General features: G+C 35.8%; 1 protein-coding gene across 2 annotated transcripts; it reads left to right on the top strand.

The window, feature by feature from the left end:
• Positions 1-2,936: 2,936 nt before the first annotated feature.
• Positions 2,937-57,750, top strand: LOC125836849 (kinesin-like protein KIN-7K, chloroplastic). Of its 2 annotated transcripts, none has more exons than XM_049516009.1 (24): positions 2,937-3,127; positions 3,437-3,681; positions 3,761-3,858; positions 4,981-5,070; positions 11,567-11,619; positions 15,147-15,212; positions 15,288-15,341; positions 16,764-16,823; positions 19,180-19,258; positions 23,023-23,090; positions 23,217-23,279; positions 23,916-24,020; positions 31,951-32,055; positions 32,203-32,310; positions 32,391-32,534; positions 33,604-33,786; positions 33,996-34,154; positions 51,509-51,730; positions 53,790-53,930; positions 54,026-54,151; positions 54,325-54,375; positions 54,499-54,546; positions 54,631-54,834; positions 56,835-57,750. In XM_049516009.1, the coding sequence occupies exons 1-24, from the start codon at positions 3,086-3,088 to the stop codon at positions 57,426-57,428; spliced, it is 3,108 nt and encodes a 1,035-aa protein (XP_049371966.1). In that variant the 5' UTR covers positions 2,937-3,085; the 3' UTR covers positions 57,429-57,750. The 2 variants fall into 2 exon arrangements, with proteins under 2 accessions (XP_049371966.1, XP_049371967.1); XM_049516010.1 differs by having other exon boundaries at positions 3,078-3,262.
• Positions 57,751-72,089: the final 14,339 nt, after the last annotated feature.

A 72,089-nucleotide genomic window follows, 5' to 3' on the forward strand; every position in this document is an offset into this window, starting at 1 on the left:
TGTCGGAACGTGACACTCCGATCCAAAAATACTGTGTCGGAACGTGACACTCCGATCCAATAATATTATTAATTTATCATTTATTATCACCACTTTTCAATTCATTAATAATATTACATCAAACCTTTTTTATTCAAGGCATCACTTGGATAGAGAGGTTTTCAGATTATAAATCTCACGGTCTCATGATTTTAGACCAGTCACAAACCACACAACCAAGCCATACAATCACACAGTCAAGTACATAGAGAACTTCACAATATCATTCAATGCATATGAATCGCTATTTAAGAGTTTATCTATCAAATAGAATAAACCATAACCTACTTCCGCCGAAGAACCGAAGTCAAGAAAACTACTTCTCCAATGCTTTTCCTTTCCTCAATGCCTCGGAACCTTTTCAATCTATCAAGTATATGCACATAATTTGTAAGTTAACGAATCTATAAACACTCATATTATTCTATGTCTAGCCTAGACCCAAAAACTCACCTAATTCTATAATCAATTTCCTAAAGTTCAAACCTAGGGGTAAATCTTAATTCCTCCAATTAGCATAATTTTAATGGTATTCAACTAATACAATACTCCTAATATTTAACTACTTATCTCAATATATTAAAACATAAATTTATAATATAATAATGTAAGAAACATTCAAATCCCATCAAATTATACGATCCCGGTACTCAACTTTCAACATAGAATAAGAAGAACCTTATTTCTCCTAATGACCCATTCATAATTGCCCCATTATGTTGTCATCATTACTTATAGTAATTTTGCCCACTATCTTATTCCATTCCAGAATTAACACCACACATATGGTAAATATAACAACAACAATATTTAATTGAGAGATTAGTTAGGTCCTAAATTAAACCATGAATTCGACTGAATTGAACCACCGCAATAGGTTGCAACGGCAGTAAACACAGGCCTAACAACCATAATTTAATTCTCTCACCCTAACATATATGACGATACCAGAAACTAAAGTCATTCCATATTCATAAATATATTATACCCATCAGCACATTACGCCATGAATTTCCACTCAAATTTGTCCTTACTTCTTAAAATAATCTCACTGGAAATTAACAGATTACTGGGAGCCAATCTTGTCTCCAACCCAACGCCACTATCTACACTCAATTCCAACCCAACCTTAATTATATAATAATAATAATAATAATAATAATAATCACCCTACTATTAATGAAGGACATGAAAATTACCTGGATGTCGTTCTTCCCAGGTAGATGCGCCGCAGGTATTACTTCCTTGCCTGATTTTGTTATTACCCTAATTATTAAAAGACTAATTATAAAAGCGTCAAAAGTGAACCCCTTACTAATTTTTATATTATTTTCTTTAACCATCAACTAAATTAATTATTAAAACTACCCCACTGAATTCATTATTGTAGTTACGAATAGTCCAAAATACCCATTTAAAATCTATCGGAAAGTATTTTATGAAATAAAAATCTCTATTACTCAAAACGACCAATTGGGTCGTTACAACATCCTACGTGTATTATGCCATGTAGGACACTTGTGTCTACTTGTTCAATTTTATAATAGTTTAAGTGCCTACTTGTGCACATTCAAAGTTGGAGGGCATAGTTATTCGTTGGCGCCAAGTTAAAGGTCATGTTTATGTATTATGCCTAAGAAATAATTACAAATTGAAAAGTTACCTATCATAATTAAAAATACCTTTGGTTGTAAATACTTCCGATTAATTATTTGATTTGTTGTAAATTAATATTTTACATTTAAAAGTAAACTGATAGGGATAAATATGCAATTTTCTATTTTAATAAATGTATAAGTGATACATACATTACTTGTTCCATTTCTATCCCGCATAAATTAAACATAAATTTTCTCATAGATTATGTAAAATTACAAAAAACACAATCAAACAACGTATAAAATTAAATATATGAATAACTTTTATACAATATTTGGAAACCTGGCAACCAAATATTGTATAAAAATAATATATGAATAACTTTTATCCTATTTGCGAACCAAACATAGTACTCCATCCGTTACATTTTATGTGACACATTTTGACTTGACACATTATTTAAGAAGAAAAAAAAGACTTTCAGAACTTGTGGTCTAAAACAATTCGTGAATATTTGTGTGACTGTAAATCATTTCACTAGGCGGATAAAGAAAAATTTGAAGTTAAATTGTTTCCAATTATAGTAAGGTAACTTACTTTTTGAGACAAACTAAAAAGGAAAGAATGCCACATGAAATGTGACAAGGAGTATAAAATTAATGAGAAATTTTCTCAAATAGCCATTATAATAAACTTGATTATGCTCCATAGCTATAATTTGCATATTTATGGCATGTGGGTATAGTTTAAACTATCTCGTTTATAAAATTTACAGATACATTTGTACAATTGAGCTATTTTTGTATAAACTCAAAATAATGAATATATATAAACGCAAACATCTGAAATTTAAACAATTATACAAAATTACATTATACAAATTATATTATACAAACTCAAAACTTCAATCCACATAATAATCACTGAATGTTGATCTCAAATAATAATTAACTAAGACTATAACTATGATGACTAATTAATTAATATATGTTTTCTTAACCATATAATTTTTAAGATTAATACATTGATAACTAATATTAGTCATTCATGAATAACTTTGAACTTACCTCATAACCAAACGGCCCACATAATTCTCGTCCTTCTTTGACACAGGAATCTTGTGAACGAATATAAATTTGCTGTTATTGCCCCCACAATTTAAACAAAAAGGGAAACAAACCGCCCCCACAGTTTGTAAAAATTAACATATCCACCCTGCCAGTTTCCCCCTTCACTGTTTTCAACTCCTTTTTCTATTGACTTCATGAGTAGCACTATTTCCCACCCACTCTCTCTCTCTAGCCTACTCTATACCTACACACAGTTATCACACACAGCGCAATAGTGTGGGACTGCCCTTTTTCTGTCTCTTCTCCATTTTTCTCTCTCTACACACACGACAGTTATGGTGTCATTCTGCTAAACAGTAGAGTTGGTTTAAGCTTTCATGAAAGTAAGAGAGAGAGAAAAAGTGTGCATCGCTTCCAAGGTAAGCTAAAATAGTTAGAGAGAGAAACAGATTATCCAATCCAAACACAATCCTCTCACCTAAAAGTGATATTCAGAGAATAATGCTGTTTTTTCATCACCTACTTTTAGATCTTAAACTAAAGTGAAGATGTATGTACTCTGATTAAGGTATTTTCCACCAATCTAACTCTAAATGCATGTAGCAATTTTCACTTTTATACCTTTTCTTGTTGCTAATTTTTTGAGCTATTAATGTAGGTTTTGATTGTCTCTATTTTTTCAGATTTTACATTTATCTGTTTTGTTTCTAATGGATAAATTTGTGTAGAAAAAAATGGCGACTAAACAAGCTTCGAAATTCCAGAAATTGAGCTCAAGAGTAGCGAATTCGCCTACCTCATCAACAACATCATCATCTAAGCAGTTTCCAGAACATTCTATAGACGGTGTGAGCTCCCCGGCTTCCTCATCAGCTAGGAGTAAGCCGCAGTTTTATTACTCGGAGAGTGTGTCAGTAGAGACGGAGAGACCCAAAGAGAATGTTACGGTGACAGTGCGTTTCCGACCTCTAAGGTGGAATTGATTTTACTCTATCAGTTTTGGAAATTGGCATCGTTTTTTTCGAAATTAATTTAGTCGTTAATGTGATTAGCCCAAGGGAGATTCGACAAGGGGAGGAAATCTCATGGTACGCAGATGGAGAAACTATTGTTAGAAATGAGCATAATCCTTCACTTGCTTATGCATATGGTATGTCTTGATGTATAGTGCTATTCTTTGTGTATTACATAGACAATGCATTGCTCTTATTTAGTAACATAAGTGTTTGCTTCCTTATTGCTTGGATGCTACTAGTTCATATCTTTCTATTTCCCTATTATTCAACCAAAAATGGTATTCAGTTAACTTAATTTATGACTAGAGTAAGAGTAAAAATATTCTTTTGATGGTTTATCAACTCCAAATCACTTTGTTAAGGCTAGATGTCTTTAGTATCTATTTAGCTGGCAGAATGCGTCCCCTCTACATAACTGACAATATTTTGAATTTTGTTATCTCCCTGGTTCAAAATAACCACTCATATGATGGAGCTAACTCTTTACATTTTGTAACGTCTTTTGTACAGCCATGCATCTTCTTGATGCCATCATATGAAGCTATTTACTTCATCAACAAAAGAATTGACCTTTTCTACTGATATTGAAATGTTTGTCAACTACGTCATAATATTATGAAGTGCAGCAGTACTTATCAAAGAATAAAATAAAATAATATATGTAGTGCAATAGTAATGTTTTAACATACCTGAGCAAATGATAAATTCGCATGACAAATCAACAAATTGTAGATATCCTAATTTGCATTCAATGGTAGAAAGGAAAACTCAATCATATATCCAGTGATAACATTTTCAAATGATTCCGAAAAAAAAGTCACCAATTGCTTCATCTTGCATGCTGCTGAAGGTATATGAGTTCCTTGAGCTAGAAGGAACAAGAAATTGAAACTTGAGCCACTTCGTCACTTGAGGTCATCTCAAGGAACTGGTCTGTGACTGAAAATTTAGCATAAGAAGGACGCTTCAGCATCCTATATCAGACTTGATTGTTTGAGTCAGGTGTTTGATTGTTTATTGCAGCTTTAGTGTTTCACAGTAGTTAGACTGTTCGAGCTCACTATTCACTACCAGACTGCTTATTTCAGCAAAACCATAATCATTATTCAGTCTTAATTCTTTTTGTGTTTTGTGTCTGACAATTGTTTCAATAATTGATTGTGAGACATGCTTGTCTTGTGCATTATAATGTCTGGGTCCTTCTGTATCTAACTACTCTCAGAGGCTAACTAACAAATGTGGTTGACTCTCTACAGATAGGGTTTTTGGTCCTACCACCACAACACGTCATGTCTATGATGTTGCTGCACAGCATGTTATTGGTGGTTCCATGGAAGGCATAAATGGTATGTAGCTCTAATCTTATGATCAAGGATTATGTTTGCACAAGTAAATGGAGTTCATGTAGCATCGGATGTGCATTTGCTCCTCATGAACTACCATATTTTGCTTGCATATTTTTCTGATAATTGATACTTCAAAAGAATACAGAAAGCTAACAATGTTATAGTGGAATACCCATTTGATTTTGAATAAGTGCCTATCAAATGCAAATATCTGTGTTAAAGATAAGTGTAGCCAGCATGAAACCTTTGCCATCTATGGCATGTCTTGTGGTTTTCAGTGAGCAAGCTACCAGAGAGTTAGTTGAGGAATGATATTTTTTCCATGGAATTTGACCTGTAGTTAGACCTCTGTTAGGTAGCTGGTTTATCTGTAGCAACCAATCCTTAGAGTGTGTTTTTCCTTGTCCAAAAGTAATTTCAGTTTCTTGAAAAGATCTCCTTATCTTTCTTTTAACCATGATGTCTGGGCTAACTTGAATGCATCTTGACTAATTCCACGGGTTCCTGCTACCTCCCACCAACACGGTAACTGCATCGATCAAGGCTTGGATAGGAAGAACACGTAGTGTTTTTTGCCTCTGCTGGGATTGAACCAAAAGATCTTCTTATCTATGATCTTCCAAACTTCTTTATCGTAAGCAGCATCCATGACAATAACCTAAGTGTGCTGCAAGTACACAGTCAATAGCTTATTAACTTTACTTATCAAACCAAAAGAAAAAAAGAAAAAGAGAAGAAGAAAGGCAGTGTAAATAAAGAATAGCTTGAGCTGAAGGTGCAGTAAGGTTCCTGTAAATGATACACGGATTGAAACAAGGCTTTGCCAAATCCAGTTCTAGAATAACTATCAGTAACTGTGACCTGAGAGAATTGATGATTTTCGAGCAATATCAGATCAAGCTTAAAGATTGAATGCTAGAATCCTAGTATGTAATGTAGGCGTAAGATATCTCTAAATTCAAAACACTACTTTACAAGATTTACCAACTTGACTGGGATCAAGGAGTTGTGATTCATAGCAAGTAGTGACATATAAACTGGTGCTGTGTTCAGTGTTCACCACTCTGAATTGCTAACAGGGAGAAATATGTGGTAGTATATGTAGCTTACTTCTTGCAGTAGTAATTGATCGTTTGTGTATAATGTATTGGATGAAATGTAAATTGGGAAAAGAGAACATAAATGATCCACTAGAGTGTACCTTTATATTGAGAACATTATTTGATTAACTCAGAATGGTTGTAATTTCATCCTAGTCTTTCTTCTGAGACCAACTATCGTAATCATTTGTTATGAGAGCCTGTCATCCATTACCATATATACTGCTCCTTTTCATGTATTTATAGATCTCACAGTTGTTAGAATAGAAATAAGTATTTCCTACTTAGAATAGAAATAAGAATAGGAATAGGAATAGGAATAAGAATAGGAATCCTAGTTGGAAAAGGATTCCAATGTAGTGTCTATAAATAGGGTCTCAATGTAACTATTTAGATACACAATTCAATAATATTTTTCGTATATATTTCTCACATGGTATCAGAGCATTGGTGAGAACAAACAAGTCACCGTATGTCTATGTCAATTTTCGGTGACTGTTGGGTCTGATTTTGTTATACTTTTTTCTTTCTGTGGGTGTTGTGCGAAAACCAACACCACCACGAGGCTCGGAAAGCCCCCGCGACCAAACCCCAGCCAAAACCACCGGAAAACACCACCCCACGCGCTCTCACGCGCCTATCGGAGGTGGCAGTTTCCGGCGAGATCTGTCTCACGCACCGGCGCGTGAGGGCTTTTCTGATCATATTTTTTTTGAGATTTTTTTGACAGTTGGGGTCGTCCAGCCAATCCGACCAGGCCCATACTGTTTTTGACCAGATCCGATCGCCGGAATTAGAGTTCCAGCTATTTCCAGGCAGTTTCCGGCGACTTTTCTTCGAGATTTGAATTTTCCGAGACAAATTTAGCATAATGTCTTTTGGGTGTGATGTTTTTGGTTCCAAAAATATGGGGATTGGAAGTTCTAGCCCTATAATCACTTCAGAACTTTTATTGGGAAGTTCAAACTATTTATCTTGGGCTTCCTCGGTTGAGTTGTGGTGCAAGGGTCAAGGTGTCCAAGATCACTTAACGAACAAGGCTTATGAGGTAGATGTAAAGGCAAAGACTAGTGAGGAAGATGCAAAAGCCAAAGCACAATGGGAGAAAGTAGATGCTCAATTATGTAGTCTCCTATGGCGTTCTATTGATTTCAAGTTGATGCCCTTGTTTCGCCCATTCCAGACGTGTTATACAGTTTGGGAAAAGGCTCGTGCTTTATACACTAATGACATATCTCGATTCTATGATGTGATATCTCGATTGACCAACTTAAAGAAACAAGAATCCGATATGTCTACTTACTTAGGACAGGTACAGGCAGTCATGGAGGAATTTGACACATTAATGCCAGTTACTACGAATGTGGAAAAACAACAAGAACACAGACAAACATTGTTTCTAGTTCTTACTCTTGCTGGACTTCCTCCTGATCATGATTCTGTACGTGATCAGATTTTAGCTAGCCCTACAGTTCCTACAATCGATGAATTATTCTCTCGTCTCCTTCGTCTTGCGGCACCTCCCAGTCACAAGGTAGTTTCATCACCCACTGTTGACTCATCTATTCTTGCATCTCAAACCTTTGAAAAGCGTACATATCAATCTATGGAGAATCGGCGAGGAGGAGGGCGTTTTGGGGAAACCTCGATCCAAGTGTAGTCATTGTCATAAGCCTGGACACACTCGTGATATATGTTATATTTTGCATGGTCCACCACCCAGTTATGATCCTATTGTTCTAAAGGAATATAATGAGTTCCTTCGAAATCGCGCAAGTAAACAGACATCTCCACCAGTAGCATATGGTGCTCAACCTAATCAACCATCCAATAATGCTCATATTGCTCAGACAGAATATGTTGAGTTCCTTCAGTATCGTGCAAATAAGCAAACGTCTCCACAAGTAGTTTCGGTTGCACAACCTGATGTCTCTGTTGCGGGTAATTCTTTTGCTTGTGTGTCGCAATCTAGTACTCTTGGAACATGGGTCATGGACTCTGGGGCTTCTGATCATATCTCTGGTAATAAATCACTTTTATCCGATATTGTTTATTCACAATCTCTTCCACCTATTACTTTAGCCAATGGGATCCAAACCAAACCAAAAGGGGTTGGAAAAGCCAAACCCCTATCTTCTGTCACCCTAGACTCTGTTCTTTATGTCCCTGGTTCTCCTTTTAATCTAGCATCTGTTAGTCGTTTGACGAAAGCCCTACATTGTAGCATAACTTTTTTCGATGATTTTTTTCTCATGCAGGACCGCAGTACGGGACAGATGATTGGAACAGGACATGAATCACAAGGCCTTTACTATCTTACCTCTTCAAATTCCTTAGCAGCATGCTCCGTTACAGATTCCCCAGATTTAATTCACAAACGTTTGGGACATCCGAGTCTATCCAAACTGCAAAAGATGGTGCCTAGTTTGTCTAGTTTATCCACATTAGATTGTGAGTCGTGTCAACTTGGGAAACACACTCGTGCTACGTTTTCTCGTAGTACTGAGGGTCGTTCAGAGTCTATTTTTTCATTAGTTCATTCTGATATTTGGGGTCCTAGTAGAGTCAGTTCCACCTTAGGATTTTGTTATTTTGTTAGTTTCATTGATGATTATTCAAAATGTACTTGGGTTTTCTTAATGAAAGATCGTTCTGAGTTATTTTCTATTTTCAAAAGTTTCTTTGCTGAAATACAAAATCAGTTTGGTGTTTCTATTCGTACTTTTCGTAGTGATAATGCCTTAGAATACTTATCCTCCCAATTTCGGGAGTTTATGACTCACCAAGGCATTATTCACCAGACTACTTGTCCATACACCCCTCAACAAAATGGTGTAGCTGAAAGAAAAAATCGGCATCTTATTGAGACCGCTCGTACTCTTCTCCTTGAATCCAATGTTCCATTGCGTTTTTGGGGAGATGCAGTTCTTACGTCTTGTTATTTGATAAATAGAATGCCCTCTTCTTCTATTTAGAATCAGGTTCCCCATTCCATACTGTTTCCTCAGTCACATCTCTATCCTATCCCTCCTCGTGTCTTTGGGAGCACATGCTTCGTTCATAACTTAGCCCCAGGAAAAGATAAATTAGCTCCTCGTGCCCTCAAATGTGTCTTTCTTGGTTACTCTCGAGTCCAAAAAGGGTATCGTTGTTATTCACATGATCTTCATCGATACCTTATGTCTGCTGATGTTACATTTTTTGAGTCTCAGCCTTACTATACATCTTCTGATCATCCTGATGTCTCTATGGTCTTACCCATACCTCAGGTTTTACCTGTGCCAACCTTTGTGGAATCTACGGTTACTTCTACATCTCCAGTTGTAGTGCCACCACTACTAACTTATCATCGCCGTCCACGTCCAACCCTAGTCCCAGATGATTCATGTCATGCGCCAGACCCTGCTCCTACTGCGGACTTGCCTCCTCCTAGCCAACCGCTTGCACTTCAAAAAGGTATACGATCCACTCGAAATACTAACCCACATTATACCTTCTTAAGTTATCATCGTCTATCATCACCCCATTATGCATTTGTGTCGTCTTTGTCCTCTATTTCCATTCCTAAGACTACAGGTGAAACACTTTCTCATTCTGGATGGAGGCAGGCTATGGTTGATGAGATGTCTGCTTTACATAAGAGTGGTACTTGGGAGCTTGTCTCCCTTCCTGCAGGTAAATCTACTGTTGGTTGTCGTTGGGTTTATGCAGTCAAAATTGGTCCAGACGGTCAGGTTGATCGACTTAAGGCTCGCCTTGTTGCCAAAGGGTATACTCAGATATTTGGGCTAGATTATAGTGACACTTTCGCTCCTGTGGCTAAAATTGCATCTGTTCGTCTTTTTCTATCTTTGGCTGCCGTTCGTCATTGGCCTCTTCATCAGTTGGACATTAAGAATGCTTTTCTGCATGGTGATCTTGAGGAAGAAGTCTATATGGAGCAACCACCTGGTTTTGTTGCTCAGGGGGAGTCTAGTAGCCTTGTATGTCGATTGCGCAGGTCACTCTATGGTCTAAAACAGTCTCCTCGAGCTTGGTTCGGGAAGTTCAGCACAGTAATTCAGGAGTTTGGCATGACTCGTAGTGGAGCTGATCACTCTGTGTTTTATCGGCATTCTGCACCAAGTCGATGTATCTATTTGGTTGTTTACGTTGATGATATTGTTATCACCGGTAATGATCAAGATGGTATCACCGATTTGAAGCAACATCTCTTTAAGCACTTCCAAACTAAAGACCTTGGCAGATTGAAGTATTTTCTAGGTATTGAGGTTGCTCAGTCTAGATCAGGTATTGTTATTTCTCAGCGCAAGTATGCCTTAGACATTCTTGAGGAGACAGGGATGATGGGATGTAGACCTGTTGACACTCCTATGGATCCGAATGTTAAACTTCTTCCAGGACAGGGGGAGCCACTTAGTAATCCTGAAAGGTATAGACGACTTGTTGGAAAGTTGAATTATCTCACAGTGACTAGACCTGACATCTCTTTTCCTGTGAGTGTTGTAAGTCAGTTTATGACTTCCCCTTGTGATAGTCATTGGGAAGCAGTTGTTCGTATTCTGCGATATATAAAGTCAGCTCCCGGTAAAGGACTACTCTTTGAGGATCAAGGCCATGAGCATATCATTGGATATACAGACGCTGATTGGGCAGGATCACCCTCTGACAGACGTTCGACATCCGGATATTGTGTTTTAGTAGGAGGTAATTTGGTGTCGTGGAAGAGCAAGAAACAGAATGTGGTTGCTCGATCTAGTGCAGAATCAGAATATCGAGCAATGGCGACAGCAACTTGTGAGCTAGTTTGGATCAAACAGTTGCTGGGAGAACTAAAATTTGGCAAAGTTGATAAGATGGAACTTGTGTGTGATAATCAAGCAGCTCTTCATATCGCATCAAATCCAGTGTTTCATGAAAGGACTAAGCACATTGAGATTGACTGTCACTTTGTCAGAGAAAAGATACTCTCGGGAGATATTGTTACGAAATTTGTGAAGTCAAATGATCAGCTTGCAGATATCTTCACCAAGTCCCTCACATGTCCTCGTATTAATTACATCTGTAACAAGCTAGGTACATATGATTTGTATGCACCAGCTTGAGGGGGAGTGTTAGAATAGAAATAAGTATTTCCTACTTAGAATAGAAATAAGAATAGGAATAGGAATAGGAATAAGAATAGGAATCCTAGTTGGGAAAGGATTCCAATGTAGTGTCTATAAATAGGGTCTCAATGTAACTATTTAGATACACAATTCAATAATATTTTTCGTATATATTTCTCACAACAGTTTTACTGATTTTTGGAACGACTTTCCTCCTTAGAGGAAATTTGAGATGCTGATAGTTCTCATTTACAGTCTGATATTCATCCTTGATGTTTTCAATTGCAGGCACGATCTTTGCGTATGGGGTTACGAGCAGCGGGAAAACCCATACCATGCATGTAAGATAATTGTTTCTACATTGTTGATTTTATCTACACAGAGCATGTCCTTTCCTCTTCCATCATGCATCTTTGTAAACATCCTTATGTGAGTGTACAGGTTGAACATGATTTAGGAGTGGAAGTTTATCTTTAAGGACTTACATTTGGAAGAATGGAAATCCTATTTGATTACTTCTTCTAGCTTTATTTATTAGGTCTTTTGCATTTATTATTAGGTTTCCTCATGCCCGTTCTTCTGGAAAAGAATTGTGCATTGTCTTGTTTGTAGAAGCTATATTTGTGCCCAAATAAAAAACATATGCAAGAATTGGACAGTAGAAGTTTGTTTTATCTCTAGTTAAACTTGCTACTATATATATGTGCTGCTATGCCGTTTAGACAGGGAATTATTCTTTTATTTTTGTGTAAACAGATTTTGATCGTAGTGTTGTGTGGATGATCTCATTAATCAAGTGTTTATGGATAAGTGCTACACAACTACATTATTACCTGTTCATAGCTGCCTAGTAGATCTATTCTTTGCTTTTCTTGCTTTGACATTATTCATTGGATATATTTTTAATGATTTCCACTTCGCGTGTGTAAATGAAATAAATAGCCATTTTCTCTCTAAAATTATGTATGGATAATAAGCCTATTGCAGCCATGCCACTCATGGAAGGTTGGACTGAGTAGATGCGAAAGGAAATGTAGACTATCACTAAAAGGAAAAAGAAAAATATCTAAAGAATACATATGAACTTACTTGACAAAAGAAAATATCTAAAGGAAACACGTTTTAACATATCATATTGAAGAACTCAAAAACCAGGTGAACAAACGGGATTAGATCAAAGGTTGTTAATAGGTAAAACACTCCGTTTTTTCTTATTCTTTTAATGGTAATACATTCGTGCTAAAGAAAGAAATAAAGATTAAATTTGGCTAGAATCTGGTTATCATTGAAAGGATTTAAGATAGCTCAACTTTACTTTTTTGTAGTAAATATCCCCACACGAAAAGAAGGACCAGAAGCAGTAACAGATATTGAAACTGCTTAGTTCAGTGAATGGTTTGAAACTGATCATTGTGAAGGAACTTTTAAGTTCTCAAAATTTCTTGTAGGACTCCAGTGTTATGATAACAAGACTATGGTAAGATTGTTTCTTTTTGTAAAGTAAATAATTTATATTGAATATATAGGCTGTAAGGTTAAGGGGGTATTTGGATAAGCTTTTTTAAGTGACTTAAAAGTCCAAAGGCAAAAGTAGGTTTTACTTTTTTCCTTTTTTTTTTTTGTACTTTTTAAGCCTAAAGTATAGTTGCTTAAAAGCACTTCGTGTCTTTGCCAAACACCTCTAAAAAATTAAAAAGTGCTTAAAAGCCAAAAACACCTAAAAATAAGAGGGTGTTTGGATTGACTTAAAAGTTGGTCAAACCTACTTTTAAGTCAGTTCTTGACTACTAGAAGTGTTTGACAAATATAAAAATAACTTAAAATAAGTCAGGAAATGACTTGAAATAAGTTAGGAAGTGTTTGACAATATTAAAAATAACTTAAAAATGACTTAAAATAAGTTAAAAACCAAAAGTAGGCCTCCCCCTACTTTTTATATTTCTACTTAAAAGTCATTTAAGTTTGACTTTTTATTTTTGACTTAAAAGCTACTTTTTTTTAAGCCAATGCAAACAGGATCTAAGTCAATCCAAACACCTTCTTTAAATCCCATATACAACCAATATACAAAGAAGTAAAGAATCTAAAAGTAGGGAACCTATGCTCTACCAAAGACTCCCAAGTTTCTACAGAAACAGGAACTTCATGGTGCATAAAAAAATTGACTAAAGGAGAGAAGCTATTCCTCAAATGTATAAAGCCAGAATCTATCCCTTCAAACAGCCTCCTATTTTTCTTTTGGATACATGAACATTTTATAAGCAAAAGAAACACCAAGATTGTGCAGTGATTACATCAGGAGCCTTACAAGTTTTTCTATTTCATATCCAGGAACCTTCCAAAAACTCAGTTCCTACCTACTCTAGCCTGGGAGATAACTGAGAATATCGAAGAAGCTCTCTACAGCATATACATTTTGTGTGTTGCACCAAAAGGCTAAGAGGAATAATAAATTGAACTTCAACTTGTGTGTGTGCTCTCTTTTGCCTTCAAAACATTTAAGATACCTTTATTTCCAAATGACCCACCAAATACTATTTTGCTGATAGTCTTTGATGCTTGCTGCTCCTTCCCTATTCGAAAAAATGGCAACTAAGGATGCTTTGAGTCTCTTCTCGAACTTTCGATTTCGTCAAATGGAGCTATTGTTTCCACACCTCTCCTTTAACCTTGTTCCAGTACTGTTGGAAGAAAGCCGAAAAGAAACCATCAGACCCCTAGGAGTTTTCTCTTGTTTACAGCTATTCACCACCTCCCTAACGTCCTCTCTCCCTATGCCCCTCTCCAGCCATTCCCTGGATGGGCTGGAAACAGTGGTGTTGCACTAGAATCCGTTGCAAGTGCCGCGCATGATTGAGACTCACGGAAATTACTTCCTTCCTCCCGGTATGTGTCAGTGCGTGGCTGTTCCGTCTAGGAAGCCACTTCTGTGATTTGGTTGCCTGGATCTTCCGACACCTTGGATGTGGCTGGATCTACTAACTAGTTGCCAGTTGTCTCCAATGTCTTGGGCTTTTGACTGTCAGGGTGAACTGTTATTCTCTCTCTGCAGCTTCTTGTCTCTTACTGATATTGCAGTTAAAACTACATTAGATCATTGTCTAACAGTACTATTTATGAAAATAAAGATATTTAATGATAAAATTGAAAAGTACATACTGGAAGATAGGGGTTTCTGTTGCTTACAAACATTTGAATGAGAAAAAAAATGAAGCCAACCTTCAGGAATCAGGAATAGACAGTGAAATCTATACCTGGGAACATTATGGGATAGTATACCATTCTGTCTAGTTCCTGAAATATCTGAACTCATGCGTCATCCATACTAGTGCTTTTAAAAGCAAAAAGCAGAAGAAAGCGACAAGGCCCATGGGGCTTGAAGTGAAGCACACAATTTATGGGAAAAATAGAAAGCATCTATGGGTTTAGTGCAAAAGAAGTTAAATTGTAATTAAAATAACTAATTTCTGCATCCATTATCCAATGCCAATATTAATCCGACTCCTCAAAGTTGAAATTCAAAGAGGTGACGGATCCTTGTTGGGATCACTTAGTGCACCGCTGTTTGAAGCTCAAACTTCTCTAAAGTGGATGGGATCACCTATGATGCGATAACCCCTTTTCATTGCTTTAAGTTACAACATGATGGCTTTTATTAAGGCTGATTCATTCTACAAGGAGTTCACAAATCTTTGAATTGCCTTGGAAGTGTAGGTTCACATGATAGGCTGGCTCTTTGTTTGCTTGAAAATTGGAGCTGCTGTTACAGTTCCCTGTAGATTATGCTATATAGAGGCATATCTAATCAACTTACTGTTCATTTGAGGAACGAATCTGATAATTCTATGTAACTTGTGTCTCATCATAGGGTGATCAAAGATCTCCTGGTATTATACCATTGGCTGTGAAGGATGCCTTCAGCATTATCCAAGAGGTACTTCTTGTTAGTGCAACCTTTTATGGATTATACTTCAATATAAATATGTGGCTGAATTTGTTGCTGGTTTAGACTCCAAGACGAGAGTTTCTGCTTCGTGTCTCATACCTGGAGATCTACAATGAGGTGAGATTCCAACCATTTATGAAGAAATTGGCTGTTTCGCTTCAAGTTCGTAATTCTGCTCGGTATATGTGTAGTAAATGTCAACTGTTAATCCCTTTTCTTGATCTACTTTTTTTTTTCTTTTGAAATTGGTAACTTTGTATATTTCTATAAATGATCATGATCAAACAGTACAGTGGTTGTACTTGCACCCTAATCTCAAATAAAAGACTCTAAGAAACTGGAGCTATTCATATGTTCTAGTGGGAGTCTAATACATCTAGAATTTCAACCGTTAATCCCTTTTCTTGATCTACTTTCCTTTTGTTGTTTATCCTAATTACTTGACCCCTTCTAATTAAATGATGAACTTTTTCCATATCCTTGATTTCCACCATTGTGGATAATGATGAAGTTTGTTTTTCATCTTTTCAACAAATAGCTACCATTAAATATAAATGCGGAATGCTTTAAGAGACCCTTGTACTTGTTCCGGTTTGTCATTCCCCCTGTACTCTTCAAAGTTTCATTTAAGCAACCTGTAGTTGTTAAATCACACTTTTTTAAACCCTCCTTACGACCTTACCTTTCGTGCTCTTAATACGTTCCGATATGAATGACAAATCAGTGGCCACATCGGATTTTCTATCACACGTCATATTAATTTATTAGTTTTATATTATTTTTTTATAAAAACAACTTTTTTGAATTTTCCCTTTTTCAATCCATCATCACCTTCACCACCTTAGGACTACCCCCACCCACCCACCATCTCCATTCTCCACCTTTTCCTTCACTGAACCTTCCTCTTCCTTCCACCATCTTCATCCTCTTTTGTTCCACCATTTTATTGTCAATTTTTTCTTTCAATAATAAAAAATAAAAGAGATTCACCGAAATAAATTTCCTTCACCCCCAACAGCAAAAATAAGATAAAAGAACGAAAAAATGAAGAAAGATTTCAGCTTCAACTTAACAGATTTAAAACCCTTTTAAAAATGAAAACCATCTTCACCGGCATCATAAACAAACAATTTCAGAACCTTTTTTCAAAATAAAATATAGATCTTCAGTTTGAAGGTTTTCCTAATTGTTTTTCTCAAATATTGATTTCAGGTGGTGAAAATGGGGAGGGGGAAGAAAGGGGAAGGGGAGAAAGGAAAATGAAATGGGGGGAAGAACGGAGGGTGGAGTGGGAGAAAGAAGAAAGAGGTGGCAGATTTTTTTTTTCTTTTTTATTGTTGGTCTTTTTCTTTCCTTTTCTTATTTTAATAATTTTTAGTCTAAATTTTAATGTTTGCGCTCATTATACGCGTGAAATTCACGCACTTGTTCCAACTCAACCATCAAATTGCCACATAGGATTTGTCAATGGTCATAGGTGTTTAACGTAGAAGCAGTTTTCTGTTAGTTGATTGTATACGTAATGTCTGCTTTATTCAGGTTGTTAATGACTTGCTAAATCCAGCTGGACAGAATTTAAGAATCAGAGAGGACACTCAGGTTTTATTTCCATTAACATTCTTATGCATGTTCACGTAAACACTGCTGATAAACACCTAGTTTTCTTTATGATGCTGCATCAAATCATTAACTATATGACTTTCTTGTTGTTTTGTTAACTTCCATTCACTTGGCACTTTGCAGCTCTTGTTTTTTCTGCTGGTATCTCTTTAAATAAAAAGAAACTGCCACTTCTACATCTTGGAGGAAGTGCAGTTTATTTTAGCATGATCAATCTATTCTTGGCACCTTCTTGGTTCATTTAATAGAATTTTACTTAATCAAAAAGAAAAACAAGGTTCAGGGATCAACCTATTGGACACATATATCTACGCATGTAAAATGTTGTGAACCTGCAGTGGAGAACAATCATAAATTACATGCATGAGTAGTTGCCTCCTTAGGAATGCTACATTAATGGCATTGTCAGCAGTTTGTTCCAAATACTAGATTTACCTCAGCAACGACAACACCTCAAACTTTATTGAAAGAAGATGCTGGTTATTGTGCATTATTTCCGTTGCTTGGAGTTTGGACTAATCATTGCCTCATTGGTTAGTAGCATTTACCATTACAGGCCATGGAGCACGTGATAACTTGGGGGTTAAGTAGTTGCATGAACTACTTGGCTACTACGATAACTTGGAAATTGAGAAATCTTTGCGGAGCAAAGCTACTTTTGAACTACTATTGAGTAGATAGTAAAAGAGACCTTTTGAACTCTGCTAGAAATTCTCCTTTTTTTTTCTGTTGAAATAAACCACTTCAGTGGTTATTTGATAGATAATGCAAAAAAGTATGAATATGGGAACTTGTTCTATCCCTAAGCTAAGAAGGATTGAAACTGTTCAAACCTTGACAGAAGTGCAGGTACTAATCCTCTGGAATGTAAACAAAAGGTTTGTTCCTGCATCGGGGAACTCCTTTTATTTGCAATGTGAACCATAACTACTTTAACTACATGACTAACTTTACAAAGGTGTCTTCTAATTCTGGAAAGTATTTTGATAATTGAGGAATTCACTGTACTCCAACTTCGAAACTCGATGGATAATGGATCTGTGCTTTACCCTTCTCCACTAAGTATTCGCCTGGTAAGATTTGAGCTAGTGACATGCGCCACCCATACATCCGCCTTGTACTACCTTTTCCATTGTGAACAACTCGGCTAGCAATTTTTTTTTTTTTTTGGGGCTAGCAATTCTTATCAATCTAAAAGAACTCCTCTTAACCTTTCAATCTCTAAAAAGGCTCAGCTAATGAGAGCTTTTACCTGCTATGTTGGAGAGAGTCTGGGAATATAACAGATAAATTATCTCTATTCATGAATACATAATCCCCATCTAAAGTGACCCAAGTTTGGCTTGAAGGATTTTGCTGGCACATAATAAAAATTGTGCGAGCCCCCTTGAGATAATAAGCAGGACAACACTAAGTTCACATAAATAATATATCTGCTGCAATGTATACATACAACTACAGATCTGATAAAGAATGTATACCACCACGGATACTTCCTCATTTAGATTAAAAAATATTTCGGCATATCAAGTGGTAGCGTCTTTCTTGACATTTAATGACTTGTACAAATCTAGGTGTTCGTCGGTTGAGAACAGAAGCTCCAGTGAAGGGGGATTGTACTTATATAACCGATGTATATGTATAGAGTGACTAGCTGGATTGCTGTAGTTCACAACTTCATAATAATGTTGATTGGATATAAATTAATTTAGTATTGCGGGAATTTTGAAAAAAGCAGTACATCTGTGGTTCTATTGTGAGCTACAATCTAGGTTCCGTTTGCTGCTTATACCTTATTTAATGTCACTGTTATCTAACATCACTATTGTACTCGGTTAGTGCAGACATTAAGCAATATAATGGTTATAGCACCTCTAGGGTCATTCTACTTCTTCTGGGTTCTCCAGCCAGCTTTCTGTATCAAATGCTAATAAGCATCCTCCTGATGGGATGGTCAGGGTGCGACTTAATCTACAATAAGGGCCTTCTCCTACAAGCCAATCTCACACGCTTATTCATCCAAACTCCAGAGATTGGCATTTGTTGAGCTTCTAGCTGCTTTAAACAAAGCATTAAATGCTAATTTTTTCGATCTGCAGTGGTCTTCTTTTAATTAAAGTAATTTGCAGTGTTCCTGTTAGTTTGTAAAGTATTGGTTATGCTCGGTTTTTGTAAAGTATTTGCCTATGCTCATTTTTCTCCATCCTAAGCTATTTTAGTATGTTGAACTCTTTTATTTGATGTTAACCACTTTGAAATTATGTAGCACGCTGCCCTTCAACATCCTGATTTCTAAATAAGTGTTCTCATTTGCTGTTCTTCTTATTGATTTTAGGGGACCTTTGTGGAAGGAATCAAGGAAGAAGTTGTTTTGTCTCCTGCTCATGCTCTATCCCTTATTGCTGCTGGGGAAGGTATGAGCTTATGCTTTTTTTTTTTTTTTTTTTTTGATGTCAAGGGAAACCCGCAGCCGCTACCCTTTGGGTGCGCACAGGGTAAAACCCCCGCTCCTATTCAATAGCTTGCAAACCACATAGGGGAGGTAACCCGCACTAGGCAAGCCCGGTGCGACGAGCTCGACCCAGAAGGCAAACCCCTTGCTTTCGCTGAGTGACAAGGGGTTTCGAACTTGAGACCTCCAACATGGAAGTCCCAAGCCCAAACCACTGAGCTTATGCTTTTATAAGTCGGTATAACTATCTTCAACAAAGAAAATATAAATGGAAATGTTTCTGTTAGAGTTAGAATAGGAATAAGAATAGTATATAGATTCCTACTTGGATAAGGATTGTAATGTAGACTCTATAATGCAATAATGTAGGTATGAGTTCAATAATATTTCTCTTACCCTTGTCAGTATACCCATGGGTGGGATGTAAGTTTCCAATTCATCATTTTTTGGATGATGAATTTTTTTTGGTGTGAATACAAAGTTACCCTTGTCTCTCAAAAAAAAATATTTCTCTTATATTTCTTACATGGTATCAGAGCATTGGTGAGAAAATCGGGTGAAAGAAAATTAGGTCAAAATTACCACCATGCATCAAATTCCGGTAACTTTCTAGGGTTGTTTTGTGTCAACCCCGTATTCGTGAGTGTTGTGTGTAAACCAACACCACCACATGGTCCCTTACCTCTTGTGATCATAACCCACAAAATTCCACCAGCACAAAACCTTCCACACGCCATTAGAAGCAGCTTTCTCCAGTGAGATGTTGAGATCTACTACACGCGCTAGGCGCTGAGCTTATTTCGGCCACTTTTTCGGATAGTATCACTGTGCATTATTCCAGTAAAATCAGAAGTCACTGTGCAAATTCTGGTGACTATTAGAACTTATCTTTGTTTCTGTTGGTGTTTGCAAAATCCAACACCACCATAAGGTCCAGCAACCCCCGATGACCAAACTCCAACCACCGTCGCCGATCTAGGGTTCCAATGCCCGCGTCAGTACCACAGTCGGTGTGTGAGTTGTTGCCGCTAATTTTTTAGCGACTTGTTCAATATCGACTCACTCTTGATTCCGGGACTATCCATATTTTATACCTGATTTTGAGCACTTTTTGGCGACCACTAACACTATTTCCGCCATATTTGAGTTTTCTAATAGTGTTTAGTGTTTTCTCTCTATTTCAGATTCACTTTTTTTCAAGGGTTTACTCAAATATTTGGGTTGGATGACAGTGATACTCTCTTCAGTGACTAAAATAGCGTATGTCCACCATTTTCTATCTATGGTTGTCGTTCATCATTGGCCTCTTCATTAGTTGGACATTAAGAATGCTTTTCTCCACGGTGATCATGGGAAGAAGTCAAAATATAGCAACCACATATTATCAAAAAAAGTAATATAAAGTTAGCTTCAGGTAAAGAACCACTCAAACCACTCTTCGAGAATCGAGGCCATGATCATATCATTGGATATACAAACGTTGATTGGGCAGGATGACCTTCTAATAGACGTTCTACACCCGAATATATTGTTTTAGTAGGAGGTTATTTGGTCTCCAGGAAGAGTAAGAAATAGAGTGGTTGCTCGATCTAGTGTAGAAGTCAAATATCGAGCAATGGATGTCGCATCTTGTGAGTTAGTTTGGATTAAATAGTTGCCGAGAGAACTAAAATTTGGAGAAATTGACCCAATGGAACTTGTGTGTGATAACCAAGAGACCTTTCATATCGCATCAAAGCCGGTATTTCTTGAGAGGACTAAGCACATTGAGAGTGATTGTTACTTTGTTAGAGAAAAGATACCCTCGGGAGATATTGTTACAAAATTTGTGATGTCGATTGATCAACTTGCATATATCTTCACCAAGTCCCCCACTAGTCCTCGTGTTAGTTACATTTGTAACAAGTTCGGTACATATGACTTCTATGCAACAGTTTGAGGGGGAGTGTTAGAATTAGATTAGGAATAGGAATAGGAATATGAATAGAAATATTATATATAGAATCCTACTTGGATGAGGATTGTAATGTAGTGTCTATAAATAGGGCTCAGTGTAATAATGCAAATACATAATTCAATACTCCCTTTCTTTAAAAAAGAATGACCTGCTTTCCTTTTTCACCTGCTTAATATTGTGGTCTTAAACATGCCAAGTCAAACTAGACCATTCTTTTCGAAACGGAGGGAGTAATATCTCATCTACTTTTGTATCCGTGCAAAAGCACACAATTAACTGATGTTGATCAACAATTGTCCACATTTCACACTAAGATACCAAACCAGTTTTTTTCTCCATCGATGGGAAGTTCCTTCACTACAAGTTAAGAAACAGAATTTTGCTAAACATACCATGACAAAAGGAGCATATGTATATTAGTAATGTTTCCTAAATTGGATAATGCCAAGAGGAGCATATCAATTCCTTAAACTAGATACTCTAAACAAAATCAAGTGGTACAATCATTACAAACATCCCATTAACACATTCGAACCATATCAGCAATATGTTGGCTATTAGACGGCGACTTGCTCGTTGGATCCTTCTTATACATATGCTTCTTTCTACCTTTTCCCTTTTTAACAGCCACAAGTTAAATACATAATGGACACATTTCTAATAGCTAATAACAAAGTGGGACCCTCAAAACAGTCCACCACAACCAAAAACTTGGTGTACTGCCACACCCTCCATTAACAACCCAAAACAGCCACAATCAATCCCTCCCATGAGGCTTCCAATTTTAGAGACAACAATACATATAATACAGCTCAATCACAAAAAGAAAAACTTGAACTCACGGCATCTGATCACCGTCCCATGAGTTCGTGCAACAATTATGTCTACAATCGTTTCTTTCTTTTTATAAACAATAAGGGAGGGTGGGGGAATATTCTTGTCAAGTTTGCTGAATGACTGCTCTCAAATGGCAAGTTCTTTCATTAAATAGAAAGAATTTTGATTCTCATGCCTTAAAATCTGCTATTTACACTTATAAATATTTGTTCTTCCAAATTGTAATATCTTTGAAATATGCTTGCATTAATCCCTGATATCTCCTATATATGGAAAGCAATTGACTCCATAGCCACAAGTGGGGTCTGGGGAGGGTAGGTGTACTCATACTTACGGTGAGTTTAAGTTGGAAAAATATTTTTATTAATTGCACCTATTGATTTTTTTTATTAATTGCACCAAGGCGGTGCCAAATTTTACGACCTATATATAAAGGAACACTTACATCAAACATATAAAAATAACAATAAAGGCTGTTGATCCTCCTTGTCGTCTTCTCAATTCCTTTGTGAAGTACATTCTATTAGGAATTGTTCATCTCTTTTATGTACTTCGTTAGAGTTTACAGTTATGCATTACTCCCTCCATCAAGGGCTATACCCAGCTGATACAGAGTCCTGATATATACAAAGTTTGTACATGATAACTATAGGAGATAAAATAGGATAATGAAGTGATTGAGATAAACTCTTATTCTAGAAACTAAAAAACAACTAAAACAAGAATAAGCTAAAATGTAGGATGAATATTCAGTCGTTATTAGCTATATATCATTTAATTAAGGGTACACGAGGAATTTCTAAGTTGAATTGTTTCTAATTATGGAAAGTTGACATTATTTTTGGGACTGACAAAAAAGGAAAGGGTGCCACATAAATTAGGATAGAGGGAGTATGCTTTCAGTTTTTTGAAAATTGGTTTTCTGCTTGCAGAGCATCGGCATGTTGGTTCCACAAACTTCAATCTACTCAGTAGCAGAAGTCATACAATATTTACGCTGGTATTTTATATTTTCACTAATGAACTATAAATCTGTGATTCATTATGCTATTTGATATTTACTTGCATATACAGTTTCATTGAAACAATGTGTATTTTGTTATTTTAGCTAACTTTCTTTTAACAGACAATAGAAAGTAGCCCCTGCGGTGAATATAGTGAAGGAGGGGCAGTTACCTTGTCACAGCTGGTAAAAACTCTGCTCTAGACTTGTTAGACTTCAACATAATCACTTTGAACAAATCATACATTCCTTACATCTTGTTTGGATGGTTTTTACCTATTGTATTATGTTGTATTATTACTTCAAATACAATATATGTTTTGATTATTACTTCAATCTTTTTGTATCATATTGTTAAATTCGTTGTTTTGTAACAATCAAAGTGCCATTCTATGTAACAACTGATTTGGCGTATGTGTTGTTACCTTTTTTCTTGTTCTCATTTTGTCCGTACTTATTATTTAATAATTCTATTGTACCCTGCACCCATCTTTTTTTACAATAATCCTTCTCATGCCCAACTTTTTCTTTGTAATATTGTGAGTTTATTATTCATATTGCTAGTGTGTTATATTATGAAATGATAGAAACGATACGATCTGTCATCATTTTATGTATCAAAACAATATAATACGATACATCATGAAACAATGCGTAACAACCATCCAAACAAGATGTTACTGACTTAAACTAGTCCTCACTTCCTAACAACTAGGTTCAAGTTTTGTTATTTGTCTCAAAGAGTTCATCTTCGTTTTGATTGAGAACTTCTAACTCTTCATTTCCAACTTTTCTGTTTCTTGATAAAAAATATGCTTGCAGCACCTTATTGATTTGGCAGGTTCTGAGAGCTCAAAGGCTGAAACCACCGGTGTGCGCCGAAAGGAGGGATCTTACATCAACAAAAGCCTACTGACTCTTGGAACTGTAAGGACCCAAACAACTTTATTTTATCATCAGTGAAATAGTTTTTCTGGACTAATATCATCATTTTTGACATTTCAGTAATAAAGTAGCTTAGTTATTTAAGAGAAATTTATATACAAGAAAGTACCCGTTTTTATGATCAGTCATCAGGTATATTGACTTGACATTCTGTTAGAATAGAAATAGGAATATGAATAGTATATAAAATCTTACTTGGATAAGGATTGTAATATAGTGTCTATAAATAGGGCTTAGTATAATAATGTAGATACACAATTCAATAATATTTTTCTCTTATATTTTGTGACATGGCATCAAAGCCAAGTTGAGAAGCATTCGGGGAAGAGAAAGTAGTCACCGTGCGTCTTTCTAGTGACTCTTCAATTTTGATACGTGTAGTTCCACTTCTGATTAGTGTTGTGCGAAACCAACCCGACGAAGAGGTCCAATATCTCCCTACGACTAAACCCGAACCAACGCCACCACAAACTGACCTACCACGCTCCGCCCAAGAGGTCGTCACCTCCGGTGAGATTTAGAGCAGAAGCAGAATATCGAGCAATGACTATAGCAACTTATGAGCTAATTTGGCTTAAATAGTTGCTTAGGGCATCTCCAATCCTACACTCTATTTTACTCTCCAAATATAGAGTTCTCTATTTTTTCATACAACCAACTCCAACCCAATTCTCTATTTTACTCTCTAAAAAAGAATCTTTTTCTCTCTCCTCAATATTATATTATTATTTCTATTTCATTCTTATTTTCTTATTTCATAATATAAATCATTTATTTCTTTTCCTAATAATTACTTTATATAATTTTCATGCAATATAAAATTTAGAGAAGAAAATAAAATTTTAATGACAAATTTAGAAGCTATTAGTGATCCAATTGTTCGTGATTACCTGCAATAACGAATACTTGAAAAAAGAAATCGACAATCACAACCGCAATCACAACCGCAATCGCAACAATTCTCTGGATCATATCCTAATTTTTTCGAATAGTGCTAAATCTGGAAACGACCTACCAGATTACTAAATTATTATTGTGATAAATTAATTATTATGTTATGTATTGTATTGTTTTTTATCTTGTATTTAAATTATTATGTTATGTATTGTATTGTTATCTTGTATTTAAATTATCATATTATGTATTGTATTTTTAAATTAAATTTTTCATCTTATCATTTTAATTTTGTGTATTCTTTATAGTTAAAATTAATAATAAAATCAAATTATATTATTGACGAAAATTAGAAAAAATTAAAATACTATTAATTCGGGATGGAAGTAGTATATATTAAATAATATATTTTTTAAAATATTATATTACATTTAAAAAGAATTATGAATATTAGATATTTAATTAATGACATTATATGTAAAATAATATGCTAATTAGAAAGTAATAAAAATAATAATAAAATATTGGAAAAGTGAAATAGAGAGTGTGAATAGTAGTTCTCCAAATTTGGAGAACGATTGTTCACCTCTCTAAATATGAAGAATAGAGAGTGATATGGAGGTAGGTTGGAGTGCCCACTCTCTATTTTATTCTCCAATTATAGAGAATGAAGAGTAAAATTGAGGTGGGTTGGAGATGGTCTTAGAGAACTAAAATTTGGAGAAATCAGTCAGAACTCAGATGGAACATGTGTGTGATAACCAAGTACCCCTTCATATCACATCAAATCCGATATTTCATGAGAGGACTTAACACATTGAGCTTGACTATCAATGATAGTGAAAAGTTACTCTAAAGAGATATTGTTACACAATTTGTGAAGTCGAGTGATCAACTTGCAGATATCTTCACCAAGTCCCTCACCGGTCCTCATATAAGTTACATCTGTTACAAGCTCGGTACATATGACTTGTATTTTGTTTAAAGGGGAGTGTTAGAATAGGAATAGAAACATGAATAGTATGAAGAATCCTACTTGGATAAGGATTGTAATGTAGTATCAATAAATAGAGGTCAATGTAACAATGTAGATATACAATTCAATAATATTTTTCTCTTATATTACTCACAATTGTAATGTGCACAAAGGACAAAAGATTTTAAAAACCCGAAATTTTTGATGATTTATTTTTGAAGTACCAAACTATAGCATATCATTTTAAGTTTTTGATGAACAATGTCAAGTTAAAAGAGGTATGTCGTGTGTGTCAATTTTCAGCTGAATGCCTCTCAAAGTGAGAGAGTCTTTCCATTATATAGAGAAAATAAAGATTACACATCCCTAAAGATCCGCCATTCCTATCCCTAAAGATCAGCTATTCTATCTATACAAATCTGCCATTGAATCCCTCTAAATCTGCCTTGCTATCCCTCCAAATCAGCTATTCTATCACAATATTTATTCATATGATTCTACAACAAATGTATATGATCATGCTAATTTATATCACTATATAATTACATTAATATATACAATCATTTAGTTGTCTATCATGCTAACATCCCCCCTCAAATTGATGCTGGTGGATCAAGAAGCATCAATTTGCCTACTAGAATGATGGCGTTGCCGTGCCATGGATTTTGTAAACGCATCAGCTATTTGAAGATCATGGACACATGTGGAAGAGTAATGACTCCTTTATCTACAACTTCTCGTATATAATGACAATCCACTTCGATGTGTTTGGTCCTCTCATGAAAAACTGGGTTAGTAGCAATCTGAATAGCACTTGTATTGTCAGCGTGGAGAGGAGTAGGATGAGATTGGGGAAATCCAATCTCAGCAAGTAATCCACGAAGCCATACAACCTCGGAGCAAGCAGTAGACATGGATCGATATTCAGCCTCTGTTGAAGATTTTGACACACGATCTTGCTTTTTACTCTTCCAAGATATCAATGACTCTCCAAGAAACATGCACCAACCAGAGACTGAACGACGAGTATCAGGACATCCCGCCCAATCAGAATCACTAAAGGCATTAAGACGAATAGGAGAACTACTTGGAAAGAACAATCCACGAGTAGATGTTCCTAGAAGGTACCGAATGATGCGACGAACAACCACTAAGTGGAGATGACGGGGAGCTTGCATAAATTGACTAACTTGTTGAACTGCAAAAGAGATATCAGGCCGAGTAATAGTAAGGTAATTTAGACTCCCAACTAATTGTCGAAATATAGTTGGATCAGGAAGAAGATCGCCTTCCTCACAACGATACTTGACATTCATTTCCAGTGGAGTATCTACGGAGGAGGAAACTTGAAGACCAACCAAAGAAATCAGATCCTGAGTATATTTGTGTTGGTTTAGAAATACACCTGAAGCAACATTATGAACTTCCAAACCCAAAAAATAAGTAAGAGTACCAAGATCTTTCATATGAAAAGAATCTTTAAGTTGCTGTTGGAGGCAAGTGATTAGTGAAGAATCAGTTCCTGTGATAATAATGTCATCTACATACACCAAAAGAAGAACACAACCTATAGATGTTTTCCGAAGAAACAAAGATGAGTCATGTTTGCTCTGCTCAAAAGAAAATTGTAGCAAAGTAGACCGGAACTTATCAAACCAAGCTCTTGGAGCTTGTTTTAATCCATACAAAGACTGCTTCAACTTGCATACATCTGATGTAGGCGATGAGAACAAACCAGGTGGAGGTTTCATATAAATATCTTCTTTAAGATCACCATGGAGAAAAGCATTTTTGACATCCATTTGATAAAGAGATCAGTTTTGTGAAGCAGCAATGGCAATAATAGTTCGTACCGTAGTCATTTTGGCTACGGGTGCAAAAGTCTCCTCATAGTCCACCCCATACTCTTGTCTGTTACCAAGAACAACCAATCGAGCTTTGTACCGATCAAGAGTTCCATCAGAATGAAGTTTGATTGAATAAACCCACTTACATCCAATGGGGCGGACATTTGAAGGACATGAAACAATGTCCCATGTGTCATTTTCTTTAAGAGCCAAAAGTTCTTCCTCCATTGCTTTCTGCCAACATTCATGCTTGGAAGCTTGTGAGTAACAAGATGGAACAGATATGTTGGATAAAGTAGAGGAAAAGCCATACCAATTGGGAGTACGAGATACTCTTGTAGATCGCCGAGTAGGCTCAAGAGGACCAGATCTTGAAGAATTCTCAGATTCTAGTTGTGGTGCAGTTTCAGGCGGCGGATCAGTGTCGGGATAGGGTAAAGTTGGCCGACGTCGTTCATACACAAATCCAGGTTTGAACCTCTTAAAAGAAGATGATAAATCCTCAAAAGTAGGAAGAAGAGGAGAAACAGAAGATGAATCTACAATCGTAGGAAAGAAATACTGATTCTCAAAGAAAACAACATTTCTAGAAATACGAAATTTGTTAGAACATGGATCATAACAAATAAAACCTTTTTGTGAAGTACTATAACCCATAAAAACACATTTAGTAGATTGTACAGAAAGTTTATTGCGTTGCGAAGGAGGCAAATGCACAAAACAAACACAACCAAATGTATGAAAATCACTATAGTTAGGATTTTGGTGATAAAGACGAAAATATGGAGACTCAAGATTTAGCACTTTAGATGGCAATCTATTAATTAAATAGACAGCAGTAGACAAAGCTTCCACCCAATATTTAGATGGTACAGATGACTCAATCAATAAAGTACGAGTGACATCTAAAAGATGCCGATTTTTTCGTTCAGCAACTCCATTTTGTTGTGGTGTATATGGGCAAGAGTGTTGTGAGACAATCCCTTTGTCAAGCAAGAATTTTTTGAATTCATAAGACATATATTCTCCACCAGAATCAGATCTTAATAATTTGATGCATGTAGAAAATTGAGTCTCAATGTAAGCCAAAAATGTCTTGAACATGGAAAATACCTCAGCTTTGGATCGAAGAAAATACACCCATGTAAACCGACTATAATCATCTATGAATGTCACAAAGTATTTGAAATGAGCATGAGAAATAATTGGTGAAATGCCCCAAACATCACTATGAATGACATCAAAACACTTTGTAGCACGACTACCAAAATTAGGAAATGGAAGAGTTTTACTTTTGCCTAATTTACAAGTAGAACAATCAATGGAAGCAACTGAAAATTTATTTTTATTTCCCAATAAACCAGAATTTGATAAATGAGACAACACAACAGAATTTGGATGTCCTAGACGCTTATGCCAAACCTCAGTTTTACTAGCAGTAGAAGTACAAGCAAAAGATAGAACAGGAGGAATGGAAAAGTGTATAGGAAACAATCGTCCAACTTTAGGCCCCTTCGCGATTATCGTCCCCGACACCTGATCCTGCACAAGACAACCATTACGAGAAAAATTCACATCACAATTGTTATCTACCAATTGTCCAACTGAAATAAGACTAGTTGAGAGCTTTGGTGAAACAAAAACATTCTTGAAAGTTGGAGTAATGTCCCCAACCTTGGTAATGGGTAAATTACTACCATTGGCAATCTGTATTTGTGATGGACCTTGATACTTACGAACATTTTTTAGGATGCTCGTTGAGTTGGTCATATGATTGGAAGCGCCTGAATCAACAATCCAAAAATTAGATGTAACATCATTACCTTGTAATCCCAATGCTGAAAATGGTAATAACATCACCTAGCTTTGTTGCATCAGTAGGAGCAGGATCGCTTCCTTCTATATGGCCCCATAGTTCTTTGCTGGTGACAAATAACTGAAATTGAAACTCCCAAGAATAATAATTTTTTCCAGTGAAACGAACACTGAAGGATTCAAAGTGATGTGAATTCATGCTTTTGAATAGCTATAAAACTACAAAGACTCAAGAAAGCAACTAGAATGACCAAGAACCAAATTCCCAGGAGGTAGCCAAAAACCAAGATTTTCAAAAAAAATTAAAAGGAACCACAAATGACTCTATGAAACAAGACAGCCAAGAGAAGGCTCTGATACCATGTCAATTTTCAGCTGAATGCCTCTCAAAGTGAGAGAGTCTTTCCATTATATAGAGAAAATAAAGATTACACATCCCTAAAGATCCGCCATTCCTATCCCTAAAGATCAGCTATTCTATCTATACAAATCTGCCATTGAATCCCTCTAAATCTGCCTTGCTATCCCTCCAAATCAGCTATTCTATCACAATATTTATTCATATGATTCTACAACAAATGTATATGATCATGCTAATTTATATCACTATATAATTACATTAATATATACAATCATTTAGTTGTCTATCATGCTAACAGTGTGTATTGGTAATTGATGATGTTAGAAATAGAATAGGTATATACAATCCTACATATAATAGGAATATAAATAGGAATAGTAATAGGAATATGAATAGTATATAGTTTCCTACTTGATAAAAGATTGTATTGTAGTGTCTATAAATAGGGCCTCTCTGTAATAATGTAGACACAACAATTTAATAATATTCTTCTCCTATATTTCTCACTTGGTATTAGAGCTTCTACAGTCTTGGTAGAGAATCAAAGAGCTTCCGCTGTCGGCGGACAGCTATTACCCATATATGGCACTTGTCTGGCCAATGATTATGTCAGCAAAAGTTAGGTCACCGTGTATCTTTCATGTGACTATTTTTTCATAACTAATTTGTGTAGCACTGTGCCATCATTTTGGTGACTACTTTTTTTCATATTTAAATTCATAGCACCGTGCCATCTTTCCGGTGACTACTTTTTCATATTTAATTTGTGTAGCACTGTGCCATCTTTTTGGTGACTACTTTTTCATATCTGATTTGTGTAGCACTGTGTCATCATTCCGGTGACTACTTTCTCATATCTTATTTGTGTAGCATCATGCCATCCTTTCGGTGATTACTTTCTCATATCTGATTTGCGTAGCATCATTTTTTCTAGTGACTTCTTTCTTATTTGTGTAGAGCTGTGCCATCATTTCAACCCTACCCATATAAATTTTCTTTTTCAGTAGGGTTGTGTCGTTAATCCGATTCTACCTATATAATTCTCTTCTCAGTAGGGTCGTGATTCGTGCCCTCATTTTGACCCTACTCATATAATTTTTTCTCAGATTCTGACCACTTTCAGCCATCAAATCTAATACTTCGACGCATGAGCATGTTCCGACTAGTCTTTCAGTGACTTTCTTGTTTAATATCGATTCATCTAGTGATTCCAAGACGATCCATATATTTTATACCATAGATTTTGAGCACTTTCCGGCGACTACTGTACTGTGAGTAAGTCTATATGGAGCAATCACCTGGTTTTGTTGCTCAGGGGGGAGTCTAGTAGGTTTTGTATGTCGATTGCGCAATTCACTCTATGGTATGAAATAGTCGTCATGACTCATAGCGGGGTTTATCACTTTGTGTTTTATCAACATTTTGCATCAAATTCAGTATTTCATGAGAAGACTAAGAACATTAGGATTGACTAACAATTTTGTGAAGTCGAGTGATCAACTTGCAAGTATCTCCACCAAGCCCCTCACCGGTCCTCGTATTAATTACATCTGTAACAAGCTAGGTACATATGACTTGTATGCACCAGTTTGAGGGGGAGTGCTATAATTGGAATAGGTATATACAATCTTACTTAGAATAGGAATAAGATTAGGAACAAAATATAATTTCCTACTTGATAAAGGATTGTATTGAAGTGTCTATAAATAAGGTCTTTATGTAATAATGTAAATACAACAATTTAATAATATTCTTCTCCTATATTTCTCACAGATGACTTATGCAAGGGGTTTAGAAAATGTTGTGTGAGCATTGTATGATACATGAGTGCTTTGCAGATGCTTTTATTCTTAATTCTGACTAATGGAAAGTTTATTTAAAAGGTTTCATTTCGTCACAAAATACCCAGACAAGATGAGGCTTGTGATTAATAGAACAAAAAGAAGGAAGAAAGGAAAGAAGGTTCCTATCTTTGGTTTTCATTTATTTTGGGCTAATATTGACTTGTTTTCCTTGCAGGTTATTTCTAAGTTAACTGATGGGAAAGCTACTCATATACCATATAGAGATTCAAAATTGACCAGGCTTCTTCAATCCTCATTAAGTGGTCAAGGACGTGTATCTGTAAGTTCTTTTTTCTTTATGTGTTGATATTACCAGCATAGTGGTTTCTGATGAAACCATGGCTATCATACAAATGATCCTTATCAAACAGATGTTTAAATTATAGGGAATACCTTACCAATATGTTTTTTTCTTCATCTCTAATAGCTAATATGCACTGTGACTCCTTCGTCAAGCAATTCTGAAGAGACACATAACACATTAAAGTTTGCTCACCGTGCTAAACACATCGAGATTCAAGCAGCACAAAACAAGGTCAGACAAGTCAAGATACATGTCGTCTCTTTTATTGTGGATTGTCAGTAATGCTTGAAATAGAAACTGTCAATTTGCAGATAATTGATGAAAAATCACTTATCAAGAAATATCAAAATGAAATTCGTCGTCTAAAAGAAGAGTTAGAACAACTGAAGAGAGGTATCGTTACAGTTCCACAAATAAAAGATAGTGGAGACGATCTTCTGCTCCTGAAACAAAAGGTAACCTTGGATGACACGCTGCTTTCTCCTTTGGCCTCTATATTTTTTCCCTTTCATCAGTCAGCAACATTGACTGGGAAAGGTCATACTTCTGTTTCATTCAACTTTATAAAAAATTACTGCTAGTCAGATACTTTTCAGTGGGATTGAGTTGATGCCGTTTCCTCAGTATCAATTTGCCTATCCATTTGAGCCTGGTTTTCTTGAAGAGGGTCTTCGATGAAGGGATAACAGGAAGGGGGTGGGAAGGGGTATTTTCTGCTAAGCTAATGAGAATGAATAGGTCAAGCATCCTTACTGAAAAATAAAAATAAAAATAAAAATAAAAATGAACAGGGCAAACATAATTAGTTAACTAATAAAAATGAATAGTGCAAACATAATTAGTTAGGGTATCCATTTATGTGTAGTCATAGTGGTATCTTTGTCAGTATTTGTCATCGTTCTCTTTGTTCGAGATTTATTTGAATTATTTTGATAGATTTTAGAGATCTCAAAAAGTTCGGGATTGAGGTATAGTTTATTTTGCTATTTGGTTTATACCTTTCTGGTTTTCCTTAACTGATCATGGGCTTGTAATGTTTTATTACTGGTTATACGGTGCTGTGTTCTGATGCCCTCTTTGAACTATTCAATAATCCTTTCAATAGAAATTTAGCTGCCAAACAGTTACTAGACTTAAATCTTATGCACTGGCATATTTGCTGTTTTTTATGTTTGTTCCTGCCCTATATTTTTTTGTTTTTGTTTTGTAGATTCTATGTGAGTTTGTTGTTTGATTGAAGCCTTCATATGGTACATAATAAAAAAATTTAGCAGCTTTCGTGTAATCTGACTGAATCTCGAAATCATTGTTGTCTATCTCAGACATCTGGCTCTCACCGAATAATCACTGCGGAATATGTTGGGTTTTTCTACAGTTAGTACATCATTGTCATTAATAGTGTTTGGTTTAAAGTAAATTGGAAGTTTTTGTTTAAATATTGTGTTTGGAGTGTACAATGGTTTGTGACTGTTGTGTAATGCATTATCTAACTAAAGTCCATCTATTTTGACATGATTTGTAAAGCTAGTAGATGGTCAAGTCAGACTACAGTCGAGGTTGGAACAAGAAGAGGAAGCTAAAGAGGCTTTGCTTAGTAGAATACAGCGTCTAACAAAGCTAATTCTAGTATCCACTAAAACTTCACACTCCTCAAGAGTTCCTCATCGGGCTGGTCCTAGAAGAAGACATTCCTTTGGGGAAGAAGAGGTGCTGTTACTTGTAATGAATCCTTTGTTTTGATACTTGCCTTTTGCAGGATGTGCATTTAGTTATAGTACTTAGTAGACTTTCCAAAGGTAACCGGTTATACTATGATGTAACACTAGACACAAGGAAGGAACCTGCCTTTACATACTTTAGTACTGTTTTTACAAGGTCTTAACTGCCCTTTTTCCTTTCCTTTGTTGAATGTATAGCTTGCATATCTTCCACATCGAAGACGAGATCTCATTTTGGAAGATGAAAATGTTAATTTGTATGTTTCGGTTGATGGCAATGTGGACACTTCTGATGATACATTCAAAGAGGAAAAGAAGACTCGGAAAAATGGATTGCTAAACTGGTTTAAACCACGGGTATTTGGAATCTACTCTATTGTTATTACAACTGCTTCACTTCTTACATGTCTGTTTCATCTTTCTGCAATTATGTTAGTGGCATGGACATAGAAACTGTGTTTATTTATAAAGTAACAAGCACAGTACACTTAACAATGGCAATCTAAAACTCGTCTATATGACTATATGTGACGTGATTTTTCCCTCTTATGACATATCAAAAGGTTCATAAGAGTTTGTTATCTCAGTGGTTATTCAACATCTCATTTTATACTCAGATGATAGTATACACAGAATGTAATGTGGATAGATTCTGAACCATGCCGTTTAAATATTAAATGAGGAAAATATTCGCTGTATGAAATCACTGAAGGGACAGCTTATTATGTTCCTAGTTGTACTTTCTTTTCCCTTTTTTGCTATAATTGTTCACGACTTTTACTTAAGAAGTTGTAACGTATGCATGTGGAGAAGTGGAAGAAAGAGAAAATGACAAAAATGATCCCTTTTGTTTGAGGGTAGTTCAAAATTGTCCCTTAAGTATTCACTTGACAGCTTTGGTCCTTTAAGTTTACCACAAGTTAACATATGGTCCCTTAAGTATGTACTTAACAGTTTTTGTCCTTTATGTTTGCCAAAAGTTGATGCTTTTAGTCTAACACAAAATATTTATCAAACCCTATCGGTTTAATTTGATGTGAACTATGAAAAAAAGAAGAAACTAGTGAGAACTCACATTTAGAGGTACACATACTAAAAAAAAAATCTAAATACTGAGGGACAACGATGGACGTTGGTAAAACCAAGGAAAAACCAACAAACTTGATAATGTCGGAAAATAGTGCCTCGAAACACAAAAACCAAGGAAATCCATCAGCTAGGTAAAATACACTAATCTGTATTTTTATTGAAAAAATTGGTAGAAAAATAAATACTTTCATTGTATTTAGGGATAGTTTTAGACACCTCCCCTCACATTTCGCTCTATCACATTGAGCTCCCTCATGATTTACTATATTACGCATACCTCCCTTACTTTGAAAAAATGTAACAACTTTTTAGACTTATTTTTCCCTAATGTAAATAAAATACTTTTGAAAAATTTGCCCCTTGTATAATATTAATTCTTTTAATTATAATATCATATTTAACAAAAAAACAATTTCTAAAAAATGCATCTCTTTTACTGAAAATTACTTTTCTCTACAAACACGAGTCACACGTTTTCTTCCTCACCTGTGAGGCCAATTGTTCCATGGTGCCTCTTGGAATTGCATTTTACTCTACAAATTCACATTTTAATATTGTTGCTCCAAAATCAATCATAACACTGCAATATATACAAGAGAGAAAACAAGGACGAACAAGTACTCGTGCATAGAAAATCATAAAGGAAGAGGAAGAAAGAACTTCAACCCCTGCTTACAAGAAGGATTTTTTGAGCACAAGAATTATGTTTTTTAAGAAATATGAAATAATAAATTGAAGGAATTTAATATTATTAAAGGGGTAAATTTGTCAAAAGTATTTTATATATATTAATGAAAAAAAGGTAAAAGGAATTGTTACAAAATTATCAAAATAAGGAAGGTATGTGTAATATCGTAAACCACGAGGGAGGTCAGTGTGATTGAGCTAAACTAGAGGGGAGGTCTTTGAAATTATCCCTTGTTTTTATTATACTCTTTGTTAGAATAGGAATAGGTGTATACAATCCTACTTAGAATAGGAATAGGAATGGGAATAATATGTAGTATCCTACGTGGTAAAAGATTTCATTATAGTGTCTATCAATAGGGTCTCTGTGTAATAATGTATATACAGAATTTAATAATATTTTCTCATATATTTCTCACATAGTATCAGAGCAATTGTGATAAAATTATAGCTGTGCATTATTCCAGCGTAATCACCTGTCACTGTGCAGTTTCCAGTGACCTGAATTGTGGTTTGAGTGAATAAAATTCTGTCAGTGTTATTTAAAAAAACCAACAACATCACTAGGTTTGGAATTCTCCGACGAGCAAACCCCAGTCCGACTCGCCGGAAACAAGTCTCACACACGCCGCTAGAAGCAAATCTCCGGTGAGTGCATCAGATCAACGCGCTGGCGCGTGTGATGTGTTCCGACCATTTTTCCCAGCAGCTTTTTTTTCTAGTGGGGTCGCCTCTTCATTCCAAGGCTGACAATATAATTTTTTCCCGATTCCGACCAATTTTTTGGCGATTAGATCTACTTTTCCAGTAGTCAGATCTTCTTTTTGGCGATTGAACTTTTTTTTCCAGATTCCAGCCCTATTCTTTTTCCAATTTTTTTGTGAGAAAATTCTAACTTCACAATATGTCTTTCGGGATTTATATATTTGGCTCTAAAAATATAGGAAGTTCAAACCCTATGATCACTTCAGAACCTTTAATATGCTTGTGTGGTAGATGAGAAGGCAAAGGCAAGTAAGGAAGATGCAAAGGCCAAAACACAATGGGAGAAGGTTGATGCTCAATTATGTAGTCTTTTGTGACCATCTATTGATTCCAAGTTGATGCCCGTGTTTCGCCCATTCCAGACATGTTTTCCAGTTTGGGAAAAGGCTCGTGCTTTATACACTAATGAAATATCTCGATTCTATGATGTGATATCTTGAATGACCAACTTAAAGAAACAAGAATCCGATATGTCTACTTACTTGGGACAAGTACATCTGAATTTGAAACATTGATGCCAATCACTACGAACATGTAGTCATGGAGGAATTTGAAACGTTGATGCCATTCACTACGAACGTGGAAAAACAACAAGAGCACATACATGCGTTGTTTCTAGTTCTTACACTTGTTGGACTTCCTACTTACCATGATTTAATATGTGATTAGATTTTAGCTAGTCCTACAATTCTTACAATTGATGAATTATTCTCTCGTCTACTTCGTCTTGCCGCGCCTCTCAGTCACAAAGTAGTTTCATCACCCACCATTGACTCCTTTGTTTTCGCATCTCAAATCATAGACAAGCGAACATATTAGTCTATGGAGAATCAATGAGGTCATTTTGGAAAATCTCGATCCAAGTGTAGTTATTGTCACAAGTTTGGACACATTCGTGGCATGTCATTTTGCATGGTCCACCACCCAATTATGATCCTTTTGCTCTAAAGGAATATAATGAGTTCCTTCGGAATTGCGCAAGTAAGCAAACATCTTTACAAGTAGCATCAACCTGATCGACCATCCAATAATGCTCAGGCAGAATATGATGAGTTTCTTCGATATCGAGCAAGTAAGCAAAAGTCTCCACAAGTATCCTCGGTTACTCAGCCTAATGTTCCTGTTGCGGATAGTTCTTTTGCTTGTGTTTCACAATCTAGTACTCTTGGATCATGGGTCATGGACTCAGGCACTTTTGATCATATTTTTGGTAACATATCACTTCTGTCTGATATTGTTTATTCACAATCTCTTCCTGCTATTACTTTAGCCAATGGGATCCAAACCAAACTAGAAGGGGTTGGAAAAGCCAAACCCCTCTTTTGTCATTGTAGATTTTGTTCTTTATGTTCCTGATTCTCCTTTTAATTTGGCATCTGTTAGTCATTCAACGCGTGCCCTACATTGTGGCATAACATTTTTGATATTTTTTAATCATGCAGGCCTGTAGTACGGGAAAGATAATTGGCATATGACATGAATCACAAGGCCTTTACTATCTTACCTCTTCAAATTCCTTCACAACATGCTCCGTTACTGATCCTCCATACCTAATTCACAAACATGTGGGGCATTCATGTTTATCCAAGCTGCAAAAGACGGTGCCTAGTTTGTCTAGTTTATCCACATTAGATTGTGAGTCGTGTCAACTTGGGAAACACACACACCCGTGCTACATTTTTATGTTGTACTGAGGGTCGTTCATAGTCTATATTTTCATTAGTTAATTCTGATATTTGGGGTGCTAGTAGATTCAGTTCACCCTTGGGATTTCATTCTTTCGTTAGTTTCATTGATGATTATTCGAGATGCACTTGGGTTTTCTTAATGAAAGATCGTTTTGAGTTATTTTCTATATTCAAGATTTTCTTTGCTGAAATATTGTCACTCCCCGAGGCTACCCCCTTGACATAACACATGACCTAGGATCACGAATGACTCCAAGCTAACCCTGAGTCTGGCATATCATGAACATACTGGATATATCTAAGTAAACATGAACTAAGCGGAAACTAAATCAATAAATCTCTGAAGAGGAACAAGTCCAACTAGTCTGAATAATCATAATAAAACATAACAAGAGTTTAATGGTAACTGAAAGGACCACTTAACAACTCAAGCTGGATCTACTAATATGTTTGAAAAACCTCTAACTGAGTTGAGTTGCTGGGACATGCCCCCAGCTAACTCTAACAAAACTGAAAGCAAAGACTGAAATGGAAAGCATGTCTATTGTCCTCGAAGTATGAGACTCACCACTGAAGCTGCTGAAGTCGAACCGTGAATCTATCTAAGCGTGATCTAGATGCTGAGTGCCTGAACCTACATCATGAAAGGATGTAGCGCAGAGTATGCGTTAGTACTTGGAATGTACTGAGCATGCAAGATATAAATATACTAAGCTGAAAAAATATATATGAGCTAAACAAAGCATAACTGAGCAATGACATAATCAGAGCAAGTATTTTATAAATACTGAAACATAACTAAAAAGCTAAGCTGAATGTAATGACCAAGTACTAATCATGAAGATAACATGCTGAACTGTATACTGATATAAATGCTGAAAACCTGGTCAATGCACTAAGAGTTTGACTGTGGAAGATACTATTAACCGACATAAACCACGTGAGCTAAACGTGGAGTCCGATGTATACGCCCCATCGAAAGGACCCAATATACCTTGCCAGGGGTATAAAGGCATGACTGTGGCGTGATCACTAATACTGATGCCCAACAGAGGGGACTTATAATCTTACGTGGACACGTAGTTCTAGGACTATGAAGGTAAGCTGAACCCTAGTTCAACTTGGTGCTAAGTCTACTCCCAACTGAATACATATGAAGCTAAAATGCACTGAATACTGAATAGCTCAAAATACTGACAGGCTAACTGGGAATACAACATTTGTATACTGAGAATGTGATATTCGAAATTTGGAGCATGATTTTCTGTTTAACTGACCTAGCAAGTATAATTCATGAACTAAGAGAATTTAAACAAACTACGATTCTGAGTTTTATACAAGGAATTAAGTAACGTTTCCAAGAAAACATGTTATTTAGACTATGGATACTATAGCAGCTGAAATCACCACAATTCCCAAGATTTTACAAACCCTAGGTTTAAACAAGTTATGTGGAATCAAGGAATTGACTGAATTCTAGGGACCTAGTGGATGAAAGGAACCCACTAGTGAAATCCCACATACCTAGTGACGAAATCTACGGAGAAATCTTTTGGATTTTGAGGCTGAACTTTGAAGAACACTGCTACTTGTTCTTGAAAGAAACTAGCACCTCTTTCTCTTCTTTTCGTTCTGATTTGGATGATTTTTGGAGAATGAGGGTTCTGGGTATGTCTGACTAGGTTATTAGGCTTAGACTGAGTAAAACGACGTAGTTTAGGCATCAAACGACGTAGTTTAAGTGCCCCAACACATAGGGAAAGGACAAAAACGACCCTAACTTAAAGCTGACGAAGTGCCACTCACAAGTGGATTGACAAGCCGTCGTTTGAACCACTCCCCGTCAACTGGGTCGTGGTTCGTGGCTTGCCTGATAGGGCTTCACTAAAACGAGCATAATTTTTTACTCCGAGCTTGGATTTTAGCAAACTTAGTGGCATTGGAAAGAGGATTCAATTATCTTTAATTTGATAGGTCATGGGCCACCTAATTCATTTTGTGCTAAAAGATATGACTGTTTAAAGTTGACCCAACAACCATTTTCCTCTAAATAGCTGCTGACCCTCACATACGGTTCGTAGGTCCAACCACGGACCGTACTGGTCGTCTGTGGGTGGGATCAGAGACCACTGAGTCTTGGACCCTGATGACGGGACCCTACCTACGGTCCACGGGCCCATCAACGGACCGTGTACCACGACCGTAGGTCCTGAAATTACCCCAAGTCTGGGACTCAACGACGGGACCCCACCTACGATCCGTGGTCTGACACACGGTCCGTCGGTGGCTTCTGTTGGTTCTGACACCAGATCCTGGAAAGCTGCATATTTCCATCTTCTCGAATTAGAGGTGTTACAAATACAAAATCAGTTTGGAGTTTCTATCTGTACTTATCGTAGTGATAATGCCTTAGAATACTTATCCTCACAGTTTCTATCTGTACTTATCGTAGTGATAATGCCTTAGAATACTTATCCTCACAGTTTCTATTTATACTTTTCCTCACAGTTTCTATTTGTACTTTTCGTAGTGATAATGCCTTGGAATACTTGTCCTCTCAGTTTCAGAAGTTTATGACTCACGAAGGAATTATTCACTAAACATCTTGTCCGTACACCCTTCAGCAGAAAGGAAGAATAGGAGTCTCATTTGAGACCACTCACACTCTTCTCATTGAATCTCATGTTCCGTTGCGTTTTTGGGGGCGATGCAGTCCTTGTATCTAGTTATTTAATTAACAGAATGCCCTTATCTTCTATTCAGAATTAGGTTCCACAATCCATACTATTTCCTCACTCACATCTCTACTCTATCCCCCCTTGTGTCTTTGGGAGCACATGCTTTGTTCATAACTTAACCCTAGGTAAAGATAAATTAACCCCTTGTGCTCTCAGATGTGTCTTTCTTGGTTACTCTCGAGTTTAATAAGTGTATCGTTGCTATTCACTTGATCTTTGTCGGTACCTTATGTTTGCTGATATCATATTATTTGAATCTCAACCTTAGGACATCTCCAACCCTACTCCAATCCAAATCTCTATTTTACTCTCTAAAACGAATCTTCTTCTCTCTCCTCAATATTATATTATTATTTTTATTTCATTTATATTTTCTTATTTCATAATATAAATATTTTCTTTTTTTTCCCCAAATAATCACCCTATATAATCTTCATGTAATATAAAGTTTTATTCTTTTCAAATTATTTATAAATATATAAAATTATATTTTATTCTAAATTTCTAAATAACATAAATTGCAAGCAAATATTATATATTATACATATTAATGGGCAATTCAAATAAAAGTGAGATAATTAATGAAATACAATTACATAAACAAATCTTAAATACTGAACTTTCAAAATTATTACGGTGCTCCCATAAATGCTCTAATAATGCATTACGGACTTCAAAATGAGCATTTTTGTCCTTAATTATTAGGTTTTGTATTGTATTTTTAAATTAAAATTTTCATCTTATCATTTAATTTTTTTGCATTCTTCATAGTGAATAATAATAATAATTTTAAATTATATAGTTAATGTGACGAAATTTAAAAAAAATTTGAAATATTATTAATTCAAGATGTAAGTAGTATATATTAAATAATATATTTTTAAAAATGTTATATTACATTAAAAAATAATTACGAATATTAAAAAATTAATTAATGGTCTTATATGATTTATAATATGTTTATTACAAATATTATTTATTATAAATAATAATAAAATAATCAAAAGTGAAATAGAGAGTATGACTATTCACCTCTCTATAAATAGAGAGTAGAGTGCAAAATAGAGTGTGGTTGGAGACCCAATTCTCTATTTTACTCCAAATATAGAGAATAGAGAGTAAAATAGAAGGAGGTTGGAGATGGTCTTACTATACATCTTCTCATCCTGATGTCTGTGAGGTCTTACCCATACCTCAGTACCGACTTTTGAGGAATTTACAATTACTTCTACATCTCCAATTGTAGTGGTGGCACTCCTGACGTATCATCGTCATCCACGTCCAGCACTAGTCCTAGATGATTCATGTCATGCGCCAAATCCTGCTCCTATTGCCAACTTGCCTCCTCCTAGCCAATCGATTGCACTTCAAAAAAGGTGTATGATCCACTCAAAATGCTAACCCACATTATACTTTCTTGAGCTATCATCGTCTATCATCACCCCATTGTGCCTTTATATCATCTTTGTCCTCTATTTCCATTCCTAAGACTTGGGTGAAACACTTTCTCATGCTGGATGGAGGTAGGCTATGATTGATGAGATGTCTACTTTACATACGAGTGGCACTTGGGAGCTTGTCCCCCTTCGTGCAGGTGAATCTACTATTGGTTGCCGTTGGGTTTATGCAATCAATTTTTTTTCAAACGGTTAGGTTGATCGGCTTAAGGCTGGTTTATTGCCAAATGGTATACTCAGATATTTGGGCTAGATTATGAATGCTTTTCTGCGTGATCTTGAGGAAAAAGTCTATATGGAGCAATCACCTGGTTTTGTTGCTTGAGGGGGAGTCTAGTACCCTTGTATGTCGATTGCGTAGGTCACTCTATGGTCTGAAACAATCTCCTTGAGCCTGGTTTAGTAAGTTGAGTAATTCAATTCAGGACTTTGGCATGACTCATAGTGGAGCTGATCACTATGTGTTCTATCAACATTCTGCACCAAATCTATGTGTTTATTTGGTGGTTTATGTTGATAATATTGTTATCAGCGGCAATGATCAAGATGGTATCATTAATTTGAAGCAACATCTCTTTCAGCATTTCTAGACTAAAGACCTCGGCCGACTGGAGTATTTTCTAGGTATTGAGGTTGTTAGTCTAGATCAGATATTATTATTTCTCAATGCAAGTATGCCTTAGACATTATTGAAGAGACAAGCGATCGAATGTAGACCTATTGACACTCTTATGGATTTGAATGTTAAACTCCTTCCAGGACAGGGGAGCCACTTAATAATCCTGAAAGGTATAGACTGCTGGTTGGAAAATTGAATTATCTCACAGTGACGACCTCACATCTCTTTTCATGTGAGTGCTGTAAGTCAGTTTATGACTTCCCCTTGTGATAGTCATTGGATACAGTTGTTTGTATTTTGCGATATATAAAGTCAACTATGGGTAAATAACTACTTTTCGAGGGTCAAGGCCCTGAACATAACACTGGATATACATGCATTGATTGGGAAGGATCACCCTATGATGACATTTTACATTCGGATATTGTGTTTTAGTAGGAGGTAATTTAGGATCGTGGAAGAGTAAGAAACAAAATGTGATTGCTTGATCTAGTGCAAAAGCAGAATATTGAGCAATGATTGTAGCAAATTGTGAGCTAGTTTGGATCAAACAGTTGTTGAGAGAACTAAAATTTGGAGAAACCGGTCAAATAGAACTTGTGTGTAATAATCAAGCGGCCCTTTGTAACGCATCAAATTCAGTGTTTCAGGAGAGGACTAATCATATTGAGATTAAATTCACTCTCGGGAGATATTGTTACTAACTTTTTTGAAGTCAAGTGATCAACTTGCAGACATCTTCACCAAGCCCCTCACCGGTCCTCGTAGTAATTATATTTGTATCAAGCTAGGTACATATAATTTGTATGCACAAGCATGAGGGAGATTGTTAGAATAGGAATAGGTGAATACAATCCTACTTTAGAATAAGGATAAGAATAAAAATAAGAATAAGAATAAGAATAGTATGTAGTATCCTACTTGGTAAAAGATTGTATTATAGTGTCTATAAATAGGGTGTCTGTGTAATAATGTTGATACACCATTCAATCATATTTTTCTCATATATTTCTCACTCTTCAACTACATTTTGCTCTTTGACAACCAATGTCCGTCCGTCGAGTTCCATAATTTTTTGATGAACTACTTCTATTTTCTTTTAAAAAATTAAAAACAATCATAGTTTTTGTGCGAAATCAACAGGCGAAAGTCCATTGGTTTTTTCTTAATTTTTTTTTTTATAGTTTCCACACATTTTGCATTAAATTAACCGAAGATCCATCCATCGATTTTTGTAAAATAAAATTTTAAAAATCATTGGCTTTCCAATAGTTTCCCTCAGTTTTTGTCCGTCAGTTTTTTGCTTGTTTTTAGTAGTGAAAGACTTTCTAGTTTTTGTTATTTGTGATTTATTTCTGAAGTCTGGTGCAGTTTCTTGAGGTGTAATTTCTGCCAATTTTAAAAATATTTTCGTAGTATTTAGTGTAGTTTTTTGTAACATATTTTTGGAGTTGATGTGAGTTTCTTGGTTTTTATAACTAAATCTTTTTTTTCTTCATAACACCGTCAAATTTAATAGATAGAGTTCAATAAATATTTTGCCAGAGACTAAAAGTGTTAACTTATGGCAAGCATAAAGGACCAAAACCCTTAAGTGCATACTTAAGGGACCATTTTTGCTAACTTGTGGGTAACTTAAAGGACCAAAATTGTTAAGTGCTTACTTAAGGGACTATTTTGAACCTACCCTCAAACCTAAGGGGCCATTTGTCATCTTCTCGTGGAAAGAGAAGGATTTTCAGAGGTTTTAGTTGAAAGATATATTTATATTCCACTGATAGAATAACATTTTGAGAAGTTTGTGTTGATCAATTTTCTTGTCAAGCTGTGCGGAATTTTAAGAAACAGTTGTCCTAAAGAACTTGCTGAACTTAAAAAGTTGTCTCCAAGATAGTAAATGCTCTTAGGCACATATCCCAAGAACACTATTTCTCCTACTTCCTGGTGGAGGGGGGATAGCTCCTCCCGTAGAATTTCTGCCGTAATCTCCATTTTCTTCCTCTTTTAACCTGAGATCTTACCTTACATGATAGCTCAACCTTTTTTCCTCATCCATTTTACCTCGTTTTCATCATCCTAGTACATCAACAATGGAAGAGAATAGAATATACTTCAACACAGGATTCAAATCGTTCGACATTACTAGATGGAATTATGAGAATTCAGTATGGTTTGAATGGGTGGAAAGGAGCCGCAAGATGATGAGAAGATCATCCATGAGTGGCAAAATCATGAAGTGGATCTGCTTCACTTCAAAAGAAGCATCAAGGGAAAAGAAGGTGAGCAGGAGGTGGAAAATTGCAGACAGAGAGGCCGAACATTTCTACACCAGAAATTACAACGGGCATGGCAGATTTATAAGTATTTTAACAATAAATAATGGGGGGAGATCTGTCCTTGTCATTCCAGAACTAGCCATGAATGTTTAATGGTATGACATATCATTTTAAATTGAGAACTTCATTAAATGCCCTAAAAGGTTGTAAATTTAGGCCCATGGAGAGTCAGTGAAGCTAACTACCCATATGCGAGAGTTTTACGGGATAGTAAATGTCTATCAAAAGAGCTACGAGAAGAGGGCAATATTGAAGTCTTGACGCACATGGACAACCATGATGTAGGGCTATTGAAGAGATGTATGGCTGGGCATCAGGAAGGGGGAATAAAAGAAAAACGATCTTCGATAAAGATTGGACATTTGTAGACATTGTCATGAAAGGTCTTTGGTGTAAATGTCTACGAGATGTATGGAGGCAAGATCCTTTTTGAATTTCCTAACAAACACATGGCGGAACAAACCCTACAAGGGCATTGGAGTCTAAAGAACTAGAGATTCAGCCTGGCGTGGTGGAGCCCCATGGTGAGTTGTTTACCAAACACTACTCTGGAAACTGAAACATGGATCAGAGTTGTCGGAATCCCCCTGCACTTATGGTCGCATAAAGTGTTCCAAGAAATTGGAAACTTATATGGGCGATGGATACCGCTAAAGAGGAGACGAAACTAGTGTGAGAGATGCCGGAGAAGAAAGGGCAAAGGAAAACCCAGTCCATTCTTTTACACAAAGGATAACTGGGTATGCGAATTGTAACAAAGTACAAGAATCCCATCAATTTAGGGATTTTGAATTTAGGGAACACATGTGAGGGGTCAGACCGACAAGTATCGAAAAGGTTGGCGGAGCAGCACGTGAAAGGCACATGGGTATTTTAAATGTAGTCCCATGTTTGGGCCAACTTCAGAAGCCCAACACAAAGAGCCTAGTTTCAAGGAGGGGTGGGGATGATATTGCAAGACAAGTCATATTTAATGACTTAGCAAACAACCTTTTGATACAAAACAATCATCTCTCCTGAAACACTAGAAGATCGTCTTCTCCAAGACATAGTTCAAGAAGACATGCAAGCCATATAACAACCACTGTGTATTTTTTTGATGACCGTGGTGTCCGGTCCAGTTTTTTCGCACCTTGACTAATTCCACGGGATACCTGCCACCTCTCACCAGCAACAACAGGTTCTAGGTAACCCTTTCCACCAAAGCTAGGACAGATGGGAAGAATCACCTAATGTTTTTGTCTCCGCTGAGTTTTGAGCCTGAGACCTCAGGGTTATCAACCACTTCATTGGCCACTAGGCCACACCTTTGTGTGCCACATAACAACCACTATTAGAGGAGAAGGAGGTGACGAATACGATGGGAGATTCGATAGAATAATTTATGAACCAAATACTACTAGAGACAGATGGCAAGGGATTGGGAGATGATGATATCATAAAAGACGAAGAAAGGTTGCTTAAGTCAGGGGAACAAAATTCAACCACAATAGTTGGGGAATGGGAGGTCGAGCAGGCTGAACCACTTCAAATTCAACAAGCAATAATGAACAAGGAAAGGGAGACATCTATATTGGTGCAACAAAACATGATCAAACTGGGTAAAGTATTGGGGCAGATTTTCATAGTTTATGCGCCGCTAATGTAGCGGCTTGTCGAGCATTTGACAAACTCACACCGTCCATTTCAAATAGGATTTGCCCGGTGATGAATCTTCTTCCACTCCCCAACCTTTAAGGAGTCGTAGAGCGACTTAGCCCTATGATCTGCTAATTCATCTCTTTTTCTGGTATTTGGCAAAGCCTGATCATGGTGATTATTTGGTCAGGATATATCTATCTTGGTTTGGATTATCTCATTTGATTTTCCCTGGAATTTTGGAAAAAGGCCGCTTCCTCCTTGAAGGCCCCCGATAAGAAAAAGCAATCAGCTGCTGTCACTGACCGGGACTCAGATCGGATGGTGGAGTACTATTCTACCACAACGAGACAGACATCATCTATTGGGGCAGATTTTCAGGGCCGTAAAGAGAAGATTTGGAGTTGCTTTTACAAGTAGATAGTTCTAGACAAGCAATGGAGGTTGAGGCTGTTTGTAAGAGAACAAGACTCAAAGGCTCTCAAATGCTGTAAAGTCTTGTGAGGTTTGATGTGAAATTTTAAAAAAGTGGGAATAGGAACACGGGAAGAATCAGTTAAACTGTTATTGATGAAGTTCAAATTTGTATGTTGTTTTGTAAGGGGCTTGAACAACAGAGATAGAAATAGATTGGTAAAGAGTTTAGTGGTAGAATGGAATGCAGATATCATGTCTGTAAAAAACTAAACTGGAGGGGGCTTATCAGAGGAGGTGAAACAGCTATGGGGAGGCAGATGGGTCAGGTTTTCATGCCTGGAGGCTAGTGGAACTAGAGGGGGGATCTGCTGCTGTGGGATAGTAGGGTATGGAAGTCTGAAATTCTGGAAACAGGTGCTTGCACTTTAACCTGCAAGTTTGAGGCACAATTACATAGTTATTCTTGTCACATCACAGGGGTGTATTCTCCTAACTCCTATACTGAAGGAAGGCTAGTGTGGGAGGAGATTGGAGATGTTAGGGGATTAATGGAAGGGCATTGGGCTGTCTGTTGGACTTTAATGTAGTTAGATTCGTATCAGAGAAAAGAAATTGATTGAGAAGAACAAGGGGCATGAGAGAACATTCTGATTTCATTGAAGATTTGAAGCTAATTGATATACAGCTAGAAGACAACACTTATATTTCGTTCAAAGGGGATTACCAAGAGATAGCTTCTAGGATTGGTAGGATACTAATCTCAGATCATGCACCACTTGCTTTACAAGGGGAGCATGAAACGAACAAAAATTACTTCAAGTTTGAAAACTGTTGGCCAGGTACAGAAGGATTCAATGTTAGAATCAAGGATTGATGAAGCTCTTTCAACTTCTGTGGAAGACTTGATTTCATTCTTGCATCCAAGCTTAAAGGCTTAAAACAAGCTTGAGGAATGAAGCAAAAGTGAGCAAGGAAACTTGGGGTCAAAAAGGAAGAATTTACTCAAAAAGTTGGCAGATTTTGATGACGCTCCGGAAGAGTGAAGACTGACAGAAGAATTGACAGCAAGAAGGGAAGCAACTCTCCTGGAATATGAGGAGCTGATTAACAATGAAGAGATCTCTTGGAGACGAAAATCAAAATCACTGTGTCTAAAGGAGGGTGATAGAAACACCAAGTTCTTTCACAAAATGACAAATCCACACGAGATACATTAGCATTGACCAACTTCTAATTCAGGGGTAACTTTCTCAGGATCCAGCTAGAATTGAATGGGAAATAGTGGATTATTATAAGAAGATATATTCAGAAACCACAAGATGGAGAGCTGCCTACTGATTCACAAATTGTCCCAGATAGACAGAGGAAGAAAAGGAGTCACTACAAGGAAGCTTTGAGGAAAGTGAAATCTTAAGGTGCCTAAAACTGCGTGCAATTGACAAGGCACCTGGTCCAGATGGTTTCACCATGGGATTTTTCTTTAAAATGTTGTGAAGTGTTGAAGCAGATCATTATGATGGCCTTCTAGAATTTCTATGAATAAAAAATGTTGGAAAGAAGCCTTAATGCTACATTTATAACTCTCATCCCAAATATGAAAGGAGCCAAAGTGTTGAGGGATTTCAGGCCAATTAGCTTGGTTGGCAGCATATATAAACTGTTTCCCAAAGTGTTGACCGAAAGGCTAAAAGGTGTGATGGCCAAACTTGTTGATTCACAACAAATGACCTTCATTAAAAGTAGACAAATTATGGATGTAGTCGCAATAGCCAATGAAGCAGTAGATTACAGAATGAGGCAATAGAAGCCTGAAATTTTGTGAAAGCTAGACCATGTCAACTGGGAATATCTTTTGGATGCGATGGAGAGAATGGGTTTTGGGAAGAAATGGATCCAATGGATTAAATACTGCATCTAAATTGTGAGATTTTCTGTGCTCATCGATGGCTCACCAACATGCTTTTTCAGTGCACAAATGGGCCTCAGACAGGGAGACCCTTCGTCAGCTTTCCTATTTTTAATAATAGCCATGGAGGGGCTTAACAATATGATCATGACAACAAAATTGAATAGATGGCCCAGAGGTTTTGATGTTGCCAGAACTGGAGGAGGCAGTATAGAGATCACTCATCTACAATATGCAAATGATACACTTATACTCTATGATTCTGATGAAGATAAATTCAAACCTTTGAGGGTGATTTTTTGGTGCTTTTTGAAGGGATTTATGGTTTACACATTAACCAGAGGAAAAGCTTCTTATACCCTATTAATGCTGTGCAAAATATGGAGAACACTGAATGCAATCTTAGGTGGTGAAATAGGGGATCTTCCATCCATCTACTTGGGGATCCCACTGGGAGCCAAATTTCTACCTTCAGAACTTTGGAATAGTGTAATTAAGAAGTGTGGAAAGAAATTGGCAAGATGGAAGACTCGGTATTTATCTGGGGGGTGGCTGATTGACTCTCATCAACTCAGTCATTGATTCCCTTCCAACCTAAATGATGTTTGTATTTCCAATCCCAATTGGGATTATCAACAGGCTGAATAAAATCAGGAGGAAATTTCTCTGGCAAGGAAACAGTGAAATGAAGGGATACAACTTTAGTGATAGCTGGAAAGAGACGAGGGGGATTCGGAATCAAGAATCTGAAAATTCCGAGTAAGTCTCTGAGAATGAAACGGCTATGAAAATATAGCAATGAGAATCAGTCTCTTTGGAAGGATGTCATCAGTGCAAAGTATGATAGGAAGACAATTGGATGACCATGGAGACAACCACACCCTATTGAGTTAGCTTATGGAGGTCTATCAGATCTTTGTGGAGTGAATTCAAGGCCAACACTACGATCAAAGTGGGTAATGGAGAAAAAATTATTTCTGGAGGAATGAATGGCATGAGGCAGGCAAGCTAGGAGCCCTTTTCCATAGATACATTCATTAGTGTCTCACCAGCAGAAGACTAGTGCGCAGAGCACTGGTCACCTCAAGGATGGAGCTTCATTTTAGAAGTCAGTTAAATGTCCGGGAGATTCAAAGGGTGGCAGACCTTTTCAGCAACATAGACTAGTTTAATGTTCGGGAAGAAAAACCAGATACGTTATGGTGGAAAGGAAGCAAAAAGGGCCTTTTCAAAGTGAGTAATGCTTACAATTGGATGAACCACTCCACCCAGAGTCCAATCAATTCGCCATGGAAAGGTATCTGGAAAGTCAAAATACCACACAAAGTGGCCTGCTTTGTATAGTTGTTAGCCAAGGAAGCAGTACTGACTGAAGATAATTTGATGAGGAGTGGGATATCATTATGCCCTAGGTGTTTCTTCTGTGGTGAGACTGCTGAGACAGTCAACTATCTATTTCTTCACTGCAAAGTCACTGAGCAACTGTGGAGGATATTCTTAAATCTCGAGGGAATACTTTGGACTATGCCCGGAAAGATTATGAACAATCCAGAGTTGGGAGGTTGGGAGGAAGCTGGTGTGCAGCGAAAAGCAGAAATAAATGGATAATTGTCCCTGCTAGCATTTGGCATTTGGTGGACAATCTGGGAGGAGAGGAACTCTAGATGTTTTGTAGTATAGAGATAGTAAGCAAAAGATCAAGCTAAACCGTCTTTTGATACTATGTTTTTGGTGTAATCAGTTATACTCAAATGATATTATCTCTATAATTGATGTTCTAGATTTGTTTTAGGATAAAGATAGTAGGATTTTGAAGTAAATGTTGTAAATATGGTTTCAGTACAACCTATGTACTGTTTTGCTCACAATGGGATACATACAAAGTTGCTAGTTTCAAAAAAGAAGTTTGTGTTGGTCAATGATTAGAGGTAAATTGTCTTTTGATGCTATCATTTTGGTGTAATCAGTCATACTCTAATGATTTTGTCTCTGTAATTGATGTTCTAGATTCAATTCAGGATAAAGATAATAGGATTTTGAAGTAAATGTTGTAAATATTGTTTCAGTACAACCTATGTACTGTTTTGCTCAGAATGAGATTTATATGAAGTTACCAGTTTCAGAAAAAACAAGAAGAAGTTTGTGTTGATCAAGGATAGCATGGTTGGTTTAATTCTATGCGTACCTTGATTACATTTTTACTGCAGTTTATATTGCAACAGTTTCTAGTGTTGTATGCTTTCAATCCCAAGGGTCAATCAAGCCTTTGAAACTAATGAAAATAGTCGCCATGATCTGAGTTACTGCTTTCAACGGGACTTCCTTACCTTATTACTTGTGCTGCTTCAAATTCTTCTTCTTTTATTTGCAGAGACGAGACAGTGGGTCAGGTACCTTGGCTAGCACTAGTGATAGATCCAGTGGACTTAAGTCAACTAGTATACCATCCACTCCTCAAGCTGAAAATCACATGGAATTGAGAAACTCACACTCTATACCCACAGAAAGCACGCCATCAGCAGAACATTTATCTGATGTTAGATTGGATAACGAAGTTCCAGAAGACAACCTTTTGGACCAGGAGACTCCTCTGGTATGGAAGTTAATATTTTTTGCAATGTTTGATAAAGAAGTGAACATTAGTATATGTAAGAATAGGAATATGTTTATGCAATCCTATTAGAATAGGAATAGGTTTATACAATCCTATTAGAATAGGAATAGTAATAGAAATAGAAATAGGAATACTAAATAGTATCCTACTTGGTAAAGGATTGTATTCTAGGGTCTATAAATAGGGTCTCAATGTAATAATGTACACAACAACAATTCAATAATATTCTTTTCCTATATTTCTCACATGGTATCAGAGCCTCTACGATCTTGGTAGAAAATCTAAGAGCTTACGCTGCCGGCGGGCGGCTATTACTAATATATGCTGCCCGTCTGGCCAACGATTATGTTAGCCGTCACCGTGTATCTTTCCGATGACTATTTTCTCATATCTAATTTGTGTAGCACCGTGCCATCATTCCGGTGACTACTTTCTTATATCTAATTTGTGTAGCACCGTGTCATCATTCCGGTGACTACTTTTTCATATTTAATTTGTGTAGCACCGTACCAGTGACTATTTTTTCATATTTAATTTGTGTAGCACCATGCCATCCTTCTGGTGACTACCTTTTTTTTGCATATCTTATTTGTGTAGCACCGTGCATCTTTTCGGACTACTTTTCATATTTAATTTGTGTAGTACCGTGGATTTTTTCGAACTATTTTCTCATATCTGAGTTGCATAGCATCATGTGTCTTTTCAGTGACTCCTCAGATTTGATTTGCATAGTTCCATTCGTCTTTCCGGTGACTCCTCAAATCTGATTTGCGTAGGGTTGTGCCATCATTCCAACCCTACCCGTATAATTTTTCTTTTTTAGCAGGGTCGTGCCATCATTCCGACCCTACTCATATTATTTCTCTTTTTCAATAGGGTTGTTCCATCAATTCGAACTATCCTATATTTTTTCTATTTTCTAGTTGGGTTGTGACATCATTCTGACCCTATCCATATAATTTTATTTCTTAGATTGTGACCACTTTTAGCCATCAAATCTAGTACTCCGACATATGAGCATGTTCTGGCCAGTTTTTCGGTGACTTGTTTGATATCGACTCGTCTATTGATTTCAACATGATCCATATACTTTATACTAGATTTTGAGCACTTACAACGACCGCTGCATTGTGAAGAAGTCTATATGGAGCAACCACCTAATTTTGTTGCTCAGGGGGAGTTTAGTAGCCTTGTATGTTGATTACGTAAGTCACTCTATGGTCTGAAACAGTCTTTGCAAGCTTGGTTTGGGAAGTTCCAACACTGTAATTTTATCACTCTGTGTTTTATCGGCATTGGTTTGGGAAGTTCCAACACTGTAATTTTATCACTCTGTGTTTTATCGGCATTCTGCATCAAATTCAGTATTTCATGAGAAGACCAAGCACATTGAGATTGATTGTCAATTTTGTGAAGTCGAGTGATCAACTTGCAGATATCTCACCAAGCCCCTCATCAGTCCTCGTGTTAATTACATTTGTAACAAGCTAGGTACATGAATTGTATACACTAGCTTGAGGGGGAGTGTAAGAATAGGAATATGTTTATGCAATCCTATTAGAATAGGAATAGGTTTATACAATCCTATTAGAATAGGAATAGTAATAGAAATAGAAATAGGAATACTAAATAGTATCCTACTTGGTAAAGGATTGTATTCTAGGGTCTATAAATAGGGTCTCAATGTAATAATGTACACAACAACAATTCAATAATATTCTTTTCCTATATTTCTCACATCTATTGAATGTCATGTAGCAAACCCCAATATTGGATTAGCAGATTAAGTTAAATATAGTGTTGATCTGGAAAAGCTGCTCTTAAATTCTTCCATTTCTAGGGTGTGTGAAGTTTCTCTGAGAAGTCCCAGATGAGGAAACTAGTGATTGGATCCAAAGTTTTACCTCATGAAATAAATACTAGAAAGCTCCCACATGGAATCACTGTCAGCTTTGTGCTTAAGCATATATAGACAATTTCATGTTTACAGTGCTTTTTCATGGTCTTGTTACTCATAGTTTTACTTCTTGTGTAATAGACTAGCATGAAGACAATGGATCAAATTGACCTTCTGAGAGAGCAGCAAAAGATTTTGTCCGGTGAAGTGGCACTGCATACAGGTGTTTTAAAACGGTTGTCTGAGGAAGCTACACAGAGTCCAAAGAAAGAACAAGTGCAAGTATAAGTCATGAAACAATATCTTGTGCATCTTATTGTTTTCTTTTTAAATGCAACTGTTATACTTACCGACTATTAACTCTTTGAGTGCCTAAGATGGAGATTAGGACATTGAAGGATGAAATAAGAATGAAGAATGAACAAATAGCTTCATTGGAGATGCAAATTGCTGAGTCCATTATTAGCCCTTGTGAAAAGATGGAGAACCAGGAAGAAACTGTTGTAAGTTTGCCTTCTTCTACAACAATAAAATTATTGCCTTATCAAATAAAAGAGTCTGGTTTCCTTCATCAAAAAATAAAACAGTCTTGTTTCTTCTACTGTTGAATGACAGCAGATATGTGAAAGTATATTTCTCTATTTACACTGTTTTTTCTTTTGTCTGTATTCTGCAGTCTGTTGCTGAGCTCTTGGCACAGTTGCATGATAAGTCTTTTGAACTTGAGGTAGTATGACTTGCATGCCTTCACTAAGAATATTATTTATTCCATTTCTCCTTGTAGTTCGATTTTATACATATCCTTTCAATTGTAGGAAACATCATAATCCATTTATATTGCTCTTGCCAGGTTAGAACTGCCGATAATAGAATAATTCAGGACCAGCTAAATCAAAAGGTGGACTGCCTCTTTCAGCTGTTTCCTCATGGAATTTTGATTGATCCATGTAATCCGGTCTAATGAGATTTCTTATTTTGATAGACCCATGAATGTGAGAATCTACAAGAAGCAATTGTGTCCTTAAAACAACAGCTTTCTGATGCCCTAGACCAGAGAAACCGCACTCCATCAGTTGCCCATTCACAACGTCTATCTGAGACCAAAAGTTTACTTGTGGAACTAAGAGCTGAAAAGGAGAGTGTTGCCTTAAAGGATGCAAAAGAAGCATTATTTCTTCAGGCCCAGGTTCTTATATGTTTTTATCTGTTGAGTAGAAACTCTTGCATATCATCTACTGTCTTGTTGGCCACTCAACTCGTATACCTTGGGATATATATATTTGTTGCAACACAAAAGAAAATGATTTGCTAGAATGAGAAAGATGAAACAAAAAGAATCTTACTAGAGGGATAAAATCAGCCTCAAGCTTAAGGTCATATTCTCTCAGCATTTTACATTTTGTTCCCATTTTTATTTGCAAAGTGTTTCTCCACATCTAGAAAACCTTCTGCAAATGTCTTTAGGATTTCTTATTGAGTTTGCCACCTACTGTTAAATATGCTGACAATCATATTTCTTTTTGATGCAACATTCCATGATAATCACATTATTATTGTTTAAATATAAGTGTATGTGTATGCAACTTTTGGCTTGTTATCTTTTTCTCCTTGTAATACCTAATCTTTGCAATGCCTAATCTCTGAGGCTAAGCTATTTTAATTTTCCGACTGGAAGAGGGTGCCTGTACTCAGTTTCCAGCTTCTGCCACAAGTATATACCCTATGGAATGGCTTGTTCTTGCGGTATATTCATATTCAATAAGTCTTTCATCTTTAATAGTAATGCGAACTGCACCCAAGGGTGTGGCCTAGTGGTCAATGAAGTGGTTGAGAACGCTGAGGTCTCAGGTTTAGTGGAGACAAAAAGCACTAGGTGATTCTTCCATCTGTCCTATCCTTGGTGGACAGAGTTAGGTGGTACCTGTGGCTGGTGGGAGGTGGCAGGTATCCTGTGGAATTAGTTGAGGTGCACAAAAGCTGGCCCGGACACCATGGTCATAAAAAAAAATTGTAATACGAACTAAGTGCTCTAGTTGATGATTGTGTTGTGTCATTCTCTACTTAAGATGGAGCTCCATTACTGTGTAGGTTAGAGTAATTTTTTCGATGTTTTGAACAGGTACTCCAATATTTTGTTTAGAACATTTTTTCAGACAAGAACAGAAGGAGAGATTCTCTGGTTGGTTTAGAACATTTCATTTTTGGGCAAGATATGAAATAGAGAGTTCTGAAATTAGAGGGATGGATTGTGTTAGGATCAGTTTTAGAGCCCTCAAGTTGTCTTCAGAAAATGTTTCTTTCAATAACCTACTCTTTTAATAAGTGTAATCCCAAAGAGAGTGACATGATCTCTGTGCATATTCAAAATAAGTTATATTTTAAAAGTAGAAAAGCTCTCAGGCACAGTTTTCGAGGGGTGAATCTTTTTCTCCAGTGACCTCTGATTTATTTCCGGCGTCCTTCTACAATTTGCTTATAAATCATCTCATATGAGAAGGTGGTAATTACGCAAGCAACAGGCAAACTTCTTTTGTTTGAGAAAACACAAGTTCGGAAGATTTATAAGCATTGTTACAGTGCAAGGAGGGAATAGATCTGTCATTATTATTCCAGAAATTACATTCAATGCAGGGTGGGGAAAAATAGCATTTTAGATTGATAACTTCATCAATGAATATGAAGGACCACTTATTACAAATATTCCTAGGAATGAAAAAGATTCCACAAAGAAAAGAATTGTATGAAGTTGTTGGAATTACTCATAACTAGATATTGTCTACAATTGAGAAGGTCTTATAAAAAAAGCTCCCATTTATCCTTGGTCCTGGCATAGGTAGCATCCATTCTAGAATTCTTCTCATTACCTTTTGGGGAAAAAAGATTCCAAAAAAAAAGAATTGTATGGTACAAAATAACACAATTTATTGTTTTTTGTAAAAGAAAAAGGCAAAAGATATGAACACTTCACTTGGGGGGGGGGGGGGGGGGGGCATTGTCCCATTATGGCACTTGGAGAGATTACAGATTTATATCTATGCATACATGTTTGTATTACACACAAAATGTTCAAAATACTTAAGGAGTACCCCATACATATTAAGTTGTAGTTAACATTCTTGTGTAATGTATCCACCATCCTCATCCACAACAATATGTAAACTGAATTGTTGCTTTTGCTCCTGTCAGGCAAGAGAGATTGAAGAACTCCACAAGAGAGTGACGGAACTGGTTGAGGCGAAGGAGCAACTGGAGCTCCGGAACCAGAAATTGGCAGAAGAAAGTACATATGCCAAAGGGCTAGCGTCTGCAGCAGCGGTTGAATTAAAGGCACTTTCTGAAGAAGTTGCGAAGCTAATGAATCATAATGAGAAATTAGCTGCTGAGCTTGCTGCCCAGAAGAGTTCCTCTACCCAGCGTAAGCCAAGTGTTGCCATGCGAAATGGAAGAAGAGATCCTCATCCGAGACGAAATGAGCAAAATGTATTGAGTGCAGAAATGAAAAGAGAACTGACTTTGAGCCGGGAAAGGGAGCTTTCATATGAAACTGCTCTTGTGGAAAGGGATCATAAAGAAGCTGAATTACAGAGTAAGGTTGAAGAATCCAAACAAAGAGAAGCCTATCTTGAAAACGAACTGGCAAATATGTGGGTTCAAATTGCAAAATTAAAGAAGTCTCAGGGAGTTGAATCTGAACCTTCTGAATCAACCATATCAGAAAGCCAAAGAATTGATGGTTTTGAGGTTTGGGATAGTGTTGTGCAGTCTAGTAGGCGTCAGTGAGGGATGTTTGTACTTAGAACTAAGAGTGAGTTGTGATTGTATGATAGTTTAGTAGGATTGTTGCAGATTAGGAGGGCCATTCTGTTTTTCCCCTTATGTGCCACTGTAGGTAAATTAGTCGCGAGGGACTCCCTGCATTGGTTTGTGCATGTTGAACTTACTGCACTTGTACAGTGGTTGATGTTTGCAATTTTTATAGCTGGAATGAATCATAGGCATGCATTTTGCGCACTAATTTTGGGAAATTGGTTTGCTACCTTTTATCAGTTGTCTCTACAAGGCAATAAGTATTGTAGGGGAGAGAATTATTTTCCCTCTTTGAGTTGGACGTTCCACTTTTGAGTCTTTCCAAAATGCTGTCAATACATAAAATACGCCATTTAACTTGGCTTTAGTGGGCATTTATGCCTCCAACTTTGGATGTCTACAAGTGGAAACTTTTAACTTGTATAAAATTGAACAAGTAAAAACATACATCTTACATGACATAATATATGTAGGATGCCACATAGGACACAAAATTGTCATGTAGGATGTTACGTAGGACAAATGTGTCTATTTATTTAGTTCTATACAAGTTTAGGTGTTTATTTGTGCATACTCAAAGTTGGAGGACATAGATGTTAGGTGAAGTCATGCTAAATGACATATTTATGTATTATGCCAATTTTTTTTTGGGCAAACTACATAAATCTCACTAGTTTAGGTCCTAATTACTAAGATTCTCGATAGTTCAAATATTACTTCCTCTAACATATTTCGTGCTTAGGATACATGAGAATGAATCCACGAAATACGTGTACCCGTCGAATTTTAAAATCGAGATGCATATTTTATTTGCTTAAATTAATTTGTTATAATTAATTTCCTTAATTAGATGAGTAATTGAGGATTTTCAGAAAAATGGACAATTAATTTTGAAAATTTAAATTAATCAAACTTCTTAATATAAGGCGGAAATTAAGGAGTGTATTAATTTCATTTTGTTATACTTTGAAATAATAAATTCATTAATATTATTAATAAAAGTAAAAAATATGTATATCTTGATCATGTAATTTGATTAATTTCATTTTATTACTCTTAAAATTAATAAATTCACTAATTTGGTGGATCTGCTGTCAGTATGTGATGTATCAAACAAACTAAACATTTAGGTGGAGTGTATAAGAATAATGCTAAATAGAGTGTATTAGTAATGCTTGTATTAACAATGCATGTATTAGTTATGCTTGCATTAATTATGCAAATATTATTTCTATGCATTGTTTGGTTTGATGCATTAAAAATAACATATATTAGATAATTTTTTTTTTACAAAGATACCCTCCATTATTATGATGAAAAAGATGTAAAAAGTGATTTGAGGGGCAATTGAGTCTTTAATTGAGCTAATGCATGCATTAAAATCATTGCATTGCTAATACCTAGAAATCATGGTATTGATAATATACACCTTAATTGACAGTAGAGTGTATAACTAATGCGATCATTAGTTATACATAGGTTAGAAAATACTAAACAAGGTACAAGTAATACACAAGACTAATGCATGCTAGGGCTGGCCAGGGGATGGGGATGGGGACGGGGACGGGACGAAGGGGGATGGGACGAGACAGGGGACGCCTTGGCCGGGATTCGGGGGGGACTGGGATTGGGGGGGTAAAAATTTGTCCCATCCCGTCCCACTATATATACGGGATGGGACGGGGTTTGGCGGGACGGGACGTGGGATTTTTATTTTTTTTATATGTTTATTTATTTGTATTGAATAACATTTTTAGTTTATTTAGTTTTCAATAACATTTTTAGCTAATAAAAAATGCTTAAGTTTTCAAATTTAAAATTTCAAGTTTCAAGTTTGAAATTTCAAATTTGAGAAGTTCAAATTTGTATTTTAAATATTTTAAAAGAATTTAACTTGAAATAGTGATGTAGTCTTTTGTTTTGATTTAATACAAAAACAATAAAATATTAAAAGTTACAATTTACAAATATTAGTGGAGTTAGTATTTTAAAATTAAAATTAAAATGCAAGACAATAGTTATATAAAAAAAGACTTGAATAAAGCCTTCAAATTTATTCAATAAAATCTAATTGCAACTTAGAACTTAGAAGTTACAATTTACAAATATTAGTGGAGTAACTAATTTACGCAGCCACCTTCTAGGAAGGGTTCTGTTTCAATTAGTTCTCGGATGTAATCTAACATTTGTATTCTCCTTTAAAATTCAATTCTAATTGTCGCATCATATTGACGGTAACATCCTCCAGTGTTGACAAACTTGCTAGAAACTCTTGTGACTCTAATTCATCATCACTAGATCCAATTACCGCATTAATCCAAGCTTCTTGTTTGGAACTTAACTTTGGCAAATTATAATTCCTCCTCTCGGCGTTGACCCAGTTTCTAAATAAAACTGATGTTTCCAAACTTTCTTCCGCCAATGAATGTCTATGATTGCCAAGTTGAAACCTTGCCGCACTAAAAGCAGCCTCTGATGCAACTGATGAAGCTTGAATAGCTAGAACATCACGAATCATTTTGCTCAAAATTGGAAATGCAATGCTCCGCCTCCTCCACCATGCTAATAATTGTTCATTGCCATCTCCGTCTTCCACTGTTTCTAAAGATTGATTAAGATATTCTTCAAAATCATCATGGTTAGTAGAATTAAGACCAAGAAAACCTCGCATATAACTTGAAATTCGAGCTTTACTCTGAGGATTAGAAGTTTGACCAACTTCTCCTTGAGTATTTCCTGTAGTTATATATTTTTCATACAAAATCTTTGCTTCTACTTTTATGCTAGACTTACACATTTCACAAGTTGAATTTTTTCCGGTAAAATTTCTAAAGTATCATAAAAAGTGTCAACAAGTCCCTGCACACCTCGTAATTTATAGTCAGGATGAAGTAAAATAACAGTTAAAAAATTTGAGGAATAGAAAAAAAATATTTTTAAAATTTTTCAATCATACCTTCAATTGCAACTCTAAATTTTTCATTTTTTTTGTATTTAGAAAATTGAATTGAAATAGCACAAATATTTATTAATACTGATGAAATAGTATGATAGTAAATTCCAGAAGACATGGTTGTAGCATCATAAAAATGTCTTAAAAATTTTAATAGTTCATTAGTTTCTTCCCATTCTTCTTCACAAATTCTCTCTAATGGGTCAACATTATGAGCATTAAACACCATTTGTATGAGTCCTTTATATTCATAAGCAACTGAAAACATTTCGTAAAAAGAATTCCACATTGTTTTAATATGTCTTGAAATTTTTCTTGCTGGCAATTCACATAGTACACAACACTCATTAAATTCCCTAATTCTAGAAGCTCTATGAGCATAGAAAATCCAGGCAACATCATATTCAATTTTCATACAACCACATTTAAATAATGAAATACCATCTTATACAACTAAATTTAATACATGTGCAACACATCTAACATGAAAAGAATTAACATCAATTGGACATAATCTAGTTTTTAACATACTAGCAATGTTTGTATTATTAGATGCATTATCTAATGCGATAGACATTACTTTATCTATAAGCATGTAATAATCTAGAACACTCAAATTATTTAAAGCTAAATATGCACCAGTTTTTTTCTCTACACATTCTTTATAACTTAAGATTCTTTTTTGCAAATTTCAGTTATGATCAATCCAATGTGCTATAACAGTTAAATAATCACGTCCATTAACACTACGATCCATGTCCGAAGTTATAGACACTCTACAATCTAATATGCTAAATATACCACGAAGATATTGACAATGTTTACCTTGATATACAAAAACATCAGATTTAACAGTATTTCTTGAAAAACCTCTATAAGTAGGATTATAAGTTTGTTGAATATATTCAATAAAACCGGGATGTGAAGGAAAACTATAAGACAAACCACAAACATAAACCATTTTAGCTAAATTTTCGTGATCTCTTTCCTTATTATATTTACGTTGTGTTAGTGGACCACCGGGGTTAGAAGGATCTAATGTTCCTTGAACCATGTTAGAAGCCCCTACCGATTCATTAACATTAATATCAAAATCATTAACTAGAATTCCTTTGTTTCTATCGGCTAATGATTTACCTTCTTTATATTGAATCGGCACAGAAGATACCAAATGTCTATTTAAGCCCCCCGTCCCACCTTGACGTCCACCTTGTTTATGTTTAAAAGGTTGCTTACACTTATTACAAATATCAATAGAGTTTTCCTTATCTAAAGTCATAAATTGCCACACAACAGAAGATTTAGGGCGTTGATACTTCACCTTCTCCCTTGTAGGAAGTATAAGGGGTGGGCGTCCACAATTTTGCTCCGTTGAATTTGTAGTTTCATTTGGAACTTCTGTCATCGGACTAGTAGATGTATCTTCTAATTCCTCTTCTCCCGAACCAACTTCTACTTCTTCACCTGAATTTTCATCAAGATAAGGATTAATATCACCATAAATTTGTTGTAAAATTTCATGATCGAGTTGAACATTTGAATCAATATCATAAGAAGGATCATCAACATAAGTAGAATCATTTGTATTAAATCTAACTCTAGACATTGATTTAGAAGAAGTACCACCACATTTACTCTTATTTTTTTCTTACTACTTTTTTAATTAAAATTAAATAATTTACTAATGCCACTTGGTTCTTTCTCTTTTCCTTTACCGGTATTTTTTTTTGCTAGAACTCATATTTAATTATATGTGAAGTGTAATATAAAAATAATATTAACACAAAAATTAATGACGAAAAATAAAATATAAATATTATGAAACGAATGTACCAAACGTCTGCGTTAATAGCAGACGTTATAACCGATTCTTGAAGCTTGTAGTTTGTTGTAACTTGTATTTGGAACTCCAATACTTGATAGCAAATATGAGAATTATATATATTATGATATAATATAAAAATTTAGAATTGAAATATATGTATTATGATATAATATGAGACTTAAATGGAATAAAAAATTGAGCCTTAAGATTGAGAGGATATAGAAAATAGATGAGAGAATAGATGATTTTGTAAGAAATAATAAGGGATAGAGGGGTATTTATAATATTAAAAGTGGGTTAAAGTGTATTTATGATAAGTTGAGGGTTTAAATTAAAGTATTAAAAGTAGGGGGTGGTAGGGGTGTTGGAGAAGTAAAAAAGGTGAATAAATCCATTAGGGGGGGGGGGACTAGCCATTGCCCCAATGGTCCCCAACGGATATAATTAAAAAAGATAAAAATAAAAATAAAAATAGGGGATCCTGCAAAACTGGCCGGTTCAGCCGGGCAGGGTCGACCGGGACCAAAGGGTGAACCGGCCCCTAACCGGTCCCCTATCCCGAATCCCTCCCAACCCGCTAAAAGTGACGGGACTAGGTCCAGCAAGCTGGTTCTCGAACCGGTCGCTGGCCGGGGAGGGCCAACTCGGTCCCCCTGCCAGCCCTAATGCATACATTATTTTTCCTAATACACTCTACCAAGTGACCCCTTAGATACATGAGCATCATACAAGTACATTCATATGTATCATAGAACTATCTAGTATTACTATCATCTATTTGTTATATGTATCTAGTACTAATTTCATGTATCTTTTATAGATACAATTTGATGTATCAAGTATCAATTTCATACGTTATATTAAAAAACATGTATCTCAGATACATAATAAGCATATACATCTAATTATGTGTATCCAATATAGAATGTAACTTAAACACATGAATTTAACAACAAATCATGACGGTAGAGTATCTGTACGAGAGTGGAATAAAGTACTTAATTGTTCATATTCATAAATGTTTCAAATGTAATATGAGTGAGTTTCAGAGCAATAGTAATATTAAGATTCTTAAAAGCAACAAATAAACTAGGGCATAATAATATGCCTATTGTTATCAACTAAATTAGGGGAAACAATAAATAATCAGATGAAAGAAATTTTGAGTAACTTACGAACCCTTGCCACCGCCTTTCGACAAAACAAATACTGATTTTCTCATAAAATATTTATAATCATAAATCAGATATATAAATGCTTAATTAGATACATGTACATCTAATACCTTTCGTATCTCTCTCCTATTCAGCAAATACCTAATACCTTTCAAGATACATAAGAATAATGAAAAAAATAGTAACAAACCTCCATTTATAATGCTGATTATCAAGATTTAGTTTTAAAATTTGGAGATGTAAACATGTATTGAGAGGATTAAGGAAAAGAGAGAGAGGTGGTGGATGTGGGTGAGGGACGTGAGGGTGGGGGTGAGAGATACATACAAGTAATGGGATTGGGGAAGAGAAATGACTAATGTGTGTGAAATAATTTGAATTGCTAATGGACTATTAATTAATGAGTTTAAATTTTAAGACAATTATTCAATATCATATATACTGGATTTCATGTGTATCTGATTAAATCTTTTAAAACATATGGTATAAATATTAAAAGTGATATTATATGTAATTGTCTTAAATTAGAGGTAAAGTAAGTATATATGGTAGTGAAGTATGTATAGTTATGTAGTTTTTCTAAAAAGATTTGCCACAAATTATGCCAAAAAAAATTGATGGACAATAATATGCGTAGCGGAAGCATTACTGAATGATTGTATATTACTTTAAAAATATGTATTTTCTAACTTGAATATTAAATTATTATAATATCTCCAACTAAAAACACCTCTTAACATGAATGTTAAATTAATATAATACCCTCATCATAAACAGTCAAATTTAATATATCTTCTACATTTAATTATTAATATTATATTAAAAAAGACACATTTTTCGTATTGAAGGGTTGTGACTTTTTAGAAGAATTATGACTTTTCTAAAGGATTGTCACTTTTCAGATGAGTTGTGATTTTTCTGATAAGATACGACAAATACTTATTCATACTACCTTTTGTTAGCCACAAATAGAGGGCTTGATTTAGTTAGTGAGGCTCCTACCAAATTGTTTCATCTTCAAATCTCAGAGTTTCACAATTTTGTCACAACCGGGTGAAACAAAATCTGAAGTGGGAATCTCACAGAGAAAATTCCATAAATGGTCTCTGAATTATTGGAGTAGGTCTAAAATAGTCTCTTAACTATACGTTTATTTGATTTAGTCCTTTAACTATTCAAAATCTTATGAGGTCTGGTCCTTTAACTATACATTTACCAGTTTTTGTTCCTTAACAATATATGCACTTACCGGTTTTAGTCCTTTAAATATTCAAAAATATATTAAGTTTGGTCTCTGTCTATTTATTAAATAAATAATTTAGGTTCATATTTGTAACACCCTAGAAAAGTTTTGAGCTAAAATCGAACCATCATTCGTTGTGGGTAGGATTTTACCCAGGAATTTTTTTTTTCCTCAAGTGGTAAGGTCACTAGATGTAGCACCTTGAGTTCCAAAAAGAACTAAAGAGAGTTCATTCAAGACATTCCTAAGTTCCTTTAAGTTTTGGGTCAACTTCAAACGATCATAACTTTTAGTACAGGATGAGTTAGGTGGCCTATAAGATATCAAATGAAAGGGCTTTGAATTATCTTTCCAACTCCACCAAGTTTCCTAAGTTTCGAGTCCGAATGAGTGAGATATGCCTTTTTGAGGTCATACTGTTCGGTTAAGGAAAGTTACCCAAAAAATATGAGGTTTTTTTTGGTCTTTTCCTTACCCAATCAGATTTAATTCATTTTTAGTAAGATTTTAGGGATCTAAACTGATTTGGTTCAGTTCTATAATCGTAATCTACATTTAGGGTTTTAGTTGAGAGTTCAAGAAAAGAAAAGAAGAGAAAAAAAGAGAGAATCAAAGAGTTCGTCGAGATTCTTGAGTTTCGTTGCGGATTTTCACCAAGGGTTTGATCCCTAAGAGGTATGTAAGTTTTCATAGTGTTGGGTTCGTTCACCCACACACCAATCATGAGTTTCTTTTACGAATTTTATCCATAAGTTTGAGTATGTTGAGTTCTTGATGAGTTCTTAATAAGTGTTCTTGAAGTTTCCTTCTAAATCTTGTTTTGTTGGGATTTTGATGAATTCTTGATTTGAAAGTTAGTGATTTGAGGATTTTTTTGAGTAGATTAGTGTGTACTTAGGTAGGGTATTCAAATCTAACTGATTTGGGAAGAAACCATTAGATTCTAGGTGAGTTAGGGTACAAAAATGAGTAAAAAAAAGTTGTCGGAGTTTTCTGGGCTGGGCTGGTGCGCCACCCTAGAAGTGCGCCAAAAACATGTGTCTGTAGGTAAAGGGCTAGCGCCCTGTGTCACTCAGTGCCCCAGGGTCGCCTGCCCCCACCCCTTCTCCTTCATTTCGTCCGTCTGAGTCCTTTAAAAGGGTACCTTCAAGCCCTATCAATTCTAAACACTCTAAACTACTTCTAAACATATAGAAATCATTCATAACATGAATCATAACCTTGAATTCATAATTCAAATTTAAGGTAGAGTTAAGAGTTAAATCTTGAGAGTTCTTTAGAACATTTTGAGAAAGTCCCTTCGAGTGATCTTTTTGAGGAGTCTTCTACAACTTCTAATAAATTGTTTCAAGACTCGAGCTAGTGAGTATGATAATGAGGAGAATGTATTTATCATCACGAGAACCTTCATATCATGAACCATAACTCTTGAATTCATAATTCAAATTTAAGAGAGAGTTCAGAGTAGAGTCAAGAAAGTCTTTGAGTTCAATTGTGAATCCTTTGAGATCAACTATCGATTTGAACTAAGTTTTGAGGAAGTAATTATGCCAATGATAAGAGTTGTGTACATGAGTTCCATATTGTTATTTAGACCCTCGAGTTGAGTCGTTCATGCCCATAAATTTCGCATGAACTTCATAAATTGAGCATATTTGAGAGGAGTAATATCTTCAAGTTTTAAGTCTTGAGTATTGAGTTCCTAATCATTTTTTGTGATTATATTCCTACTCATGGGATTATTACATGTTACCAATGAAGTCCTTGAGTTTAGTTGTTCATGCCCATAATTCCGCAAGAACCCTATGAGTTGAACATTCTTGAGATGAGTAATGTCATGAAGTTCTTGAGTTGAGTTGTTCATGCCTATAATTCCGCACAAACCCTTTGATTTGAGCATTGTTGAAATGAGTAATATCATTGAAGTTCTTGAGTTTCGAGTATTGAGTTCTATGTATGGTTATTGAAAAACTTTGAATTGAGTCGTTCACGTCCATAATTCGGCATGAACCCTATTTTGAGAAGATTTTAACAAATTTTTCTAAACTTGTTTTAAGACTTGAGCATTTGAGTTTGAGAAAGAGCAGAGTTGAGTTCATTTTTCATAATGAAATATATGGGAACTAAGTATTCCAAGAGTAAATGTTTTCACATTTAAAAGAGGAGGAAACTGATATTTCCTAAAGAGGTTTGAACAATTTGAGTACCATCTCTTTTAAGAGAGATTTTTGAGTAATAATCTCAAACCACAGAAAGAGTTATATTTTTAAACATATAAGCTAGTTATATTTTAGGAGTAGTATTGAACACCGATATGAGGGAGAGTTCAAATAACTCACATCCCCCATAAACCATGTAGCTAACGTGGATAGAAAGGGTCATACTTTTTAGATGATTCCTTAATGCTTTTTAACCTAGACTAGTGGATCCACTTAATTGAGGAGTTCTATACCCCGACAAGGTATATGACAATTCTGGCAGCGTGGGCGAGATGTTGTATCATCACTTAGCTCATAGTGATGGTTATTGGTTAGAGAATCTCTCAAACAGAGTGTAGTTTGTATTTTGCATACAAATGAGATATTATTGTATTTTTCAATACATTGAGTTGTTATCTATTGTTTAAAATGCTTTATATAAACTGCATCTTTATTGTTGTTTTGTTTCTGCATTGAGTCAAGTATCTATGAGTTGAGTAGAGCCGAGGTGAGTATGTTTCTTGTTTATCAGTTCAAGCTTGCAGCAGTGTTCCTTTTACATGCTCGTACATTCAATGTATTTATACCATTTGGCCTGCATCATTTCATGATGCAGATACATGTAATTAGGGTCATCAACATGATATTCGTTGATACCACGTGAAGTTCGAGGTAACTATGGTGAGCCTCCTTGTTTCCGGAGGATTTCATTTACTTTTTCAGTTTTGTCAGGATGTCGTGGGTCTTGTCCCGACTTCCATCTTTGTCATTTAGAGGCTTCTTAGATAGACAATAGAGTTTGAGAAGTCTGTTTCATTTATTTTGTTAAATGTTTTAAAGAGTCGAGTTGCCTATATTTGGCGAGTTGTCTATTTTTGGCTAGTTGACTATTCTATTATATTCAGAGTTGATTATTTGAGTTAAAACTTTGTATTTGAGTTCAGTGAATTTTATTCAGTTTTAAGCTTTGTATGCTTGAGTTAGTCTTTTGCTTGTAGTCAGCCAGGATGAGGGTTCGCTTGGGGACCAAAAATGATTCTCGAGTGTTGGCCACATCTAGGGTGTAGGCTCGGGTCCGGAAAAACATGGTATTAGAGCACATAGTCCAAGTGTCTAAGGGTGTCTATCAAGCCATGCTAATAAGATCTTATTTATGGTTGTGAGGGACCCACTTCTATAAACGAGGGACTGCATGCATTTAAGAAAAGTTTCCTTTTTTCCATACTCTTAATCGTGCAATAGAGCTATGCCATAGAGATTTATTCATACTTGTGCATTTCTCAGACTCATTCGACTACCAACATACTAGAGGTGGTTGAACAGAAAAGTCAGTCCTTTATTGATGAGTTGTTCTTAGCAAGAGTCTTAAGGAAGTCGTGAGACTCTAGAGGGGCTTGAGAGAATCCCATGAGTGAGTTAAGTGTTGAGTTTCAGAGGAATGCACTTATGTTCATATGAATCGTGCGTTCAAGCTAAAAGTGAGATGTACTTTCTTCTCTAAGTCCTGTTTCAGATGAGATCCTTATGAGAAAGTGTGTTGTAGAGCTTGGGTAGTATTTTCGCTTGAAAATGTAGCATGAGTTACGAGATCATGAGTAGTAGTAGTGAAAATGCCCAGAGTTAGAGGAAAGTATGTAGAGGTTTAGTAATCTAAGAAAAGGAGATAGTGATAGGGCAGATTATGTTATTGCAATTTTGTACCCAGTCAGTTATAAGTGATGAGTTCCTTTATGAGTATAATAAGGAATAATAATGTTGTAGAGAGTTCTTGATAGAAGGAAGAGAAATAATTACTAGTCAAGATGAGGTAAAGTATATTTTAACCAAAATAAAGTTGATGTCGATATGTCATCGGGTTAGACGAAACTAAGTATATGTGTGGAATCAGATGGCAGAGTATTCATGAGGTGATAGACCCAAGCTAGGCTTATGAACTTTGAAGGGGGAAACCCCATGGTATTCAGATGATGATAGAGCTATTTGAGAGATAATGCGTAGTAAGTGAGTAAATAGTATTTAAGTTGTGAAGCGGAATGTGATGGTAATTTGTGAGTGTAGAGACTAAGAGGTAAGGATTGACTACTTGTCATAAGGTCCTAGTGGATGAGTGTTTCTGAATTTGTATCTAGTAGTTGTAAGTTAGTATAGTGAGCGAGTAATCATATTGATATTCGGGTTTAGTAATAAACATTAAGCTTGAATTTTGAGATGAGTGTCATGATCAAAAGAATGGCAACATGAGGGTGATGATGTTAGTCTTGAGATTTGATCTAGAAGACTTAACATAGAGCAGGTGAGAAATTGAGATGTTTCTATAATAAATATGAGTGGTACAAGTGAGAGACCCTAACCTTTAGATAAGGGCAAAGAAGCGTGGCTAAGTCACAAGAGTAACTAGAGCATTAAGAGGTGTACCAAAAGGGTATGTAATTAGAAAAGGTTAAGAGAAACACCCTAGAAAGAGGTCTTAGTACCTGCTTATGGAGAGTTTAGTTGTCATGAGATAAATTTCTCCCGAGTGTTAGAGTAAAAAAGGATGTAGACTAGTTAGAGATGATGGAATAGGTCCATAGCTTTACAGTGCCAGCTTTAGACCTAGGGGGAGATGACAAGATGAGAAATCAAGTCAAGTGTTTGAGAATAAGATAGTAATGAGTTCCAAGGAGTATGGGAGATATCTTTTCAGAGGTCCTTTTAGTAATGGAGTGATGTTAGAAATAAGAAGGTTAATGTTCCTATCGTGATAGTGATGGTGTGATAATTTCATCTAAGGTTATAAATGAGGAGGATGAGGTTTTACTATGAGAAATAGCTAAATGAGAGCCCTTAGTTGGTTTCGAATAGTAATGCGGGAAATTCTAGTTGGTAAGGAAGAGATGATAAGAGTAACCCTGATCCATACCCAGTCCAGCCATCATTCGAGGTTGAATGATCCAAAGGGGAGATATTATAACACCCCAAAATTTTTTGAGCTAAGAATTGAACCATCCTTCGTTGTGGGTAGGATTTTACCGAGGAATTAAAAATTTTCTTAAGTGTTAAGGTCACTAAATGTAGCACCTTGAGTTCCAAAAAAACTAAAGAGAGTTCACTCAAGTCATTCCTAAGTTCCTTTAAGTTTTGGGTCACCTTAAATTGACCATAACTTTCAGTACAAGATGAGTTAGGTGGCCCATAAGATATCAAATGAAAGGTATTTGAATTATCTTTCCAACGCCACCGAGTTTGTTAATTTTCAAGTCCGGAAGAGTGAGATATGTTCTTTTGAAGTCAGGCTGTCTAGTTAAGGAAAGTTACATGAAAATATGAGGGGTATTTTTGTCTTTTCCTTACCCAATCAGATTTAATTCATTTTTAGTAAGCTTTTAGGGGTCTAAACTGATTTTTTTCAGTTATATAATCCTAATATACGCTTAGAGTTTTAGTTGAGAGTTCAAGAAAAGAAAAGAGGAGAAAAGATGAGAGGATCAAAGTGTTTGTCAAGATTCTTGAGTTTCGTTGCTGATTTTCACCAAGGGTTTGATCCCTAAGAGGTATGTAAGTTTTCATAGTGTTGGGTTCGTTCACCTACACACAAATCATGAGTTTCTTTTACGAATGTCATCCATAAGTTTGAGTATGTTGAGTTCTTGATAAGTGTTCTTGAAGTTTCCTTCTAAATCTTGTTTTGTTGGGATTTTGATGAATTTTTTAGATGAAAGTTAATGATTTGAGGATTGCTTTGAGTAGATTAGTGTGTAATTAGGTTGGGTATTCGAATCTAAGTGATTGGGGAAGAAACCATTAGATTCCAGGTGAGTTAGGGTCCAAAAATGAGAAAGAAAAGTCGTCGGGGTTTTCTTGGGTTGGGGCTGGCGTGCCGCCCAATAGTGCGCTAGAAACATGTGTCTGTAGGTAGAGGGCTGGCACCCTGCGCCATTCAGTGCGCCAGGGTCTCCTGCCCCCACCCCTTTTCTGTCGTTTCGCCCGTTTGAGTCCTTTAAAATGGTATCTTCAAGCCCTATTAATTCTAAACACTCTAAACTACTTCTAAACTTCTAGAAATCATTCATAACATGAATCATAACCTTGAATTCATAATTCAAATTTAAGGTAGAGTTAAGAGTTAAGTCTTGAGATTTCTTTTGAACATTTTGAGAAAGTCCCTTCGAGTCTTTTTGAGGAGTCTTCTACAACTTCTAATAACTTGTTTCAAGACTCGAGCTAGTGAGTATGAGAATGATGAGAATTTATTCATGAGTCTACATTATCATCACAATACCCTTCATATCATGAACCATAACTCTTTAATTCATAATTCAAATTCAAGATAGAGTTAAGAGTAGAGTTCAAGAAAGTCTTTGAGTTCAATTGTGAATCCTTTGAGATCAACTACCGATTTGAACTAAGTTTTGATGAAGTAAGTATGACAATGAGAAAATTTGTATACATGAGTTCCATATTGTTATTTAGACCCTCGAGTCGAGTCATTCATGCCCATAAATTTCGCATGAACTTCATAAATTGAGCATCTTTGAGAGGAGTAGTATCTTCCAGTTCTAAGTCTTGATTATTGAGTTCCTAATCCTTTTTTGGTGATTATATTCCTAATCATGGGACTATTACATGTTACCCATGAAGTCCTTGAGTTTTGTTGTTCATGCCTATAATTCCGCACGAACCCTATGAGTTGAACATTCTTGAGATGAGTAGTATCATGAAGCCCCTAAGTTGAGTTGTTCATGCCCATAATTCCGCATGAACCCTCTGAGTTGAGCATTCTTTAAATGAGCAGTATCATTGAAGTTCTTGAGTTCTGGAGTTGTTGAGTTTTGAGTTTTTTGTATGGTTATTGAAAAACCTTGAATTGAGTCGTTTACGTCCATAATTCGGCATGAACCCTATTTTGAGAAGTTTTTTTTTATAAATTTTTCTAAACTTGTTTTAAGACTTGAGCAGTTGAGTTTGAGAAAGAGCAGAGTTGAGTTCATTTTTCAAAATGAATATATGGAAACTAAGTATTCCAAAGAGTAAATGTTTTCACATTTAAAAGAGGAGGAAACTGAGATTTCCAAAAGATGGTTTGAACAATTTGAGTACCATCTCTTTTCAGAGAAAGATTTTTGAGTAATAATCTCAAACCATAGAAAGAGTTATGTTTTTAAACATATGAGCTAGTTATATTTTGGGAGTAGTATTGAACACCGATTGGGGGAGAGTTCAGATAACTCACAGTCCTCCTAAACCATGTAGCCAACGTG

This window comes from Solanum verrucosum, unplaced genomic scaffold (assembly GCF_900185275.1).
Source record: "Solanum verrucosum unplaced genomic scaffold, falcon-dt-bn FXZP01000141.1, whole genome shotgun sequence".
In the NCBI taxonomy this organism is placed as follows: domain Eukaryota; kingdom Viridiplantae; phylum Streptophyta; class Magnoliopsida; order Solanales; family Solanaceae; genus Solanum; species Solanum verrucosum.

Coding starts and splice junctions, on each gene's coding strand:
- LOC125836849 (XM_049516009.1), top strand. CDS start 3,086: ATGAAAGTAAGAGAGAGAGAAAAAGTGTGCATCGCTTCCAAG. Junction 11,620..15,146: donor GGAAAACCCATACCATGCAT/GTAAGATAATTG, acceptor GTCTCATCATAG/GGTGATCAAAGATCTCCTGG. Junction 23,280..23,915: donor CAGTTACCTTGTCACAGCTG/GTAAAAACTCTG, acceptor ATATGCTTGCAG/CACCTTATTGATTTGGCAGG.